Raw genomic sequence first — 72,089 nt, 5'->3', positions numbered from 1 at the left:
CTCTGTTGTCTGTCAAAAAATGGGATGTGTCCATGTTGTGTTTTGGGGCATTTCCTGTCGCGGGCGCTAGGCTTACCCACACAAGTGAAGTATCATTTTTATCTGGAGACTTGGGGGAACGCTGGGTGGAAGGACATTTGTGGCTCCTCTCAGATTCCAGAACTTTCTGTCACCAAAATGTGAGGAAAACGTGTTATTTTAGCCACATTTTGAGGTTTGCAAAGGATTCTGGGTAACAGAACCTGTTCAGAGCCGCACAAGTCACCCCATCTTGGATTCCTCTAGGTCTCTAGTTTTCAAAAATGCACAGGGTTGGTAGGTTTCCCTAGGTGCCGGCTGAGCTAGAGGCCAAAATCTACAGGTAGGCACTTTGCAAAAAACAGCTCTGTTTTCTGTCAAAAAATTGGATGTGTCCACGTTGTGTTTTGGGGCATTGCCTGTCGCAGGCGCTATCGGGAGACTTGGGGGAACATAGAATAGCAAAACAAGTGTTATTGCCCCCTATCTTTCTCTACATTTTTTCCTTCCAAATATAAGAGAATGTGTAAAAAAGACGTCTATTTGAGAAATGCCCTGCAATTCACATGCTAGTATGGGCACCCCGGAATTCAGAGATGTGCAAATAACCATGGCTCCTCAAAACCTTATCTTGAGCCCACTTTGGAAATGCAAAGGTTTTCTTGATACCTATTTTTCACTCTTCATATTTCAGCAAATGAATTGCTGTATACCCAGTACAGAATGAAAACCAACTTCAGGGTGCAGCTCATTTATTGGCTCTGGGTACCTAGGGTTCTTGATGAACCTACAAGCCCTTCATATCCCCGCCACCAGAAGAGTCCATCAGACATAACGGTATATTGCTTTAAAAAATCTGACATCGCAGGAAAAAGTTACAGAGTAAAACATAAAGAAAAATGGCTGTTGTTTTCAGCTCAATTTCAATTTGTTTTTATTTCAGCTGTTATTTTCTGTAAGAAAACCTTGTAGGATCTACACAAATGACCCCTTGCTGAATTCAGAATTTTGTCTAGTTTTTAGAAATGTTTAGCTTTCCGGGATCCAGCATTTGTTTCAAACCCATTCCTGTCACTAACTGGAAGGAGGCTGAAAGCACCAAAAATAGTAAAAATGGGGTATGTCACAGTAAAATGACAAATTTGTGTTGAAAAATGTGGTTTTCTAATTCAAGTCTGCCCGTTCCTGAAAGGTGGGAAGATGGTGATTTTAGCACCAGAAACACTTTGTTGATGCCATTTTCAGAGAAAAAACTACAAGCCTTCTTCAGCAGCCCTTTTTTCCAATTTTTTGGGAAAAAACGAAATTTTCACTGTATTTTGGCTAATTTCTTGCTCTCCCCCAGGGGAAACCACAAACTCTGGGTACCATTAGAATCCCTAGGATGTTGGAAAAAAAAGGACGCAAATTTGGCGTGGAAAGCTTATGTGGACAAAAAGTTATGAAGGCCTAAGTGTGATTTACCCCAAATAGCCAAAAAAGGGCTCAGCACTGGGGGGGGGGAACGGCCCAGCAGCTAAGGGGTTAATAAAGCATATGCAAATCTGAAATACACACTTGCAATTAATGTTGTTTGAAGAAGTGTAGATGTCTTAATACAGATTTTGAGAGGTACAGATATGTCAGTAAGGTGTGCAGATTGTGTTAAAAAAGAAGTGTACAACCTGTGTGTTCCTATAAGTAAAGGACAATGTGTTTCTTGTTTTATAAAACAAAGACTGTAATATTACAAGCTTTACTGTTATCATGAGTCTCCTTGCCCACATAATATATCCCTATAAAATGTTAGAGTGTTGATATCGGTATTTGTAGAGTGAAAATCTGCTGTGTCAGCAAACGTGTTTCAATAGTAATGTGTTACTTTATAAAGTTTTAATAAATTAGCTTTGCTGGCATGTTGAATCAATTTTATGAGAAAGGTGCACTGGGTATGGGTGTGGGATCTTTTAGAAGAAAGGAATAACAAGATACTGGTGCATTATATGTAAATATGTGATTGTGGGTCAAAAACAAGTCCCTGAGGAAATAATTATTGGCTTACAGAAGCAGCGAAGAAGAGTTTTGTTACGGCAAGCAGGATTTTTGTGCTGTCAGCAATAACTACTTCATCAGGCACAGTGTATTCAGTTTGGAAGGACGTACAGGCAACTGTACAGCTGAGTACTTTGTCAGCACAAGCTAACCCAGCAAGAGCTAGTGTATGTGAACTGTAATTTTTAAATATGATGCTCTGCTGAGATTTTATTGCCATCTAGCCACCATCACATACCTGGAAATTGAATACTCTTTGTGAGGCTAAGGTTGGTAAGAGATTGGAAAATAAGTGCTATCAAGATCAAAATCCAGTAGGCAAATAAAGAAAAAAAGGGGTTTGTATAGCAGCGGCATATGCACATTAGCAATCTGTTATGCATTTTAAAATTGGTTGTTTTCTTCATATAATAGTGGTTCATATAGTTTGTTAATACATTTGTTGTAGGTTTGTATTGTTAAATTGTTTTTTTTATAATAATTTTTTTTTAAAGTTACTTTGGATTACTTCTCTTAATTCTTTTTTAACTATAATGTTTATTATAGTATTGCAATATTCAGTAAAAATAGCAGTTCCATGTTGAGGGACTGTGAATACGCTGCTATATGTGTATGTATGTAAATAGCACTATGCACATCTTTGAATGTTGTGTACCTCGGCAAGTGTTGAACTTTGTTTCTCCTGAGACATGCAGGACTGCACAGGACAAGCTTGGCCAGCATCATAAATGCCCACCTAGGCAGTAGTTTGAGATGTCATCAGTGATGTCATAAATTATGTCATAGTACATATAATGAGTGATGTCATATGTGAGGTCATAAGCAGTGCCTGGCTGGGGTGCTAGGTATAGTTAGTGTTTCTAAATATAACTGCTGAATATCTGTTGTTTTTTTAGTTCACCTATCATGTTACTTTAACCTTTAGCTACCTATAGTTAGGTCAGCTGCTTTATAGGCTTTATAGGAAAAGTGTTTCTGTTTTGCTAATAACTTTGGCAGTGTTTGATGAATCTTCACAACTCTTTCTAAAAAGTGCTCTGTTTTGACTAGTTTGCACATGGAAATTGTTGGGTGAGCCATCAAGCGGGGGCCGAAGATAAACGGGTATCCCACAATGCAAAATCCCCATGCTTTTCGATATACCTCCTTAGGCAGGATTACTGCAAAAATTGGTGAACAAAATTACACCAAATTTGGCAGGAAGCTATTTCTTAATTCACAGATTTTGGTTTGGTTGATTTGGTGTAAATCAGCTGCTTAGTTTTTGAGAAGGTTGAAAAATATTTTTATATCTGGACTTTTGGGCTCAAGGGTGCATCTAACCCATTTTTAAACCGTAGAATGTTCTGATAGGCCCAGAGAGCTTATTTTCTCTTGGGTAATCTCACTCCTCTGGGAGACAGACTCAACTATTACATTTGCTCATGACATGTTCTAGGACATCATTTATAAGATCACTGATTGCTTCTAAAATTACATCATTGATGGTATCACTGATGACATCATCTAATTAGTTTGCTTGTTTGTTTACATAGTAGTGGGTAACTTCCATATTGCTTCTCTACCTAATTTTGCACTGCCTGTGTACAGCTAATGGGTGTGAGGGTTTACAAAACATATATGTTGCGACAATATCTAGGCCCTGATTTAGATCTGCTAATGCATCATAGGTGTGTAGAGGTAATGAACATGTCATAAATCTTTATATTCACAAGTAACTCTGTGTGTAGATGACAGTTGATGACGTGTGTCTATTATGTTCTGCACATGTTTTTTTGACTCTGTAGAAAATGTTTCCAACAGGTCAAAGAATCTAGTAGTAGATACTAAGGGCCTGATTTAGATATTTGGGGAGGGGAATTCTCCGTCATAAACATGACAGATATCCCGACCACAGTACTATGATCCCAAAATATACCATGGAGATTGTAATATAGCACACAGGAGATCTGATATGTTTTTGTAGTATTCTATCCGCCAAAAACTAAATCAGGCCCAAGGTATCGTAAGCAGCCTTGAGTTATTAGCCAAAATTGTCGTAGCATGACAATCTCTATATAACATAGAAGACAAGACAGTGTGCACCATGTACTAACCTATGTAAATGTGCTTCTTTTGTTTCAGAAATTGGGCTATCTGTAAAGCTTTTACAACAGGTAGCAAAGGTTGCAAGTAGTATAACCTTTAGCACCTTCAGACCTTGGTTATTTTAAGTGAATAGTTTCTTTTTTGCAAGAGTATACACTATTCTTAGTAGATACGTTTTAATACTCCATGGTGTATTTCTCATGAGTGTAGTACAGAGTAAGCTAGTGCTATAGAGTAAACACTATTTACAGTAGCCATTATTCATATTACCTTCATTTCCCAAATACGGTTCAGTGGCTGTGAGTGGTTTGATACAGATAAAGCTGTCCATTGTAGGACCTTCATTTTCAAATAGACGTTGAGTATCTTGAGAAAGCTGACTTTCTCTTAACAGTTATATGCAGTTGAATACAGATTAAACACCATGTGCAATCAGTTTCTCAAATATCTGTGGTTGATTGTTAATGTAAACTAGACCACGCATGAGGTATATGTTAGGGTCAATGTTGCATATACCCCATGCTTGCTCCACCCAAGGGAATTATATCTGTGATTTCATTAATGATGCTTCACATTATTCAGAGCTATTTTGTACTTACTTTAAGGCCTCGAATGCCATAATAGTTTATAGAGTAATATGTGCAAAAAAAAGCTTGGTGCACAACCTCCTCCCTGAGCCAACCATTGTCCCATAGACCCCATCCCGTGGAGACTAGCTTTAACAAGAAAGGGGAGGTATCCTGTGCCTCCCATCCCTGAGCCACGCAAGTCCTCAGGGATCCCATCCCCTTGGGGTCCAGCTTCACTAACTATATCTCTGGGAGCCAATTACCAGGACACAATTGCCATGCCCACAGGACAGTGGGCAAGGTCTTATATCATTCCACATGGTGGGAGCTGCAAAAAGGTGGGATCCAGCTGGTTGAAAGAAGATATTTATTTCTCTACCCAGGCTCTTGCGGTAAAGGAAACTTAGATTGCTTCTGCCCTGGAGGCAGCAGGACAAAATGCTGGGGCTCCCACAAGCACCAAACATGCTACTTACCCCTTTCTTAAAACATTGGCACTGGGAGGGGTTGGGGTTCCCAGACCAGTAAGAGGCTTTGGGAGGGAGGCTATACCCCCCTCAACCCTTCTTCAAGATATTGGGTGACTAGCATGGGGTTCCAGGGGCCTCATTGAGGCTCGACAGGGGGTCATGCACCTTCCTTCTTTTTTTTAAATATTGGCCTGGGGGATGGCATACCCAGAGCCTTAAGAGTCTCAGATTAGGGGACCAAGTCAGTTTTTTTCTCACTATGGCTCGAGGGGAGGGGGCCATGTGTCCCCGCATTTTTTGGAAATATTAGCCCTGGGGTATGGGGTTCCTCAGGTCCTTCAGAGGCTCGGGGATGAGGTCCTTGTTGTCCCATCTTCTTTAAAAAAATATTGGCCCCAGGGGATGGGGTTCCTGGGGCTTCATTGAGGCTCTAGGAGGGGAGACACAATCCCCCTACCTTTTTTAAAAACATTAGCCTCATCAGATGGGGCCCAGAGGGCCTTAAGAGGCTTGGAGTGGCAAGTCCTGTGAGTAGGTGTCCTGGTGCTCACCTAGGTCACCCACCAAACAATCTTTTGGGGGCCACTTGTGGAGCCCCACGGCCCCTGAGTCCCCAACCAGCTCCCTGCATGCATGCTGCTGCTGGAGTGGGCTTGTTCCTGTCCCACCAGGTGAGATCAATGTCTGTGTGTTCCCCTTTCCCTTTCTAATTTATTGGGCCCCAGGGGAATAAGGCTTGGGTATGGGGCCATGTGCACCTCTCCTCAAAAGTAATCTTCCTGATGTTTCCCCAGGCCGTGGCTTAACCTTAGTTTTTTTCATTAATTGCGTAGGAGTCTCTGCTTTTTTAAAAAGTTTTGCCATGGATTTGTGTATCCTCTGTGAATTTGATGCAAAATTAGAAAACAAATTGGCCCCAGAGTGCACCAATAGGCCTCGGTATTCAGGGATATCCTACCCTCCCCCTTATGTCTTTTGTTTGTGTTTTTTCTAGGACTGATGCTCACTACTGAGTCCTAAGATGGCTGAGGCCACTTCCTTATCAATGTTGTGACAGCCAATCAGATTTCAGCATTAGATTGGTTGAATTTGAAGAGTTTCCGCTGCATGATATATACAATGTTGTTATATTTGTGTGCCCTTTTGTTCTTTTTCTTTTGTGGTGCAGGTGCCAATCCATGCAGCTTTTCATTATATAGTAGGTTTTTTCTGCCTTGTGTTAATATTAATTAAGCTTGCTTTACAGTCCTTTTGTAAGTTTATTACCATTTTTAACCAATACTTATTTTTTTCGCCTTCATTTGTAAATATTAATGTTCTGCACAGGATAACTGTTACAAGATTTGCTGCTTAGCATTATGGATATATTTTAGATATACGTAATTTTTGTTTCTATTTGATAATCATTTAACTTGCTTCCTATGTTGCATCTTTTTTGTTTAACAGTATTTTTCAGGTTGAATGTGAATGTACCTATAACATCTATGAAACATAGCAATTTGACTTGTCTCCAACATGTTTTCTGACTATTTTATTTTTAGTTCGCTAATACTTTAAAATGAAATATCTTCTTTCAAAAATAATATTCAGGACCAATATTTGGATGTACTTTTAAACAAATTTTTAACTTACCCACTCTTGTATGAGTCTTATGTGTATTTGTTTCAATGTGAATGTTTGACATCCTTATTCTTTTTTCTTGTTTTCTGAATAGTTCTTCTTATTTTCTCACTCATTTTGTGGGATGAGGGCATTTGAAGGCACTCTTAAGGAAGTCCATATGTGTCTGTGCCCTAACGGGGCATAACCAGGGTAATGAGAGTCACCCATTGTTGGTTCCAGGCAATTGATTTACTATCAGATATAGCTGATGTGATGAAGGAGAAGAGTCTCCAACATAAGGCTCTGCAAACTTTCAAACAAGATCTCTTCACTAAACTAGAGATCATCAATTCCTCAATCCAGGCCTTTCATCATGGTGTGTAGGCCAAGATGGACTTCTTTTATATGACTCTGAGTGCCATCGTCGAGAGTCAGCAGGACCTTCCCTGGGGTTTCCAAGCAGGGTTCACTTCAATCACTAATGTTCTTTCTCAGTTGTGTCCTCCATGATCTTCTGTTGATTCTGCATTGGCACCACTTTCAAATTTGCCTTCTCATCATTCTTCCACCCCACCACAAGATGAGGTGCATGTAGAATCTCCAGAAGTTGAGGATGTAGATTGGAGAACTGGAGTTGTTCTTGGCAGTTCAATGATTGTTCTGGTGTTCTTGAGCATGCAGTTTTTTTCTTCTTCAACTGCCCATTGAAAGTGTTTATATAATTCACATATATTGTTACTTGTGAGCAGCCTTTTTGGATAATTGTATTTTGTGTATTTTATATATGTAGGATTCTACAAACAGGTGCATAATTCTTCTTTAATTAACTTTATGTAATGACGTCCTTATGATTGATGGTGCACCAAAGTAGTATTACTACTTTTGATTTCTACTTCAATACCAATAGTGTACAATTTATAAATCCTTTATTCATTCATATCCTTTTCACCAATAGCACATAGCATGCAGCCAACATGTTTTGTTCACTGGCTGTGAAGCTCATCAGGGCTGCCATACAAACAAATAAAAATATAATACACCTGATACCATGGCCCACAGCTAAACATATATAAAATTGTTCCCACCTTTACATAACAAGGACAGGCAAGACCATGCAAGGACACATATTATACATAACATTGAATGACAATACACACAAACATACACAATAATAAAAACCTGGTGGGCGTACCGTATGCATCACCCAAACATACATGTAGGTCAGGCACTGGCTTTCATATCATGCACAGTTTTAATATCTTGTCATATTTCTGACATCCCCTATTTTTATACTGAATGACTTGTTTTGTTATATTTTTTCATATTATTATTGTTATTCTTTTATCACTATTAGAGGGCATTAGTCTAAAGTCATTGTTTTATCTAACGATGTTCTTTATATGCAATTAAGAATAAATTAAACCACTCTTCCTTTCACAACATCATTCTGTCACAAACTCCCCATTACTACATAGTCCCACAATTCCATATGAGATACATAACACAAATTGTTCCATGATCTCATGTATCTATGCTTCGCTCTTGTATTTCCAATTACTGTCAACCCTCAATAGTAATCATACATCATGGTTTCATGTGATGGTAGCATGTGGATTTCCCAAACATAAATTCCTCAAAATCACTAGGCTATTTCAAAGCACACCTAAAAGCTAAGCACAACATTTCTTTTAGGCAAACCTTTCCTACACTGACTATGCGTCACAAGCATGATTGTATTTGTTAAGAAAAAAGCTCCATCTTTCCATGACTCGTGTCCAACAAAGACCCGCCAAAACTATTTTAGTATGCCCCTTATCGTCCTCTTTATTCCTGCAGTGTGCTGCAGGCAGGCGATGAGACCTTCTCTGCCTCACTGCCATACAGCTCGCTGCAGAACCAATGGTCTATTTATTTGAGTCCCCACCAGCTCAAAAGGAAAAGGAAACTCCACTTATATACTCCAACAAACCATTTTATTATGCCCCTCATTAACATCTTTGTCCCTGCCACGTATTACACTGCACATAAGTTCACACACCGTGAGGCATTCCCTACTTCATCTCCCAATTAGAACAGTATGATAACCCCACAACGAAGCTGGCAAGTTGTTTATTTATATCCTCCTCAGCTCTCCACTTATAATCCCATTATGTTCACCAAAAGGTGAGGAAGGCATGGAAACAATAGGGCACACATCATAAAATCATCCTTAAAAATCACTATAATTCTAGTCAATCTCCCTCTGGTTTTACCATGATATGCGTCCTTGTTATCACTCAGTACCAACACCTCGCAACCGCGTATTACAAGACGCGGTGAGCCAAAAGAGGTAATCTCACTCACCTGCTCTTTTTAAACTCTTGTCCAGTAGTTTGCTGCAGTCATTTGACCGGGCTACTTAATTCCCACCTTCTTTAAGTTAACCACATACTATAGTTGGAAAACCATCCAATGCATTGTTCTATATACCATGCATGAATACGTTCACAATTACCTAGAATCTTTGTTTCATTGTTTTATACACAACCGAACTTGATCTTACATTATCATTACAAAAATATATATAATGAGTTTTCTGATTAGGCTTGGTTGCGTCAACCAAACTTCCATATTTAAACAGGAAGGACCCACTTAATCAATGACCTGCCAGGCATTTCACTAAAATTAAATGCATGTTATCTGGGATAAATATTGTAAGCATGTTTTATAATTAGACCCAATTGTGTAAGCCAGACTTCCAAATTTAGAGAGGAATGGCCCACGTCATCAAAAACCCATCATGCATTACATTAAAATTAACCACATATTATCTAGGATTGGTACTGTAACATTTTGGCAGGCTTTGTTGTTCAGACATTATAATATACCCCTGAACTCAGTATTATCATTAGGAGAGTGTTTACAAACACATTCTGGTTTCCCCATAATATATTGGGCCAGATTTCCATATTTGAAGGAAAGCACACCAAGACTCATCTCAAACCAACTCATCACATATACTCTTTGTGTCTCCCTAATTTTTCTATTTTTTTTTACTTCATCTTTTATCAAGGCACACAAACATAGTATATTACACACTATACTGTATAGAGATGGGTATTAAAACAGTGTAAAATGTATATTTCACTAGAATTATGTTTCCATGTGAAAGCTGTTTTTTGTTTTATTATAACATAAGTCAAGGGGAATGGATGCATAATTTGAATGAAATGGGGGTGATAAGGTGATCTTAAAAAATATAAAATTAGGACTTTGCTAGCCTTTTTCTAGACATATGACTAAGTGTCACGTCCATTTGTGAAACACTGCTCAAAACTATGGCCCATATTTATACTTTTTTTGTGCCGCATTTGTGTCACTTTTTGACGCTAAAGTGGGGAAAACTTTACAAAACACAATTGTATTTCGTAAGTTAGCGCCACTTTTGCATCAAAAAATGACGCAAATGCAGCGCAAAAAAGTATGAATATGGGCATATGTCCTTTGGCCATGTCAAGATTTGAGGATTACATTGGACTAGTTACTTTGTAAAATGCTATTTTTGTTTTTATTATAGAAAATTCAGCTTTCCTCTTTTCTACCATGTGTGTCACATACATCATTCATGAATCCATCATTAATTATTTTTATGTGTCCTCATTCTCTTCAAGATGTTCCATAACAAGTGAATTTTGCACACAATATTGAATACATTTCCATGTATGTAATGTAACATTTTGGCCCACAGTAACTAAGACTATGCTTTGTACTCGTGCTGTGCAAAAAAATGTAAGGACAACTTAAATGAATATTTCAATTGTACAAAATCACACAAGGAGCTAATTTTTGCAGGCTTAGGTGGTTTTGAAAATACATCTAAGGCAATGCAGCAACATGTACTGTTTGAGTTTCATTTTGTTGATGTATGTGTTTGAAGGGTATTAATTGGTCATTGCTGTGCATCCACCTATGAAATGTGGCATATACATTGAATAAAATGTGCTAGTAAACCATAGGATAGACACACAAGTATGAACCAAACACAGAGAGGCCTAACACTGATAAATATTTTTATTAGTCCTTGTTGGTATTTCCTCTTAACATGTGTGCTGTATTCTCCAGCACACATAGAAAGTTAGGAATGTCTTTTTAACATTTATTGTGTTTATAAATAGAAATCTATTAAAGTATCCATGAGACAATGTGATATGTCAGTGTATTTGTATGTACATTTTTTTATTTTTTATTTGTTTGAAAGAAATTCTCTTATAAAAATGTGCATCTCTTACAATAATTAGTGTATATACATTAAAATGTATGTATAATCCATATTTTATTTTATTTTGTTCATATTTGTATGGCATTGAATTCTGCAGCATCATGCTTCTACTGATTTCATGGGGTTGCATGAAACAAAAAATACATTGTTACGCACAATGCACGCAACGCAAAGAACATGGATATGTGGGAGCAGATTTTTTAATGTTCCTTTCACGTTCACATTTATGTGCTAGGCAGCTGCGTAGTGTGTCATGCACTCACCTGGTTTCAACCGCAGAGATATCACTGGACCCTTAATCCTCCTCAAGACAGGGACTGAACAAAGGCAAGATCAACCCTTGTTCACCCACTGCCTCCAAGGTCGAGGGGGGAAAGAGAAACAAGAAAAGATGAATATGTATCACTGAAAGGGACTGTTCTACTGTGTTGTTCACTGCCTATTTGGATCGGGACTCCCTGGACCTCACTATCCTTATGCAGATGCAGATGTGGAACACTAAAAACAACTAGAGAAAAAGTTACTCATGTGTTCTAACCTCCAAATGATCAACCAATTGTTTATACTATTTGTACATTTACGGACTTCATCATAAATATTGCATGTGAGAGAGCTGAAACAATTTCATGAATAAACTGGAGATTCTGGCACTGCGGAACATACGAGGTTCAGATTCAAACTAGAATACAACTTCAAACTATAAAATGTTCTCCCAAAATACTAGATACAACTTTTCAGGAAAACAGTGGCAAACTTTCAATTCGGGTGCAATAAAGTTCAGAGCGCTGCAATACAAGAGTTCAGAGCACTGGGCCTTATGGGGGTTTATACTCAGCAATGTCCAAAAATGTGCTCATACCTTCATGAGAATCAGTCCCTGGAATATTTTCTAACCTACGGATTAATGCACACAAACCTGAGGGGAAAGCACTTTGTCATGTCTAGTACTTAAACGTGACGCCGAAGACGACAGGAGGCTCAGGCAGAGGCAGAATCACAGATCATGAAGGAAGACACTGGAAGTGTCACAGAAGCCAGGATCAAAGAATCATCAGGAAGGCTTGAAAAATTAGAGCACTGGAAGTTCTGGGTGACTCAGGAAGTGAGTGTAGGGACGGTGTTTGTGTAGGACTGGAATGAGGCCAAGCGCCGGTGCAGGTTCAGAAGGGGTGTTTATGCAGGAACAAAATAGTGTTCCAGAAGGTACATGTCCCGCGTGGAGGTGTGGAATATTCCAATGAGCCTTTGAAAGATCATGTGTTACATGCAACAGATATGAGGCCTTGCAGGTACAGATGCAAATGTGCCACAATGGATAGCATGACATGCCCTAAAAGGCAAATGATAATCAGTAGGAGCAAAACAGACTACACTTATTTAGCAACAGAACAGGGGGGTCAATGGCTCAGGCTTCCTGGGAGGTGAATCACAGAGTGCTCTGGGCTGAAAGGGGCCACAAGGGAAGAATGACTTGGAGTGCTTTGGACAAGAAGGCACCACAAGGGAAGGGTGACATGAGCCCAGAGAGTATAACCCACAGCACATAGGGCAAAAGATAGATTTGTGACATGTTGATGGTGTTTCGTGAGTTTGGAGACTTGGAGATTAATGTATGTTGCTGTAATTCTGTTGTGTGTGGTTCTGTATAGTATTCTTGTGGTTCTTTATAGTATTCCTGTTAACATTGTTTGTTGTGTAGTATATTTGTATTTGTGATTAATGAACGTTATCTTGTGATTGTATTTTTGAGTGTTTTTGTGTGCTTTTGGTGTATGTTTGGGTTAGTAAGGAACATTTTAAGTATTTGTTGTTAGAGTTAATATTAGTTATGCCTGGAAAGGGACGAAAAAATGAATTTTGTGGAGGGGGACATTGGAGTACTTGTGTGGCTGATAGGACACTACTTTCCCCAAGATGTTAGCAGCCAGTAGAAGAGTGGAGCAGGCTTATGAAGGAAGGATTTAGGGGCATATGTATACTCTGTCTGTGCCGAATGTGCATCAAAAATTTTGACCCACATTCAGCGCAAACCTTGCCCAATATTTATACAATGACGCCCGACCCTGCGAACGTCAAAATCCCTCCGTGTGCGTCATTTTCTGGATGCGGGAAACCGCCTGGAGTTAATGACATGCATCCCGTCCAAAAAATGACTTTAAGGCATGTGCGCCTTATTTATACTCCTGTGTCATTTTGACGCACAGGAGGGGGCAGCTCTTAAAAAATGGCGCACAGCCTGATGTGTGCCTTTTTTAATGCCTGGGTGAGGGCAGGCGTTAAGGGACATGTGGTCCCACTTCCATGGTCTCTGACCATGGAAGCAGTCCACAGGTGCCCTCCCCTGCCCCCCTTGCCCACCCCTGGAGGACACCCAAGGATGGGCGGACCCATCCCAGGTAGGTACAGGTAAGTTGGGGAAAGTATAATTTTTTTATTTTTTAACGTGGCATAGGGGGCCTAACTTGGGCCCCCCTACATGCCACTGTGCCCAATGGCCATGCCCAGGGGACAGAAGTCCTCTGGGCATGGCCATTGGGCAAGGGGGCATGACTCCTGTCTTTGCTAAGACAGGAGTCATTTCAATGGGGGTTGTGCGTCAAAAAATAGCACAAGTCCGGTTTGAGCCATGATTTTTTACTCAAACCTGACTTGCACCATTTTTTGACGCATAACCCGCATTTTTCCCTACGCTGGCACTGCCTGGTTTGAGTCTTTTTTTTTTTACTCGGACCAGCCTGCAGCGCCGGCTAACATCAATCCTTAAACAAGGCGCCCGCCTGGTGCGTAGGAATGGCGTTAGCCGGCGGTACATTTTTTGGCGCTGGTTTGCGTCAACAAGTATAAATTTGGGCCTAAGAGCAGGATGCAGATACAAAGCAATATTGCAGGAGCAACATCAGTACAGAGTTTTGGTAAGAAGACTTGCTGAACCACCAGGGAATTGAAGTTGCCAGTCCAGTAGGTAAATCTTTATGAAAGAGTTGTTGGTATTACAATTTAAAAATAATTGTGTTGTTATGTTTAGATTAGCCATATGTGTACAAAGAAGATAAGTGTGGATGCAACACAAGCAAGTAATTGTTTTTTGTGGGCTGTCTAGAATGAAAGGTAGAGAGTTTAAGTGAAATATATTTGAAATAATCTTGGTAAATTATGCTTTGATACTGCGCAGGAACACTGCAGCAGCATAGGTATATGACAATGACCACTTAGGCAAGGCGCAAGTGTGACATTGTTAAACAAAGCTTTATTTATGTGCTAAAGAAAACTTTGTTTCAGACTTCTTTTTATATCTGTGGTGATTCTTAATGCAATGCACATGTAAGGAGGAATTATAAAATAATAATGTACAAAAAGTAATTGTGCCAACTCTGTCACGTATTTACACCATTTGAAAAAATAAAAATAGATGTCTTTGTTAAAGGGGGCTTTAGCTATAAAACCATGGGTGTGTGCCTGCAGAATCATATCCTCCCCCAGTGTATTGTAAAACATGTGCATTGTGATGTTGCATAGCTTAAAATGCAGGTTTGTGAAAATGTAAAACATGCGGCCTATTGGAAATGGGAGTCTCTAGTTGGTAGTGGCTTGCACCCTGTCCAAGTAGGGGCTCTTCTTCTGAGTCAGGATAAGGGAGTCACACACCTACGATAACCCCTGCACACCCCCTTGGTAGCTTGGCACAAGCAGTCAGGATTATCTCCGAGGCAATGTGTGAAGCAATTGCATATAAAACACTATAGTACAATGAAAACACTACAAAAGAATACCACAGCAGTTTTAGAAGAATAGCCAATATTTATCTGTGTGAAACAAGACCAAAATGAGAAGAATACAGCATACAATAATAAAGATTTGAGCTTTGCAAGAATTAACTTAAAATACAGTTCCTTGAAGTCAATATCTCTGTCTGGGGCTATCACGGCATCATGAACAACAAATCCAACAGTTCAGGCTGACCGTGAGGTCATAGGCCAGCTATAGTGTAGGGAAGACCCTCAAACAGTACCTTGGAAATGTAGGGCGTAGTGATCCTGGCGATGAGGTCTGAAGTGAGGCATCACAGTTGTCAGCTGGCACCTACAGGTGTTGGTTCCGGAGGTCAGTTCAGGGGTTTTTGGGTCCTTGAAGTCACACTCATTGCAGATCAAACTCCATGCTGATGATTCAATCAGGAGCGCTGGTGTAGATGGTACTGGGGCTGTTGTGCAGATAGGGATGATGGAACATGTGGTGCCCACAGGTCATGTTGCAGACAGTGACTCAGTGACGGCATCCTGCGGCATCAGTGAGACCAGGGCTGCAGTGTGGAGCAGGGTGGTGCAACATGTGGTTTCTCTAGGTCACCTTGCAGGCAGAGGCCTCATCGTAGATGAATTGCTGCCATCGGTAGGCCCAATGCTGCGGTACGATGCAGGACGGGCTCAGTGAGGTGCCCAAAGGTTTGGTTGCAGGTAGGGATGTACCTTTTGACAATGCTAGAGTCAATGGCACTGGCGGCGTTGGTGGACTGGGGCTACAGTACAGGATGGGATGGTGCTTCGTGTACCTCACGAACAGTGTCCTCAGGCCACAGTGCAGACAGTGGCATTGGTGTCAGTGTAGAGCATCATCGTCAGGGATACCAGGGCAGCGGTGTGAAGCAAGGCAATGCAATGTGCAGGCCCCAGGTCACGATGCAAACAGTGGCTCGGTGATGCCATCAGGCAGCAGCTTTGAGACCAGGGTTGCGGTGTGAGGTAGGTAAAGGCCTTGTGCAGTGCCGTCAGGTCAGGGTGCAGGTAGCGGCGTAGTTGACAGCATGGTGGTGGTTTTTCTTCTGTTGCAGCACAAAATTCACAGTTCCCAGTGCTGCAGGCAGAAACCTCACAAGCAGGATACACAGCAAAGTCCAGTCTTTGGCATTTCCACAGCAGAAGCAGCAACTGCGGGCCATCCAAGCAAAGCACACAAAGCTCCTCACAGTTCTTTACTTCTTCTCCTTGGCAGAGGTTACTATTGATCCAAAAGTGCTTTGCAAGTCTGGAGTTTTGGGTCCACTACTTATACTCGTTTCTGCCTTTAAAGTAGGCAAACTTTAAAGGAAAGTCTCTGTTGTTCACAATATCCTGCCTTGCCCAGCCCTGGTTCCACAAGGACAGGCATAGACCTTTCAGATGCAGGTGTGAGCTCCTCCTCCCACTCCAGTACATGAGGGTCCATCAGGATCTGCAGGAAACACCTCAGCTCCCCTTGTGTCACTGTCTAGAGGAAAATCACAGCCAGACCAACTGTCAATCTGACCCAAACGTGGATTCAGCAGCCAAAGCAGAGGCACAGAATGGTTGAGCAAGAAAATGCCCACTTTCTAAAAGTGGTATTTTCAAACTGACAATCTAAAAACCAACTTCACTGAAAGATGTATTTTTAAATTGTGAGTTTAGAGACCACAAATTCCATATCTCTATCTGTTCCCAATGGGAAATTAAATGCAATCTCCATGTTAACCTATGGGATAAATAGGCCTTACAGTAGTGAAAAGTGACTTTGGCAGTATTTAGCTATCAGGGCATGTGAAACACACCAGTGCATGTCCTATCTTTTAAATACACTGCACCCTGCCATGGGGCTACCTGGGTCCTACCTTAGGAGTTCCTTACATGTAGTAAAATGGAAGATTTGGGCCTGGCAAGTGGGTACACTTGCCAGGTCGAACTGGTAGTTCAAACAGCACACACAGACACCTCAGTGGCAGGTCTGAGACATGTTTACAGGGATACTCATGTGGGTGGGACAATAAGTGCTGCAGGCCCACTAGTAGCATATGATTTATAGGCCCTGGGCACACATAGTGCACTTCACTAGGGACTGGCTCATAAATCAGATATGCCAATCTTGGATAAACCAATCATCAATACAATTTACATAGGGAGCACTTGCACTTTAGCACTGATCTGCAATGGTAAAGTGTGCAGAGACAATAAACCAACAAAAACGGATCATAAAAAATAGGAGGAAGAAGACATATTTTGGGGGATTACCCTGCAAAAGGGCCATTTCCAACAGGGCCTGATTGCAAGTTTGGTGGTCCGAAGAACACTGTGTGGACTTCGGTGGTCAGACCACCATGTCCTGTGGTGGTCCGAAAACCCATCAGACTGCGACATGACTTCCACCACCACCAACCCCTGATCCACCGTGGTGGCGGCGGTCAGGAGATCTGCCTTTTTGCCAACTTTTTCATGGTGGGGATACCGCCATGAAAAGTTCGGAAGAAAGGCAAAGAAGAGACCACGGGGCCTCCGCACTGATATTGCCCATGTCATAGGCAGTGCACTGGTCCCCCTGCCAGCACATTTGATATGTGCACTGTCCATCATGGCAACAGTGCGCATACCGACTGGACTGGCGGCGCAGTAAGTGCAGCTGACATTGGCCTCAGCTCTCCCCTAGAGCCGCTGCCAATGCCGCCACACTGCCATTGGCTTGGCATTGTCCTCTAACCACTGCTTTGGCGGAATCGTGGTCTGACCACCAGGATTGTAACTAGGCCCATACTCACAGCAAAGAAGATAATATTGATAATGTGAGGCTAGAAAACTGAAACATACCATTATGCATTGGGGCAGCTGTAAACAAATTACTTAAGAAGGACAATCAATCTTTTTGAAGATAATTATAGTTTTTAAAAAACATATTCTACTTTGGTTTTGATGAATTTCTAGCTGTTTATAGAAGAATGAGCTGCATATTATTTTATACATCACTTGCCTTTATTTTTATTTAAAATGACATAATGTTGTTAAAGATCAACTGATAGAAAAACTACTTTAATTGTATTTTGTGTTTAATCTTACAGTTCAGTTAAAAAAAAACAAGGTGTGTTTAATACATTTGTCAGGTAATCATGATGTGGTATGTGCACACTTGCACAAATTCATCCAAGTATAAATTTCCATTTCTCATTTCTCACAAGTGTATAATGTGCATTACTTATAAATGGTTAAACATACATGTATGCTATAATGATAATTTATCATTTTCCAATGTTTAATATAAATTTAGAGAAATATTGTTTAATTTTAATAACATTCTGTTTGTTAAAGATTGTATTCAACTAAACATTTCTTCCATGGTATTTTCAATTCAGGTGGTTTCTTCTGTTCCTGGAAATATCATCTTTCAGTGATCCAGCCGCTACTGGTGACTGTATTTTTCTAAATTTGATCTGTGAAACTTTGTCTACTAATATTTTGACATCCGTCTTATCTCCTTAGAAAATTAATCTTCTTTTGTCAATACATTTCTTAGAGAACATATTGTGTATTTCAAGTAATGTTTTGATTGTGTATATCTTTAATGCAATGCATTCACAGCAAACTTTATATTTTAAAATGCTTATATGCCTGTGTGTGCAAGAAGAGCGCAGATATTCTTTATCTGTAAAACACGGACAACTGAATGAATGTTAATATTTCAGTTCATAACTGTGTAGCTGTGCATTGTTTGTGAAAAGAATCTAAACTAAAAAAAAATATGAGTGTTTGATCTGACAACCTTAGGGTGGTCACTCTCAACTTTTTGCCTGCCTCCCTCCACTTTTTGACACAGCTCTTGCTGGTTTTAGGACTCTGCGCATTTTACAACTGCTAACCAGTGCTAAAGTGCATATGCTCCCTCCCTTAAAACATAGTGACATTGCTTCATACCCAATTGGCTTATTTAATTTACTTATAAGTCCCTAGTAAAAGGGCACTACATGTGCCTAGGGCCTGTAGATTAAATGCTACTAGTGGCCCTGCAGCACTGATTGTGTCACCCACATAAGTATCCTCCTAACCATGTCTCAGGCCTGCCATTGCAAGGCATGTGTCCGCAGTTTCACTGTCAATTCGACTTGGCATTTAAAAGAACTTGCCAAGCCTTAAACTCCCCTTTTTCTACATATGTCACCCTTAAGGTAGGCCCTAGGTAACCCATAGGCCTGGGCGCTATGTAGGGGAAAAGGCGGACATGAACCTGTGCAGTTTATATGTCCTGGTAGTGTAAAACTCCTAAATTAATTTTACACTGCTGTGAGGCCTGCACCTTTCATAGGCTAACATTAGGGCTACCCTCATATACTGTTTGAGTAGTAGATTCTGATCTGAAAGGAGTAACAAGGTCATATTTAGTATGGCCAGAGTGGTAATACAAAATCCTGCTGACTGGTGAAGTTGGATTTAATATTTATTAATATTACTATTTTAGAAATGCCACTTTTAGAAAGTGAGCATTTCTTTGCACTTAAACCCTCCTGTGTCTTACATTCCACGTCTGGTTGGGTTAGTTGACAGTTGACAGCTCCCTTGCGCATTTCACTCAGGCAACCCCAAACACAGGATGTTCAGTCACACCTGCCACATCTGCATACTGAATGGGTCTTCCTGGGCTGGGAGGAATTGTGGCCTGCCCTGGCACAATGGACTGCCAAACCCCCTACTCAGAAGCTGGCAGAGAAGATTGAACTGAATGGGTACCTTTTGCACTTCTAAGCCACTCTTTGAAGTCTCCCCTACTTCAAGGGCACATTTGGGTATTTAAACAGGGCCTCTGACCCAACCATCTAAGACATTTCTGAACACTTCAAGATACTTCCTGGGACAGACAGTCTGCCCCAGAACCTGCATCCTGCCAAGAAGAACTGCTTGGCAGCCCAAAGGACTCCCCTGGACTGCTTTTCTGAGAAATACTTCTGCCTTGCTGTTGCCCTGCGCCTTGCTGTCCTGTAGCTCTGCTGAGAAGTGCTGTTCAAGGGCTTGGATTGAGCTTGCCTCCTCTTTTCTGAAGTCGCAGGGCCAAAAAGACTTAGGGGGTTATTCTAACTTTGGAGGAGGTGTTAATCCGTCCCAAAAGTGACGGAAAAGTGACGGATTTACCACCAGCCGTATTACGAGTCCATTATATCCTATGGAACTCGTAATACGGCTGGTGGTATATCCGTCACTTTACCGTCACTTTTGGGACGGATTAACACTCCTCCAAAGTTAGAATAACCCCCTTAATCTCTGCAAATAATTCCTTGTGCGGCAAAAATATTGGCGCACAGACTGCCGGAATCGACGCGCAACCTGCATCACAGTGAGAAAATCACTGCACACCGAAGCGGAACGATTCAACCCGACTGCCCGAGTGAAGATCGACGCAGCATCAGTGTTGCAACCGGAACTTTGACGCATAGGCCATTGGATCAACGCATTGCCACCAGGAACGGCGCAGCCCGACTTCCTGCGAAGAGGAATCGACTCAGCACCCCCCGGATCAACGCAGATCCTGTAACTTCGTCCCACACACCCAGAATTTCTCTGCATCACCCCGTGGGCATCCAAGTACCCTGCAACCCGAAGAGGATCCAAGTCTGCATGCCAGAAATCGATGCAAGGCCCTTGCTGCATGGAAAAATATTGACTCATCGTCTGTGTGCGCCCCGGAGAAACCGATGCACACCTCTCTGTTTTCCACGCATCTCCTCCTCTGCGGTCCCTTGCGGATAATTTAGACGCAAACCAGGTACTTTGTGGTTGCAAGAGACATTTATTGCTTTTAAGGACTGAAGACTTTTTATCAGTTTCTAAAGTGATATTTCATCTTGTACTTATCAAATCTTGATCGTTTTTACCTTCATCTACTTAGATAAATCTTCTATATTTTTCTGAACATGCGTGGTGTATTTTGTGATGTTTATACTGTATTATTGCATGATTTATTGCACAAATGTTTTACACATTGCCTTCTAAGCTAAGCCTGACTGCTCAGTGCCAAGCTACCAGAGGGTGGACAAAGGATAATATGGACTTTGTGTGACTTACCCTGACTAGAGTGAGGGTCCTTGCTTGGACAGGGGGGAATCTGACTGCCAACCAAAGACCCCATTTCTACAGTCAAGGTTGTCTGCTTACTCCACCAAATCAACATCCCTGTTGTAGCTGGGATTCCAAGTGGGTTGCAATTAAATACAAGTATAATTAATATTCATTATATATTTTGAATTGTGAGCCACTTTGGTTGTACATACATTGCCTGATAATAAGAAAACATTTTATTGGAAAAATAATTGAATCTAATTGCAAACAATATTTTAAAACAATTGTTAGGAAACGTTGCAAATGTAATCTTTCATTGTGTATACATAACTAAACTGGTGCAAGCAAAAATAATGTTATTTTTGATATGTGCCTCAATGACCAACAAAGTCATCCTAGATATACTAAGCCTTCTTGTTACCCTTGTGTTGCAGAAAGTGTTTATGCGCAAGTATTCTTGATATTTTCTGAACCATGTACGGCACAATTTCTGTGCTCTTGCAGATTTGAAATAAATATATCCAAAGACGAGCACAATACACTGTGTTTCGTTACAAATGCAGCTCCCCTTGAATATTGATGCAAATCCAGATTTACTAAAGGCAGTAAACCTGGCTTCGGGACAAAAGGGTACATTTGCCCAAGGCTGACATAACAATGCAAATAATGTTTAATTCTCTTTGTTACATTCTGTTTCAGTGTGAGCTGCATTCTGAACACACACTCAAATAGAAACATTCTTCTTATGATTTATTTGTCACAGGAATGTATCCTTTCATTAAAAACAATGTTGCCCATAACAGACGCACAGTTGGATCATGACTCTAGGGAGTTTTCATTTTCACTATGCCGCACAAAGTAGGCCAGTACAAAGACGGTGCTCAGCAGCACCATATGTAATTAAAACTGAGGGATTAATTAGGAGTTTGGTGGTCAGACTGCCAGAACTCCAATATGGCAGCGGGAAGGCAGCTGCCAACACATCATCTGCCCCACTGCTGTATTATGAAGTTTCAGCCAGGCTGACCAGCAAAAACAGTGCTACAGCATTGTCCTTGGCTCTCAGAGAGTGCTGAGGCGAATGCTGCCGCACACGACACACTCAGAATTCGCGCTGTCAGTCATTGCAGATAATGCGCATTCCAAGAGTGCCAGCAGGGGGACCCCTGCACTGCCCACTGACACTGTTGTGGCACCTCGCCATGAAAAAGCTGGCCAGAACGCAAGTCGTGAACAGCACAGCGGTGCCAATCTCAGCATCACCTTTGCTGACCACGACTTCCACCGCTGCCAACCCATGGGGATCTCTGATTGTGGCAGTGGTGGCCGTGTTGTGACAGCCTGACTGTCAGTATCGTAATCTGGTGGTTGGACGACCAGAGGTGTGGTGGTCAGACTGCCACAGCGAGTACGGCAGTCCTAAGGACCACCATACTCGTAATCAGGCCCTACACTGATAACCTTTGTCTGTTTCACCCAACACAGCACAGCAAGCTTCATTGTTGTGCTGCACTGTGTAAAGTACTCAGAAATATGACACAAGATGTTTTAACAATATTATATGTTGGTTAATAAAACATTTCATATGCATTTGAATTTTATAATTATTTTTGTAATTTTTACAATCTTTCTTACCCATATGAATGACCAAGAAAAAAAGTATTTTGCTATGAGGAGAGGAAAATTTCAGAGACACAAAAAAATTGCATTGGTGCTTACAGAAATGGGCAAATATTACGAGGGAACCAGGACAAAATTATTGGTCAGCAGAACAGCTAAACCAACCCCAGCAGGACCAAAACCATCAGGTACTACTACACCAAAGCAGAAGAAAATGAACACCAAAAAGCAGGATCAATGTAAAGCCAAGTGAAGATGTTTATGTCTAAAGGACTGTGTATTTTAAAACTGAATATTTGTCCATTGTGACACAATTATCAATCTAACAAACAGATAAATACACACATAGTGGACATTTTAACCACTATAAAAGGTTGTCACAGACCCTGGATTCTATACACCAACACATTTATTTTAAACGCCTTCTTGCTATTTTGTATTCTGTTCTTGATTGCATTTTTAAAAAATAATAAAGCTTAGATATTTCAGTAGGATTAAAGTGATTATATTATAGATATTAGTATATAGATATAATGGTAGATTTTCATAAGCACGAAAGGGATTAATGCTTTAGCTTTGGTACCCACCTGTACATTTTAGCAATTGTTTAGCTTGTTTAGAAATGATTAAATCTTAATATGTGCATAATCATAGTAAATCTGTACTTTACGAAGGTGGGGGAGATTTTGTGTGATATAAGAGTTCTTGTAGGACATGTAATTATGAGAGTAGAACTTAAACTTTTTAGTTATATCCATTTGCTTCAGTGTTCCTTTGTTGATATAACTTTATTATGTTTACTTGTTAAATTATTGAATGTGCTAACATTTTAAATATTAGATATTTTGCATGTTAATGCGATGTGTTCTGTCATCATTTATATACACCACCCATATATGTAATTATAGTCAATGAAACATTTCAAAAAGTTGCTGAATAAACACATTTACATATGGTCCATGCAATAGAGTTGCATGGCATTTTGCATCTGTTAATTTTGTGCTGCTCTCACCGCTCTAAATGGCTATTTTTATTTTCTGAACCATATAGATATTGAATTGAAAATTTTGATGACCTTTTTTAGGGAAAACATACTGGCACACAACTCATAGCAATGCCTAACAATACGTTTCTTATGGTGAAGGATATATGTGATGAGTAGGTGTCTATGCAGCCATAAACATTGACATATGTAATATTTTTTAAATATATTAAATTGATAATACATGTCTATAAAATAAAGTGCCTACTAGGTCGATTATTGCCTTCCAAGTAGTTAAATGTAGCATTATCAAATTTTTCTAAATAAAAAGTCTTGCTTATGCATTATGCAGCATGCAGGTATAAATGTGTCGAAAACCTAAAGTATGTTTAGACTATTTTGATGCCAATTATTCTATTCCCTAACTTATGTTGACATACATGCCCCAATGTGCTAACTTTTTTGTGTAGGGGTTGCATCACAATTGTGGCGCAGCCCTGATGCAAAATTCATGTTGCCATATGGTAAGCCACGCAAAGCTGATTTTTTGTGGCTTTGCGTGTTTTAGTAAATATAAAGTAATGCAAGGTAGCATGTAGCACTGGCTTGCGTTACTTTTCATTGGGTATGAGTTACATGGGTGGAGCATGGGCTTCCTATGAATCCATCCATGTATTCTGACGCAAACCCAGATTTACAAACTCTTGGAAACCTGGGCTTATGCATAAAATAGTGTGTCTACCCAACAGAGGCGTAATGAATAGAAATATCTTCATTTCTCCTGGTCACTTCCTTTTTCTGCGAGTGCTGCAATGTGCAGTACAAAAGAAGAATATGCCCCACAGGATTGTGTTTGGGAAGGAAGGTATCCCCTCCTACACAAAAACAATCCTGTCTGTAATGCAGGCCCCTTGCAGCATGGCGTAAGGGTTAATGGCAGCAAATTGTGCTGTAGCATTAGTCAAGAGCAGGAATGCCCCATGTCTTAGTACATATGGTGCGTTCATGTTTTCTCTTGTTCACACAATGCAACACTGCAACTTACCTTGCCTCATTCCTCTGCATGAAATATTGGTAAATCTACATTAGTCATAGTGTAGGCCAAGACGTCAATGGGGATTCATAGTTAGGGGAAGACGTTCATATGAAAGGTGAAAGAAAAATTAAGCAAATATTTCCTAGATTTTAGCTTTATCTTTGCATCACTTTTTTAGAGCATCCATAACGTAAATGTTATTTTGTGATTTACAAAGCTACACAAAGTCATTTTGCCTGCCTTTGCTCAGCTTCTAAATAATTAATTAACACAATCCATACATAACAGTGACTAGTGTTATCTTACTTCATGAAGGCGTTCCAGGGGTGTTGCATGAACATTCACCTGCATCCACCCATGGGTTTTGCGAAAAACCTATACTGACCAATACATTTAAACATGTGTTTTGGACAAAAAGTTAGACCTCCCTGAGAGAGGTGTACCAAAGAGAAATATTTTATCAGTCATTATTAATGCCTGTTTCAATGTGTACTGAATTATGCAGCATGCAGGCAAAAGCCGAGAGCAGAAACAGATTGTTTGGACAGGAACGTATCCCCTAATGCACAAAAATCAACCAAAATCCAATGCAAGCAAGCTTGTTACAGGGTCATTCTGTTGGCCTAAGGTAGTCCAAATTGCACCAACAAATTGACACTTCAGAACTGCACTGTATCTAAGTACATATGTGGTAGTCTTTCTCTTTCACAGAACACATTGCAACTAGATGACTTGCTCATCTAATATTATCAATATATTCTAATAAACTGAAAAAGAGCAACATAACTATTAGACACCGTCAGTGTTTTGAAACCAAAACACCATGCACTTTGTGCACTATGGCTAATAATGCCTACCTTCCTCATGATTAAATTATCAAACAAAATTATTATGCAAAATGTGTTTTGATGCTTACATTTCATATTATCAAATGATAGATCATAGCATAAGTAGTACAAACAATACCATTTAAATGTAAGCCAACATTTAAATTTGTATAATATCATAAATAAAACACAAAATGGAAGTAATAAGAAAGGGGCAGAACAACACTGTTCTCAAAAGTAATCACAACAAATAATAAAATACATATAATAAGATAACAAATTACTCAGTTAAAAAAAGAAAACCAAGAGATTTCTATTAATACGACCTTCTAAGGAATAAAAGTAGTCTTCCCATCCAAAAACAGAAGATTCTTCTTATCTTGTTTCTGGAGTCTCACATTCCCATTTTATGGCTGATTATATGAATATATTGTGCAGCAAAGTAAACATAACTATGATTTTGGACACCACACTCATTTCACCGTCTGAATATTCATTTTATAATTCCAAAAGATCTTTCCATATTGTGGATAAAATGACATATAACTTCAGAATATTTGTAAAAATTCTAACATGTCAAACATTCACAAATGTAAATACTATCAATGAATGAATAATATCAACAATTGTGAACCATGATATTTATTTAAAGTAGGAATATAAATTTGGCAAGTTGAAAAAAGAATTCATAAGTATTCGCAACACAAACAGTAACATTAAAAAAATATTAGCTATGCCACGTAATGACAGATTTGCACAATGTGAGCTAAAACATATAGGCACATAATGAGTAAGACTTTGCATTAGGGCTGAGCACCTTTTTTGATCCAGACCCAAAGCAAAAGTAATTTTATATTTTAAAGAGCCACCAAGGAGATTTTTGCAGCAGCATGCATTATTTGCTATAGCAACGTAGTGCAAGCCATCTCCATATAACATCTTATGTTTCTTTTCTTTGTGTGTCTTTTTCTTAGTAGTAGGCATAACATGGTAGAGCATGGCTATTCCAGAGCATTCACCCATTGAATTTGTCACATCCTTAAATTTACTACAGGCCGCACATTGGGTTAACCATAACTATAATTGAATTTACAGAAGGAGTCATCAGGAAGATTTGTTTAATTCTTCAATACGTTCTCCTTTTATGTGTGATGTATTCTGCATCACAAATACAAAGATGACTGCATTTAAGCATTATGGCCCATATTTATACTTTTTGATGCACAACTGCGCCAACGCAGTTGTGCGTCAAAGATTATACCGCCGGCTAACGCCATTCCAACGCGCCATGCGGGCGCCTTATTTATGGAATGACGTTAGCCGGCGCTGCGGACTGGTGTGCGTCAAAAAAAATGACTCACACCAGGCAGCGCCGGCGTATGGGAAAATGGGGGTTGTGCGTCAAAAAATGGGGCAAGTCAGGTCTCAGGCAAAATTCAGGCCTCAAACCGGATTAGCGCCATTTTTTTTACGCCCAACCACCATTGACATGACTCCTGTCTTAGCAAAGACAGGAGTCATGCCCCCTTGCCCAATGGCCATGCCCAGGGGACTTATGTCCCCTGGGCATGGTCATTGGGCATAGTGGCATGTAGGGGGGCCCACATCTGGCCCCCCTATGACACTTAAAAAAAACGAAAAAAATACTTACCCCAACTTACCTCAACTTCCCTGGGATGGGTCCCTCCATCCTTGGGTGTCCTCCTGGGGTGGGCAAGGGTGGCAGGGGGTGTCCCTGGGGGCAGGGGAGGGCACCTCTGGGCTCCTTCCGAGCCCACAGGTCCCTTAAAGCCTGCCCTGACCCAGGCGTTAAAAAACGGCTCCCATCAGGCTGTGCGCCGTTTTTTAAGGCCCCCCCTCCTGTGCGTCAAAATGACGTCAGAGTGTAAATATGGGGCACAGGCCTTAAAGTCATTTTTTGGAAGGGAACGCCTACCTTGCATATAATTAACACAAGGCTGGTTCCCCCTTCCAAAAAATGACGCACATGGTGGAATTTTGACGCCCGCGGGGTCGGACGTCAAAGTATAAATATGGGGCAGGGTTTGCGCCGATTGTGCATCAAAATGTTTGGTGCACATTCGGCGCAAACAGAGTATAAATATGCCCCTATGTTTCTGCAGTAAGGTATCCCTTCATGCACAAAAACAGTCATTCTCGTAAGGCAGATACATTTGTACCATGGAGCAAGTGTGCTTGTGTTGCCACTAAGCGGTGCGCAGTGCAGCAGTGCTATGAGCTCCCAGAGCTGCACCATAACTTAGTAGATGTTGCATTTTTGCTCTCCTGATTTCACACAACCCAATGCAGGAACTTTATTTGATTACATATATTGTGTCACTGGCAGGTTAATCTTGTCATTATAAAAAAAATAGCAAACAATTTACATAAATGAAAACATAAAGCACATGTGCATTAAAGGCAAGATGCAAAAATATTTAGGAAGGAGAAATCGTTTGACACAAGTATGACACTTGATGAATTGTGTGTATTACTACTCATCAAAAAGTCAGATCTTTATGAGCTTAAATAAATTGATACCTAAGTAAAGCATTGTATGGAAAAATATAATTAATAAAACATAATGAGTATGTTTTCAAATGTATAGTTCATACATAAAGAATTACTATGAAAGTAAATACAAGAGATTTCAAAATAAAAATGAAAGCAAAAATACAGATATTTGTACCTACTTAGATGAGATTACTCTACACAGCATCCTTAAATAATTGATTCATTGTGGAGTGCCTGAAAAAAGTATGCACTATGTGTGCTTCAAGGATACTTGGCTAACACAATGATGAATTGGACACAAAAAAAATAAAAATGATGAATTGTCCTACGGAATCCTCAATACTTTGAACATTTATTGAGAATGCATGTCTCCTGTTTCCATAAATGTGCTCAGATGTTGCCGGTGGGACCAGTTGCACGAGTGCAGTCAATACCTCCAAAAATATGAGGTAAATGTGCAATGTCACAAATACCTTGCCTTAGCTGGAGTTGCTCTGTGCTTGGTTGTGGCAAATGCAAAGAATGTGTTGTTCTTCTAATGATGGCATCCAGTATAGGCTCCAGAAAATAATGAAAAAGCACTCAGAGAAAATCCTCCCACACAGACAGAAGTGCTCTGAAACGAACCAGAAGCCAACGAGCAGAGAACTGCCAGTAATTTCATACGGAGTGGAATGGTTGGTGGACGAGCAGTTCTCCTTTTTCAAATGATACATTTGGATGACCTCCTACTCCTTCTGATCAATGAGATGGCAGAGCCTCTGTCACAATATTCTCTCATTCCTCTCCCTCCTTTGCTGCTGTTGTCACATATGTTGGCTCACTCCAATAATCACAATATCCACGGCTAGAAATAATGGGGAATGGTGAATGTGCTTTGTTTCTCCTGTATCCCTTTTCAATACGTATTTGTGTGCTTATTCGTGCATGCTAACTGCACCCCAATGCATTTCCTGAGTCGTGGATCCTTAAATCAATCTACTTTACTTTAGAGAAGATTGGTGATTTCTGATTCTTTTTTCATCAAATGAAAAAAACTGAGTAAAACCCGTTTTAATCAAAATAGAGTTACCTGCTGGATGCTATGTGGCAGAGTGTTGATATTGTTGATACATTAACATTTACACAGGTAACTAGGGTGAGATTATTCTTATTCTTGTATAATATTTTTGTTGCCAGAATGGTATTCCCAGGGCCTAAAAGATTTTATTCCTGATCAAGTGAATCTTTGTTGGAAGGCTTGCTTCCTCAGTGGACGTTTTTCATCAGCTCTTGATTAATTTATGATCCCAGACTCAAAGTCTTGTTGTTAAGGTGTTATTGAACATGCTGAGCTTTGTAAATATATCACAGGTTTTGTACTGGATACTCACATCAAAGATGCCAGGCATTTCGAGCATTGGTGAACTCATCCTCAACAACCAGATTTATATTTATCAGACAGACTCCAAATTAAAAGAACCGCAAAAAGAGTTGCATCGAAAGAGTCACACAAATGCAAACCAGCATTGCTTCTTTACGAGTGGCCCATAAATTTGAATGGTCTTATTAACTGACCCATTGGTATTATGAGTTGTGATTATTTCACTTAAAGTTTTTGCTTGCTGAAACACCATGTGAAACTCAGGTAGGAAACATGCATCATGGTAACATGGATTACTGTGTGTAATTCTCCCAAAACAATGTGGTCTGAGTTATTTCTCCAAGCCTGGGTACATTGGCACACCCAGTAAAAGTAAATCCTGGATGAAGAAATATAGCTTTATAGCCCACCATGGCGTGCTATAGCGGACATTAAAGGCCCACTCCTGCCTTAAAATCCCAAAGCCGAGTTACAGTGGGCTATGAAGCTAATAGAACATTCCGCTCCATGAGGGCAGAATGTCCTAATTGAGAAAACAAAGGCATCAGAGACCAAGGATTTTGAAATCCCATTCAGCTCTGAAGCCTTAGTTTCACAGGTCTAGCTGTGAATGTTCAACTGTTAACAGTTGTGTGCAGGGCCAAAGCTGTTAACTGATTATCATTCACAGCAAGAACTGTGAAAATAGGCTATAAACATCTCCTGCTTCTACGCAGCTCAGCTTAACTGCTATTCATAGTTCAGGGAAGCCAGGGAGACTCAGGAGCTGAGCAACATTCTCCTTTCCCTCCTTCATAAGCTCCAGTCACACTGAGCTACAAGAGGAGGAGGCTGTGAAGGCTCTGTGTGTCCTGCTGTCCTGCTGTTTGGCCTCTGCCTTTACCTTTCCCCTTCCAAATTAATACATTTTGGAGAAACAGGGGAAAGAGAAAGGCAGAGGAAATTAGGACATTTTAATGTTGAGAGCAGCAGGTCTATACTAGTTTCATAGACAACTCCTGCTCCATTTTTAGGGTCGAGCATGCGCAAGCGCTCTGTCCCTGTTGTAATCTCTTGTGGGCTTTTAACCACGCCCATACCACGCCCATTTTCAGTTTGGTTGGTTTGAGGGCTTGCCTTTTAAAATTCGCTTGATTTCATTAGTGAAAGGCATGCTTATGTCATGTTTTTTCCGGTGTTTAGCTCTCTTCGAGGGCACCGGTAAACTACTGAAAACATACGATGCTCCATGTTTTCCGAATGGCTTCTGCACTATTTCTTTTTATTTCCTACACAGCGCGATCTCACTGGGCAGTAGTCAAGCGCTTTGCATGACATCAACCCTGTTACATAAATAATTGCACTTTTGCTGGTTACATGCATAATTCTACTTTTGCTGGTTACATGGATAATTATACTTTTGCTGGTTACATGGATAATTGCACTTTTCCCGATACGTTTCCCTGCAATCGAGCTTCTTTTTCCTTTTCTGATTCACACTCATGGCGGCCGTCAGCTTGCTTATATGAAACTATATTACTTTTCATTATCAGTTTATGTGTCAAGAAAAGTGCGGTCAAGAGTTTCCAATGCTAATAGCTCCAACTCGAGCAAACGCAAGACCCATTGTTCTTTTATGTAGATGTAAATGTTACAATGTTCTAATGGGGATTATAAATGGGCACTTGTAAAGAGGGCCAATTGTATGTCAAAAACAAGTGAATGACATGACCTTGCCTATTCTTTATATTTCATCCCTCAGAGACTATTTCAGGGGAGTTAGAGAGTTGCTATAGGGCATGTCCTGATCCCCAACCGCTTACCCTATGGAGTGAAATAGATTGGTCAGAAGCCCCTCACACAAAGGATCCCCTTGAGGCCCTCTAATATAGGTATAGTTGCACAGTCTTGTCAAAGCAGCTGGTGTTGCAGCTTTAAGATTTCATGTGAGTAAGCCAAACCCCATACTTTGCATGATGTCAAAGGGTGAGCAATGAGGTCTCATGGCATCTATCTGATAAGGACATACTTCACCAAAAGAAGAAATTTATGTATTTTCCAGTAACCAGTATCAGAGCAGCTACTGAAATATCAGATACTGGCCCTAATTATGATCCTGGCGGTTTTCAGATTGGCAAGATCGCAATGGCAGTCTGACCACCGCCAGGGCGGTGGTCCGACCGCTTTGTCGGCGGTCATGCTGCCACATTATGACAGTGGTGGTTGGGCCACGGTCACGCCGACAGCACCGCCAGTTTCCCTCCACTGGAGGGACTGGTGGTGCTGGCAGTTCTAATCCACCAGGGCAGCGTTACATGCAGTGCCACCTTGGGGATTATGACCACCCTCTCCACCAGCTTTTACATGATGGTTGCACCTCCATGTAAAATCTGGCAGAGACAGGGTGCAGGGCCCCCCATCAGGGCTCCTGCACTGCCCATGCACTTGGCATGGGCAGTGCAGGGGCCCCCGTGGACAGCCTCATTGTGCTTTTCACTGTCTGCATTGCTTTGTAGACAGTGAAAAGCACGACAAGTGCTGTTGCACCCTGCACACCGCAACATTGTCGCTGGCTCAATTAGCCGGCGTCAATGTTGTGGGCTGTTCCTCACTGGGCCAGCGGGAGGAACACCTAATGGGGCCCACAGGAAGGCAGCCACACTGGTGGGCCTTTTTTCCACCCATCAAACTCTTGATGATCCCCACTTTGTCTCAGAAAGCCCTCTCACATAGCAACAAAGTGCAACAGGCAATGATGCCAGGTGCAAATTATGTTCCTGAGTGTCTACACCTTTCATTTGAGACTATTATACACTGATGAAGAAATGGATGTATTTTCCATGAACCGGTATCAGAGCAGCTACTGAAGTATCAAACACTGTGTCAGAAAGCTTGCACATGCAGCAACAATGTGCAACAGATAATCATGCCAGGTGCAAATGATGTTCCTGAGTGTCTACACTTTTCATTTGAGACTCCTTTACACTAATTAATAATTAGTCTCTAATGATGGTTTTGCTTTGTATTTTTGGGCCCCTAAGTACTCTGCATGAGTAGCGGCAACATTTTGGCACTACACTTGCAGAGAACATCAATAGCGTCATAAAAGATTACGCTATTGCCCCTTACCCTGTGCCGTGGTGCACCGTATTTTAAAAATGGTGCACACATGGTGGCGGTAGGGGGGCAGTAAAGGGCACAAGAAAAGTGGTGCTGCAACGTGTATAGGACCACTTTTCCTAAATATGCCCCTACATTTTAAAGTGATGTTTGAGCTAGGTGAAAATGTCAGTTATAAAATGCTATTTTAAATGTACAAAACCACTGAAATTCACCAGATATAGTTATCATAAGCAACTACAACTTGTGTTTCAATGTAACAATAACTCACACCCTTGACATGCACTGCTTATTACCCCACAAATGTATTCATACATTACATTTTCTATGACTTCGTTGATAATATCATTCCAACATTTGCAATTACATCTTTGATGACAAAAATGTGCATGGCATGGGAGAATTCACTTATCAGCCAAAGCAATGAAGTAAAGTGGTGGAGTCCTTTGTGTGTTTTATCTATTACCCTATTTGCCTTTTTCTGCATCTACCACTCCCCTCATACCACTTTGTATGTAATCACTGGTGAGGACTGTAAGAGATGGGAAAGGCCCAGCGAAGGTAATCTACCACTTTTCTTCTTCAGGAGCACTGAAACTTAGTGGAAGAATTGATGCATTGTGCGGTTATAAGACAAACTCATCACAACAGTATGACGCTCCATCCAGGCCTGGACTCACCCTCATGACAATCATTGCGATGCTTTTTAAATTCATCATCAGGTTCCTGGTCTCCGTCAAATACGATAGTGCATCTTCAGTTCAAACTAAATGTTTTGGTAAGTCTGTGCCCTTTTGTGGTGTTCAATGGGAGGGCCTGCTTTACCAGAATCCGAATAGAAACATTGTGATTGAGAGCTATGAAGATTATTAGTCATGAAATCATTATCAAACACTCTTCTACCTTTCTAGTTACTGCAAACATGTCTTTGCTCCTCTAAAAATCTGGTATAGTGACCCTTCATGAACAAAAATGACTGCGCAGGCACTACCTCCTGCTTTTCTGCTCTGTCTTCTCAAATATATTGACACAAAACTTATTCAACTAGCTGAAAGGTATCCTTCATATGAAGACAGTCACTGGTAATCAATAAGCTAGTGTTTGTCTCATATAAAAAGTGTTTTATTGTAAATGGGGGTGAACATTTTTACATCTTTAGACATCTTCTATCATTGCTCTGTCTGTTGTATTAACCTTTTGCTCAGCATGTGCATTATGTAGCAGTTGTGGTGGAGCGTGTAACACTGTGTCAATACTCTTGGAAAGCTTACATACCACTTCACACTGCTAGGCACGCTTACAATACATACGGTTACCAAATGATTCCTTGTCATCCCGTATACCCATAACGAGTCCCTTATCAACTTAATGATTTAGGGGGTTATTCTATCTTTGGAGGAGTGTTAATCCGTCCCAAAAGTGACGGAAAAGTGACGGATTTACCACCAGCCGTATTACGAGTTCCATAGGATATAATGGACTCGTAATACGGCTGGTGGTAAATCCGTCACTTTTCCGTCACTTTTGGGACGGATTAACACCTCCTCCAAAGTTAGAATAACCCCCTTAATGCCGTCTACAATTTGAAGTTTCTGTTCATTTTAACTAAACCACATTGGAGGAACACACTTGTGAGAACAATTATTTGAAAATAGAAAGTCGAGCACTGGAACTTGGTGTCCCTGGAGACAAGAAGTCTCCTCAGAAGCACAACAATACACAAAACCACAACACAACTGAGCAAAGCTAAGCAATACACAAACTCGCATTAACTTATAATTTGTGTGTTTTTCTCTGGCTATGACCATCTACTTTAGCCTTTTTCAACATATGTGTTCCTCTACTGTGAAGGAATTTTAAACAACGATCTGAAACTGATATTTTTCTACAGGGAACGTCCTTTTGCATCTCAAAGAGCTTTTTATCGCATATATTAATATGAAACTTTTGAATGAAGTTCAAAGATGTCGTTCACTAAATATGTACAAGTCACAAAAGCTTTGAAGAAGACAATATAATTCTCAAGGTTAAATTTATGCCAGGGATGCATTTTTCTGAATGTATACTAAAGAACTGTTGAAATAGATGACATTCTCATAAACTATTTTCTTGAAGGACTTCATGAGCTAAACACAATTGTCTAAAAACAAATTTAGATTGCTAACGCAATCTGAAAACAAATTCAAATATGTTATTTTCCAAATATGTTGTTGCTTTAAAACGCACAGTGACGCACAAATGCCTGCAGAAGACTGATGATTACTTTGAAATGCAGGGTTTTTTCGTGAAGGGAGAAAGAGACAAGGTGCCAAGCAGTAAAAAAAGGAAGGAAGGGCGCTGACAAGCCGGCGTCAGATCATATCTCGGTGCACGGAACACAACAAAAGAGCTGACAGGAAATAAAGTGGAATTGAGACACTGACTGGCATGGCGCAGATAAATCACAAGACGACTCCTCGAGATTGTGAACCTCTTCTCCGAGTGTCCATTTATCAGAAAGTTCACAGAGAGCTCTTTTTGAGCCGAATGCAATGGCATTGTTGTCATGGGAGAGAAAAATGAGCCTGCAGTGCCGGGGTGGATCTCCCTTTGGTGCCATTAGATTGCATTTAGGAAGCTTTTCTCTGCTGATTCTGAGGCACTTTGGAAAAGAATGGGGATCATTTTTCAGAGATAGCCCTCATTACCTAGCATTGACTATGAGGGATGACATTGATTCACTCGGTTTGTCCTCTTGTGAGTTGCCCTGTTGTAAAACGGATCACTTAAATTCATCCTGAAAAGTGTTAAGAAATCAATAATAATATTGGAAATCGCTCTAGTTAGCATGGTGGTAAATAATCGGAATATTCAGGCTGCCTTTTCTACCGTATTTGCATTACTGGCTGAAATGATGACTCTTAGTTACCATTACGACAGAATAAAGGATTCACCTGTATGTTAACGCATCCCTCTTTCCAATTACTGGACAAGTGTCTCCCTGAGCCTCATCTTTTAAGAAAACAGTATGCAGTAGGTAAATCAAGATGTCGTCATCTTTAGGCAAATAGGCTGTTTAGGTCTTCTTTTTTTTTCTTAGTTTATTTTTGATTAGAGACCCAAAGCAGAATATTTAAAATTAAAGTCACCCAGGGCTTGAGTAGAATAATTTGGCATATTTCAGTGCCCAGAATAATCCAAAGAATTTCCAAGACGTGAAGCATGAAGGTCAACAATAGGCTGCCCAAGGTAGCATCCGTTGTTCTTTTGCCCTTGGCCCACAATATTGAGCACATCATGGAAGGGAAGGCCATCCCACAACTGCTCCTTGACCGTTACCAACTGGAAACAAGGCAAAGGGGCAGGTGCCATCTGACCTGGTCCGCCTCCCATGATCCACAATTGTGTGGCGTTCTGAAACAGGTCCGATGACATCTGCCTTCTGTCTTTTTTTCCAGGAAACATGGCATTTTTGGCTGCCTTGAGAGAACAGGCATATCGTGAAATATCATGAAATTCGCAAAACATGATCAAGGTTAATGGTAAATGAATAGTTTTTTCACCCTTCCTTCACAAATCTAAAATATAATTAGACAGTTGCTTTGTATGTTAATCCGATTTCTGTTCCATACAATGGCACCATACTTAATATCAAATCGAAGTTCACTAATCCCAAATTAAGTTCTCCTCTCCTGATGAATTTGCACAACAACTGAGACACTAGCATAGGGCTTACCAGGGGAACTTCATTCGGTGTCGAAGTTATCACCAAATTCATATTTGATTCCTGTTGACTTTTCCCATTCTATTGATTGACTGCCACAGCCCATACATATGGGACCACGGGCCATGCAAAAGTCAGCCTGACAGACACACTTCTTGTTTAGGTCAGGCTGAGATGAACTAGGCCCGGTTGAGGAACTCACAGCCCTGTGGGCGTGCCCTCCTCAGCCTGGCAAAAGTGACTTGAGGCTCTCCCCCTTGTAAAGAGAGGGAGCTTCACTGATTGCCTAAGACCTGTGTGCTTCACTTTTAAGTGCTGAAGTGAACATGGCAGAGTGTAAATCAATGACACCTCGTCACTGGGTGGGGTGGGGTCAGCAGTCTCACTGAACCCATCCCACTCTGTGCCATGTGAGAGACTGCTTCCTTTCCTCATTGGCTGATCTTAGGTTACTCAATGAGGGAAGGCAGCTGTCCCAACCCTCCTGGAACCTTTGAGGTTTCCCTCTCTACAGTGAAGGTACGTTTTATGCATTCTTTATGTTTTCTTTATGTTTAGTACATGCATGTGTGTATATATGAAAGTATGTGTATTTGTGAGTGAGTCTTGTTAATGGATTTGTATGTGATTGCATGTGTGTGAATGCACAGGTGTGAGTGAGTGTGTATGTTTGCATGTGTGGCCCCTCTCCTTATTAAAATTACTGTCTGCCATTGCTGATTGATCTGCACAGAACCTGACATACTAAGGGCCAGATTTACAAAGCCTTTGCACCCCTTAACACCACATTTGCAGCAATTGTTTTGCTAACAGGCTCCTACTACAGCGACATATTTACAAGGTGGCACACGCCACCTTGTATATGCAGAAATGATGAATGATGTATGCAAAGGGGGCATTATTTTGATAGAGGGTCACTACAAATGATGCAATGTAATCTACAAGATTCCATTGCACCATTTCTAGCGTCATTTTGAATGCCTGCTTGAAGCAGGCATTAAAATAAGGCTTCCATTGATTTCAATGGGCCTCTTCGCATTATACTGTATTAACGTAATGTTTTTTATGCTAAGCTAGTGTAGCGTTACAATAGCGTAAAAAAATTGCGCTATTGCCCCTAACATGCGCCATCTCCAATGATGCCCACTTTCTGGCCCACTTTCTTGTAAATATGGCCCCAAAAGTGGAACATACAAACACAGTGATAAGCTACTCTCCAGATTGCTATAGGACTAAGGCAGTCAGACAACATTTTTTAAAACATTTATCTCAAAAACTACTGAACACGTTCACACAAGACCACAAAAAATACAAAAACAAACTATTATGAGAATATTAGTCTCTAATTTTGTGCCGAGTTTTATTTAGTTCCATGAAGACATTTTCTACAGTGGCGGAGAACAAAAATTTCCTTTTCCAAACCACCTTTAACCATGTATGATCAGGGTAGACCTACATGAAACTTGACATACCTAAACACACATGATGGCAATGAAATAATTGTTGCCCAATAAACATGCTATATAGAGCTACTATAATAACAAACACAGTCACATTTATTATCATTACCACAGTGAAAGATCAGACTTTAGTTTATTGGCAGGGTACTGTGAAATGACAAGGAAAACTACTGTTTTATGCTTAACAAATTGCATGTTACAATTATTTTACACAGAGAAGGAACTCTCATAATGACTAGGTATTTTCTTCAGTGTGATTTTACCTTAGGGCACAATTTCAACTCTTTGCATGTTAGTACTGGTTAAACGCCATTTTGTAGAAAGAATACAATTGAAAAAATGCCATAGACTAAACTATACATGCTGATTTGCAGAGTGTAATATGCTATTTATTACTGTTACGTCTTGTGAGTTATGACCACTCATCACATTACAAATTGTACTCTGTGCTCGCTCACACACACACACACACATTACACGTTGTGAGGCACCACCGTGTACATATACTTAGGTCAGTGCTTCCATACCAAGACCATATTTTTATTTTCTTAGTAACATTGACACTATTTGACTAGTCTGCACAAAACCTTACAAAAAAAGTTCATCCACTCAATCTGGTACATGAGATGTTTTGAATTTATCCCTCAAGCAGGGCCCAAGAGAGCAGAGGGTCCCCAAACTTGACAGATAAGGCTTTAATCCAGTGGTGGTCAAAGGTTATGCCCATTATCACTTGATTTGTAACAGAAAATTGGGCACAGGTGTACAGCATTGAACTACTTCCTATCTATCTATCTATCTATCTATCTATCTATCTATCTATCTATCTATCTATCTATCTATCTATCTATTTTAGATGTCACCAGTAATGTCATAAATGATGTCATAGAAGAACATGTCATGAGTGATGTAATATGAGAGGTCATAAGCAGTGCATGGTGGGATGTAAGTTATAGGTAAATCTGCTAATTATAATGGTTGAATTTCTGTAGCTCTTTTAGTTCATAACGTTAACGTTGTCACTGACATATTCACTTAACTATAACGGTATTTTAACCTCTGTTTTTTTCAGTGAATTTCTAAGGTTTGTTTAAAAACCAAAAACAGATCTTCTTAACAAACCTAACTATAATGTTACTTTAACCATTATTCATTCTTCAGTGAATTTCTACATTTTTGTAATGTAAAGTAATATTTTATTTTCAGAAGAAAAGCCAACCTGCTGCACAGGGCCTTTGGCGATGTGCAGGGGGAGGTTGGCCCAAGGTTTGGGCAGCGGTGGGCCTTAAGCTTTTTAAAAGGGAGGGAGGTCATGTGTCCCTGAGACACATTAAGCCCATTAGGCCCTGGGGACCCCAGGACCTTACGTTTTGAAAGGAGTGGAGGCCAAGTGACCCCCATCCTGAACCATATTAGGCCCTGGGGTCCCCATTCACCAAATCCTTTTTTTTCTTAAGGGGAAAGGTGCCAAGTACTCCCCTACCTGAGCCTTATTACATCCTGACGACCCCATTCTCATGGGTCTTTTCTTCATTAGAATGAAGAGTGGCCATGTGCCCACTCCCTGAGTCTGTTTAACCCTCTAAGCTATATGTTCATGTAGGGAGATTGATGCACTGGCCCTCTCAACTCTCCACGATACATATCCCCCCTAGATTTTTGTAGCGTTGAAACAGCGGCTCAGCTGTGAGATTGATAACTGGGCATACCCTTGCCACTTAGGGCACACAAGACAAAATCACAAAAGACTGGGGGTGAGTGTTTGCATTGTTCAGCACTCCGTCCATCATCCTTTTGTGTTGCTAAAGTTGCCCTAAGTGGGTAGGGTATGCCCAGACGTGGGTCCCTTGCTCACTGTGCCACTGGATGCATGCCAGCCTGGCTGATGAAGGGTGAAACCCTGAAACCGGTCCCAGGATGCTTGTTTCCAGTCCAGGGAGGACCTGGCTTGGCAGTTCGGGCTGGACTGTTCCCATGAGGAGCAGGGTCAAGACTGATTTGCATATGGCTAGGTCCAAACTGGGGTGGCATGGTGAGCAAAAGAACGATGGATTAAACCCAGATCTGTGACTGGGGGTGAGTGTTTGCATTGTTCAGCACTCAGTCCATCATCCTTTTGTGTTGCTAAAGTTGCCCTAAGTGGGAAGGGTATGCCCAGACGTGGGTCCCTTGCTCACTGTGCCACTGGATGCAAGCTAGCCTGGCTGATGAAGGGTGAAACCCTGAAACTGGTCCCAGGATGCTTGTTTCTGGTCCAGGGAGGACTTGGCTTGGCAGTTCGGGCTGGACTGTTCTCATGAGGAACAGGGTCATGACTGATTTGCATATGGCTAGGTCCAAACTGGGGTGGCATGGTGAGCAAAAGAATGATGGATTAAACCCAGATCTATGACTGGGGGTGAGTGTTTGCATTGTTCAGCACTCCCTCCATCATCCTTTTGTGTTGCTAGAGCATTACATGATGTCAGACCTTCAAGGACTGAGGTATGATGATGAAATTGTCCAACTATGCTTCAAGCCCCTTCCATATTTGGTGAAGAGAATAGTGGACCATCTGGGAGTCTCAAGAAAGACTGGGACAATTGTCTCCCGTGAAGAAAGAATTGGTCAAATACTTACATGTCAACATAGCACCAAATGGGCTACTGGTGACAAATGTGCCCCACATTTTTCTCCAGAACTTACAATTCAGATAGAATTGGGCATAGGTAGCCTGAAAGTGCACAAGGGATTGGTTGGTGCTTATCATCAACACTTCCAAGAGACTGGCTGACGCAATCACCGTTCAGATTACCCTGGCTAAGACTACCATCAAAGCCACAATACAAGCCACCCATTTCAAGATTAGGTTGGCTGAGATCAACTCGGAATCGGATGAGACCAAGGAATACCTGACAATGCAGAAGATTATGAAGCTACAAAAAGATATTAAGAAATTCAGTAAGGACATGGTGTTCCCTTATATCAAGGAAGATTACAAACAGATGTTACAGGAGTCCTCAGATAAATATACTGGCCCCTCACACAGACCTTATATTCAAAACTACAGCTTGGATGGCTGAAGCAGCAATGAGGAGTGGACAACATTATCCCCAACTAACGTTATGGCTGAATTGACATAGCCTCAGTCTCCGATGTGACAACCACCCTCCTATCCTTTCTATCAACCCCGTCCACTGATGCTTTGCAATCCTTTTTTAGGAAGAGGAGGGGAAAAGGCAGAAACAGAGAAAGAGGCAAACATGTACAATGGGAACCGGAGGAACCACAGATGGTGAAGAGGAGTCAAAGCACAATGACAGAAGACCTAGTAGTGAATATTTATAGAAGGTCGCTGACCCCCATTGAATAGGGGGTGCTTAACAAAGGATTGGCTTTTGTTCCAACACAAAAGAGGATCTTTTTAGATCAAATTGCAAGGTGTCTGCTTTATTTAGGAAGATCCAACTTCACTACTTTTTTTAAAGACAAACCAGTCATTCCAAGGACTGGAGATACAGGATTGGGGAACCCGTCTACCTTCACTCGAGCTTCAAGTATGGTACTGATTGAGGTGCTCACTTTTGAGAAGGTGGTTAAAAAATTATATCCAGATCCTCCAACCAAACCAGACATTTCAGAATTTGCCCAATGCAGAAAGAAAGGCACTGACTGCACTGGCAAATAATTCCATCACGATCAAACCAGCAGACAAAGTTGGAGAAATAGTGGTTCTAGATACGGAGGCATATTGACAGGAATGTCGAAAACTCTTTAGTGACAAATCTTACTATGAACCGATCCAAGAGAATCATACCAGACATGTAAAATTGGCTATTCAGATGTTGACAGAGGAAGCGGCAATGGCAGGATGAATCTCACACCAGGAGGTGGAGTTCCTGAACAGTAAGGAACCCAGAACACCCTATTTCTACTGCTTACATAAGATCCATTAGGGGATGATACCTCCAATAGTTTTGGGCACTGGATCTGCTATGGCACCTTTATCCAAGTTCTGTGATTATTTCCAGCAACCAATTGTGCAACACACTCCTACCTTCCTAAAGAATACCAAGGATGTACTAATCCTCTTGGATCGGATTAACTCAGAGGGATCCACGGATGTGCTGATCTGTCTAGATGTGGAAGATTTGTACATCAGTATACCCCAGGATGCTTCTCTGTCTGTGGTAGAAGATATGCTTCTCCTAGACACATGGAATCACAACACCTGACACATTGTGTGGTAGACTGCGTGACGTTAACTTTGAAAGAAACATTTTTTGCTGTATTACCCGTTCACAAGTGAGCATATCATCTTGTTGTTATTTAAGCATTAGCAACTGGGCATGGCAACTTCCTCTACCTCTATTACCAGGAAAAAAATCTTGGAGGGGCTGTCATAAGAGTGTATTGGGACTCTCACAATATTCCCCATGTTCATATACTAGTGGTTTCTATGGCTCAGACGATGGCAATGATATCTTGTCTTAAGTTAAGACATTAGCTATCTGACACAGGGCCTTTCGATTTTAAATGGGGGTAATACTTTGGCAGCAACTGTCATACTGCAGAGTCTGTTTTAGCTAATACGACCAGCACAGGACATCACAGTAATCCACAACAGCAAGAAGATGCAAGCTGTTAACTTAGAGCCTCCATTTCGGGGGGGTGCTCTGCTGAGGGTGATGTTACTATGGTACCAATGTTAATAAAAACATTTTACTGGTGAGGGTTGTCAAAGTGGATATATGAACAACAATGTTGTTAACATTTGTGAAACATGGAGACACCTTTCTGCAAATTAGAGACCTGCATCATGGGAAATTAAGGTGGACTACTTCTACCAATAATTTAGAAACACAATTTTTGACCAACATTTACTTAACAAAACTCAGGACAGTTGTAAACATTGGCTAATGCATTAGGCCATGATGTTTTGCAGACAAGATCGATCAGGAACTCTAGAAAAAAGGACCTAGGCACTCTGTAACAATACAATAGCCGCTATATTAATAAGGATATACAATCCATCAATATTTAAACAAATTGATTATATACGTGAGATTAAACAGTAATCCAGTAAGTTCTGTATGTCGTGATCAATCCATCTTTAATGTGACGAAAGGCAGCATAAAGATTCCATCATTCGAAATAAAGGAAAATGAACAAACACCACGAAAAACAGCCAACACGTGTTTCGTCATGGGGGGTATGTTCCCCTTGACTTTTTCAAGGCTATAAAACATAACAAAAAACAACATTTACACATTGAAACAGAAGAATTATAAGAAGAAAAAACATACATGTATCTTATAAAAATAATATGATTAAATGTCTCACAAATCTCTAAATTAACTAACAATGTATATTAATAACATATAAACCCTTTATATTTCATTTATATAGTTCATGCAAGTACAAATTAATTGTTATACCATCACATCCAAAAGAAGAGCGAAAGTGACCAACCACAGCACAAGCGTGCGGATGTCTCAAAATAGTAAATATCAATGAGCTCATAGTGTTATCAAACAACTATGTGCACCAACAAAAATCAATGTGTTAATCCCCAAGAGAAACCACCACTACTCACTAATAAATGAAAGAGAACATACCTCACTAAGACTTCCAAAACAACACTAGTACACCAACCCTAGCTGATAAGTAATACTGCTGTAAGAAAAACAAACAAAACCAAAACCGCAATGAGAAAGGTTAGACTAAACGACAGGCATAAGTATCCACCACCTACACCAAAGTGCGATAAAATCGAATCACCTACCCATACGTAGGAATCCTCTCTAGTCAAATATGTAGCCCAAGAGTATGTTCAGCACCTAAATAATCGAATAAAATCTAAAACTACCGCAGATAAACACCAAACTGGCATATTGAATAATAATCCTCCTCTTAACTCACCCAAAATTACTCCATTATCTGGAGCCCGGAATCCAGGCTCGACCATTCCCCCGATAAGCGTTCACCACCGCCGCCATTCAAGAACTGAATAAATGATCCGGTACGCGCGTGTCATTCACAGCGCGACCGCCAACCTCACAACAGAAAAGCTGCTCTTCTAGCGATACACGGGCGCCATCTTTAACAGGGCGCCGATATACTTTATTAACATAAATACATACTAGCCACACATATATTTGGACAACGCCTAGCCCAATAGAGTAAAAAAGGGAAAAGTTTTGTATAGTCTGAAATAAAATTCTACAATAATCGCCTTTGCTCGTTCCTCAAATTCATCTTTCGTGTTCTTCTTTCGCTTATTTAAAGCAGTTACCACATCTGTGTCGGGACTCTTTTTCCAGTCATATAACCTATCAATCTTATTCAAAGCAACAATAAAAGGACACTTCTTAGTTTTCAGCAGGTTTATAGATTCTATTGTTTGAGGTTCTAAACCATGCATGATGTCCATACGAAAGAGAACGTATAAATTGGCCTTATACTTAAAAAAAAACAAAAAAAAAAACATTTATTTTTATAGCGTGCATACTTAAAAGTAAACTCCACAATGACTGATCCAAAGGCTGTAGCCATATTTTGTAGCCAAACGCACGTCCGCGCCATAATTCCCACCGCACAATTCAGGATGTGATGGTAAACATAGTGTAATCAAAAACCTAGGTACCAGAAAAAGTCATGTGATTTGAAACACAGACATGTTGGGAATAATGACATATCAAACACATAGTAGAGAAAACCTATGTTAATGCCACAAAAGTTATAAAAAAGAGGAAAGCTTAACAGATGATAGGACAAAATACAGTTATATCATATAACAGATACAATGATATCATACATCAAGGTGAAAGTCTCAAAAACAGTACAAATTATTAATACATGTCAGAACATCCATAAACAATTGAAATCCATATAGATCATGGATAATGTTAAGAAAAAAAAGAACTAAATAGCATACAAAGCATTGTTTATTACCTACTACAAAAAGTATATTAATATTTCAAGATTCAATTGTTACTAATTAAACACAAAATTCTTGCATTGAGTACCTCAATCCAAAAAATACTCCATTTCATAATTAGAATTAAGTCCTGTTTCCACAGCTCTAAGTTTAAGAATCCATAGACATTCCCTCTTTCTTAATTCTAACTCTCTATTTCCACCTCGAGGGTTTGCATGGACCAAATCAAAACCAAAGAATTCAAAATTACACACATTGGTTTGTCTAGAACAATGACTCATGTGCGTGACAATGGGATAGCGTTCATCACGATGTTTCAAGGCCCTAAAGTGCTCACTAATTCTGACTTTAAGGGATCTGATTGTACTACCAATGTAATACAGGCCACATTTGCATATAATCATGTATATCACAAAGCAACTATCACATGTGATGTGGGAGGTGATATGAAATTTCTCACCCGTCAGACTTTCAAAAGATGAAATCCCCGATCTACTCAGCTTGCACATCCCACATCGACCACACTTGAAAAACCCCTTGCTATGGGTAGTAAGCCAATTACCCTGTTGCAATTTTACAGGATAACTCGGACACAAAATATTTTTAAGGGTTCTACCCTTACGGTAAGTAAACATTGGTGATTCAGATAATAAACCCTTCAGAGTAGTATCTGCCTGTAGTATATGCCAGTATTTCTTCATACTTTTAAGAAGAGCTGCTGAAGCCGGAGTATAGTCCACTACACATCTTATAACGTTGTCAGATACTTTGTTCCTATGTCTCAAAGTGTCGGCCCTAGATAGACGACCAACTCTACTACGTGACTTAGCCACAATACTCGCAGGGTAGCCCCGAATCTCAAATCTAGAAGACATGTCTCGAATATTATCGAAAAAGTCGGTATCCTTACTGCAATTCCTTCTGGCACGTACCATTTCACCATAGGGAATGGAGTAAATTTGATGTTTCGGATGTGCACTGCTAGCGTGCAGAATGGAATTGCAGGCTGTACTCTTTCTATACAAACGACTTTCGATCCTGTTTTGACAGATAAAAAGTTCAACATCCAAAAAGGATATACAAGTTTCACTATGTTCCCAGGTGAACCTTATGTTGAAATGATTGGAATTTAGAAAATTAACAAACTCCTTCAATTGACTAAGGTCCCCTGTCCATATCACGAGACAATCGTCGATATACCGACCCCAAAAAAGTATATTGGAATTCCAGGTTTGCGCATCAGGCCCCCATATCCATTTCTGTTCGAGGTAACCCATAAAAAGATTCGCGTATGCTGGTGAGAAACGAGATCCCATTGCGACACCCCTTTTTTGGCGAAACCATTCACTCTTGAAGAGAAAGAAATTATTGTCCAGAATCAACCTGATCATATCTAAAATCATCGTGGTATGTCCATATAGGCTAGCTGATTGATTATACAAAAAGTTACGTAAGGCTGTCATGCCTAAATCGTGATCAATACTAGTATGTAGTGAAGTCACATCCAAAGTTACTAATTTCATGCCCTGTTGCCAAGTAATATCACTAAGTATACCAAGAATATGTTTGGTATCCTTTATATAAGAGGGAAGATTAGTAACAAAAGGCTGTAGAAAAATATCTACATATTCAGATAATTTTTCATTAGGGCCACCCATTCCAGATACAATGGGTCAACCCGGAGGTGAGCGAGAGTCTTTATGAATTTTAGGCAAAGTGTACAGACAAGGATATCTGGGTCTGAACACCCGCATGTACATAAACTCATCTTCCTTAAGTAATCGTTGATCAAGACAGAGTTTCAAAAATTCATTGATTTTATTGGAAAGACCAGGTATGGGATTAGTCTCAATACGCTCATAGCATTCAGAATCACTAAGCTGTCTAATGATTTCCGAATCGTAATCCACAGTATTCATGACTACAATATTACCGCCCTTATCGGCCTCTCTGATTATAATATCCTTGTTGGTGCGTAAACTTTTAAGGCACTCCAGTTCACCACCCGACAAATTGTCATACCGATTGTGATAATAAGACTTATTCCTTTTTTCAGCTGTAAGGAAGTCCTGCCAAACTAATTTGAAAAAAGTATCAACAAAATTCCCACCACTAAGGACAGGCGTCCATCTAGATTTTAATTTCAAGCCACTTGCCATAGTATCGGGCAGTCTATCTAAGTCCTCCAAAATTTTAGAGATTATCGAAGGATCCTGTTCAAAACCTGTAATAGAAAGAAGTACCGCTGTATCTTGAATATCCCGAATAGAAAGGGAGTGATAATCTTTAGTGCAAGAAGAAAGAATATCCCTCTTAGACGTACTGATATACGTACCAAAATACTGAAGTTTAAGTCTCCTCACATATTTGAAAAAATCTATTTTAGTCTTTTGAAAATCCCCAGAGCTATATGGGCAAAACCCAAGTCCCTTAGTGAGTAATGTATTAGCATGTTTAGATAATTCTACATCTGATAGATTGACAATATTAATTGTCTTACACTCAATATTACTCATTTTCGCCTGTTCCACAATCTGGTTTGGACCCCTATTCTTGTTTCTATGAGTCCCTCCTCTCTTACTTCTCCTTGTTTTCCGGGGTCTTCTGTACGTCTGTTTACCTCCCTCTGTCCTTGTCTGATTCTTTGTACTTCGGCTAAAAAAGAAACTGTTCCCTGTTTACTCGGTACATTCTGATCTGAAACATTAGACACATCACTAGATTCGCTACTAGTGGCTGAAATATTGCTGAGTGATGACTGTGCACTTGTTTGTTGAGTCTGCTTACCATGTATATCTTGAATTAAATGATCATATCTCCGAGAAAATGTAAATACTCTCCCTCTAATATAATCAAGCTCATCCCGCTTCAGTTTACGAGACTTTCTATTCATCACCTCCAACTGATGTTGACTCACAATTTCATTTAGGATCGCATAGTTCTTAGAGGTTGCCTCCTCCATATTCATAGCCTTAATCTCAGTTTCTAAACATTCAATATCTTTCTGTAATTGATTCACTTTCCTCTCAGAGTTCTCAATTAAAATGTTCATGAGTTTCATAGAACTGGAAATCGATTCTTGTTCCCAACAGTCTAAAAGGTCTGAATCCAAGTCATCAAATGTGGGAAATAAATGAGATCTCAATCCCCTAGGTATTCTATTGAGTTTGATATAATGTTTGAGCGTAGCCCCATCCCACCATTTCGAAACCTCCTGCTTCTTTAATCTCTCTAATTTGATAAATTTTTCCCTTAATCCAACTTTTTTAGTTACACTGCAACCAGAAATAGATGTGTGCGTATTATTACTCGAGCCAGACTCTCCAAATAAGTCTGCTGCTAATTTCATACGATCCATAATAGCATGTACAAGTAAAAACGAAATTTAAGGTGTGATGAGCTGCTACCCCTATTCAAACAAAATTAAGCACACTGGGAAGACATATCAAGGGGAGAAAGGAAAAGAAGCGCTCCCTACAAACAGTCCCCTTACAGTATACTCATAGGTGCTCCCGGCCCCCGGGGATTCTTCCCTATCCCCAAAATCTGTAAACTACAGATATAAAGAACTCTAGAAAAAAGGACCTAGGCACTCTGTAACAATACAATAGCCGCTATATTAATAAGGATATACAATCCATCAATAATTAAACAAATTGATTATATACGTGAGATTAAACAGTAATCCAGTAAATTCTGTATGTCGTGATCAATCCATCTTTAATGTGACGAAAGGCAGCATAAAGATTCCATCATTCGAAATAAAGGAAAACGAACAAACACCACGAAAAACAGCCAACACGTGTTTCGTCATGGGGGGGTATGTTCCCCTTGACTTTTTCAAGGCTATAAAACATAACAAAAAACAACATTTACACATTGAAACAGAAGAATTATAAGAAGAAAAAACATACATGTATCTTATAAAAATAATATGATTAAATGTCTCACAAATCTCTAAATTAACTAACAATGTATATTAATAACATATAAACCCTTTATATTTCATTTATATAGTTCATGCAAGTACAAATTAATTGTTATACCATCACATCCAAAAGAAGAGTGAAAGTGACCAACCACAGCACAAGCGTGCGGATGTCTCAAAATAGTAAATATCACTGAGCTCATAGTGTTATCAAACAACTATGTGCACCAACAAAAATCAATGTGTTAATCCCCAAGAGAAACCACCACTACTCACTAATAAATGAAAGAGAACATACCTCACTAAGACTTCCAAAACAACACTAGTACACCAACCCTAGCTGATAAGTAATACTGCTGTAAGAAAAACAAACAAAACCAAAACCGCAATGAGAAAGGTTAGACTAAACGACAGGCATAAGTATCCACCACCTACACCAAAGTGCGATAAAATCGAATCACCTACCCATACGTAGAAATCCACTCTAGTCAAATATGTAGCCCAAGAGTATGTTCAGCACCTAAATAATCGAATAAAATCTAAAACTACCGCAGATAAACACCAAACTGGCATATTGAATAATAATCCTCCTCTTAACTCATCCAAAATTACTCCATTATCTGGAGCCCGGAATCCAGGCTCGACCATTCCCCCGCTAAGCGTTCACCACCGCCGCCATTCAAGAACTGAATAAATGATTCGGTACGCGCGTGTCATTCACAGCGCGACCGCCAACCTCACAACAGAAAAGCTGCTCTTCTGGCGAGACACGGGCGCCATCTTTAACAGGGCGCCGATATACTTTATTAACATAAATACATGCTAGCCACACATATATTTGGACAACGCATAGCCCAATAGAGTAAAAAAGGGAAAAGATTTGTATAGTCTGAAATAAAATTCTACAATAATCGCCTTTGTTCGTTCCTCAAATTCATCTTTCGTGTTCTTCTTTCGCTTATTTAAAGCAGTTACCACATCTGTGTCGGGACTCTTTTTCCAGTCATATAACCTATCAATCTTATTCAAAGCAACAATAAAAGGACACTTCTTAGTTTTCAGCAGGTTTATAGTTTGTATTGTTTGAGGTTCTCAACCATGCATGATGTCCATACGAAAGAGAACGTATACTTTGGTGTAGGTGGTGGATACTTATGCCTGTCGTTTAGTCTAACCTTTCTCATTGCGGTTTTGGTTTTGTTTGTTTTTCTTACAGCAGTATTACTTATCAGCTAGGGTTGGTGTACTAGTGTTGTTTTGGAAGTCTTAGTGAGGTATGTTCTCTTTCATTTATTAGTGAGTAGTGGTGGTTTCTCTTGGGGATTAACACATTGATTTTTGTTGGTGCACATAGTTGTTTGATAACACTATGAGCTCATTGATATTTACTATTTTGAGACATCCGCACGCTTGTGCTGTGGTTGGTCACTTTCACTCTTCTTTTGGATGTGATGGTATAACAATTAATTTGTACTTGCATGAACTATATAAATGAAATATAAAGGGTTTATATGTTATTAATATACATTGTTAGTTAATTTAGAGATTTGTGAGACATTTAATCATATTATTTTTATAAGATACATGTATGTTTTTTCTTCTTATAATTCTTCTGTTTCAATGTGTAAATGTTGTTTTTTGTTATGTTTTATAGCCTTGAAAAAGTCAAGGGGAACATACCCCCCATGACGAAACACGTGTTGGCTGTTTTTCGTGGTGTTTGTTCGTTTTCCTTTATTTCGAATGATGGAATCTTTATGCTGCCTTTCGTCACATTAAAGATGGATTGATCACGACATACAGAACTTACTGGATTACTGTTTAATCTCACGTATATAATCAATTTGTTTAATTATTGATGGATTGTATATCCTTATTAATATAGCGGCTATTGTATTGTTACAGAGTGCCTAGGTCCTTTTTTCTAGAGTTCTTTATATCTGTAGTTTACAGATTTTGGGGATAGGGAAGAATCCCCGGGGGCCGGGAGCACCTATGAGTATACTGTAAGGGGACTGTTTGTAGGGAGCGCTTCTTTTCCTTTCTCCCCTTGATATGTCTTCCCAGTGTGCTTAATTTTGTTTGAATAGGGGTAGCAGCTCATCACACCTTAAAGTTCGTTTTTACTTGTACATGCTATTATGGATCGTATGAAATTAGCAGCAGACTTATTTGGAGAGTCTGGCTCGAGTAATAATACGCACACATCTATTTCTGGTTGCAGTGTAACTAAAAAAGTTGGATTAAGGGAAAAATTTATCAAATTAGAGAGATTAAAGAAGCAGGAGGTTTCGAAATGGTGGGATGGGGCTACGCTCAAACATTATATCAAACTCAATAGAATACCTAGGGGATTGAGATCTCATTTATTTCCCACATTTGATGACTTGGATTCAGACCTTTTAGACTGTTGGGAACAAGAATTGATTTCCAGTTCTATGAAACTCATGAACATTTTAATTGAGAACTCTGAGAGGAAAGTGAATCAATTACAGAAAGATATTGAATGTTTAGAAACTGAGATTAAGGCTATGAATATGGAGGAGGCAACCTCTAAGAACTATGCGATCCTAAATGAAATTGTGAGTCAACATCAGTTGGAGGTGATGAATAGAAAGTCTCGTAAACTGAAGCGGGTTGAGCTTGATTATATTAGAGGGAGAGTATTTACATTTTCTCGGAGATATGATCATTTAATTCAAGATATACATGGTAAGCAGACTCAACAAACAAGTGCACAGTCATCACTCAGCAATATTTCAGCCACTAGTAGCGAATCTAGTGATGTGTCTAATGTTTCAGATCAGAATGTACCGAGTAAACAGGGAACAGTTTATTTTTTAGCCGAAGTACAAAGAATCAGACAAGGACAGAGGGAGGTAAACAGACGTACAGAAGACCCCGGAAAACAAGGAGAAGTAAGAGAGGAGGGACTCAAAGAAACAAGAATAGAGGTCCAAACCAGATCGTGGAACAGGCGAAAATGAGTAATATTGAGTGTAAGACAATTAATATTGTCAATCTATCAGATGTAGAATTATCTAAACATGCTAATACATTATTCACTAAGGGACTTGGGTTTTGCCCATATAGCTCTGGGGATTTTCAAAAGACTAAAATAGATTTTTTCAAATATGTGAGGAGACTTAAACTTAAGTATTTTGGTACGTCTATCAGTACGTCTAAGAGGGATATTCTTTCTTCTTGCACTAAAGATTATCACTCCCTTTCTATTCGGGATATTCAAGATACAGCGGTACTTCTTTCTATTACAGGTTTTGAACAGGATCCTTCGATAATCTCTAACATTTTGGAGGACTTAGATATACTGCCCGATACTATGGCAAGTGGCTTGAAATTAAAATCTAGATGGACGCCTGTCCTTACTGGTGGGAATTGTGTTGATACTTTTTTCAAATTAGTTTGGCAGGACTTCCTTACAGCTGAAAAAAGGAATAAGTCTTATTATCACAATCGGTATGACAATTTGTCGGGTGGTGAACTGGAGTGCCTTAAAAGTTTACGCACCAACAAGGATATTATAATCAGAGAGGCCGATAAGGGCGGTAATATTGTAGTCATGAATACTGTGGATTACGATTCGGAAATCTTTAGACAGCTTAGTGATTCTGAATGCTATGAGCGTATTGAGACTAATCCCATATCTGGTCTTTCCAATAAAATCAATTAATTTTTTAAACTCTGTCTTGATCAACGATTACTTAAGGAAGATGAGTTTATGTACATGCGGGTGTTCAGACCCAGATATCCTTGTCTGTACACTTTGCCTAAAATTCATAAAGACTCTCGCTCACCTCCGGGCAGACCCATTGTATCTGGAATGGGTGGCCCTACTGAAAAATTATCTGAATATGTAGATATTTTTCTACAGCCTTTTGTTACTAATCTTCCCTCTTATATAAAGGATACCAAACATATTCTTGGTATACTTAGTGATATTACTTGGGAACAGGGCATGAAATTAGTAACTTTGGATGTGACTTCACTACATACTAGTATTGATCACGATTTAGGCATGACAGCCTTACGTCACTTTTTGTATAATCAATCAGCTAGCCTATATGGACATACCACGATGATTTTAGATATGATCAGGTTGATTCTGAACAATAATTTCTTTCTCTTCAAGAGTGAATGGTTTCGCCAAAAAAGGGGTGTCGCAATGGGATCTCGTTTCTCACCAGCATACGCGAATCTTTTTCTGGGTCACCTCGAACAGAAATGGATATGGGGGCCTGATGCGCAAACCTGGAATTCCAATATACTTTTTTGGGGTCGGTATATCGACGATTGTCTCATGATATGGACAGGGGACCTTAGTCAATTGAAGGAGTTTGTTAATTTTCTAAATTCCAATCATTTCAACATAAGGTTCACCTGGGAACATAGTGAAACTTGTATATCCTTTTTGGATGTTGAACTTTTTATCTGTCAAAACAGGATCGAAAGTCGTTTGTATAGAAAGAGTACAGCCTGCAATTCCATTCTGCACGCTAGCAGTGCACATCCGAAACATCAAATTTACTCCATTCCCTATGGTGAAATGGTACGTGCCAGAAGGAATTGCAGTAAGGATACCGACTTTTTCGATAATATTCGAGACATGTCTTCTAGATTTGAGATTCGGGGCTACCCTGCGAGTATTGTGGCTAAGTCACGTAGTAGAGTTGGTCGTCTATCTAGGGCCGACACTTTGAGACATAGGAACAAAGTATCTGACAACGTTATAAGATGTGTAGTGGACTATACTCCGGCTTCAGCAGCTCTTCTTAAAAGTATGAAGAAATACTGGCATATACTACAGGCAGATACTACTCTGAAGGGTTTATTATCTGAATCACCAATGTTTACTTACCGTAAGGGTAGAACCCTTAAAAATATTTTGTGTCCGAGTTATCCTGTAAAATTGCAACAGGGTAATTGGCTTACTACCCATAGCAAGGGGTTTTTCAAGTGTGGTCGATGTGGGATGTGCAAGCTGAGTAGATCGGGGATTTCATCTTTTGAAAGTCTGACGGGTGAGAAATTTCATATCACCTCCCACATCACATGTGATAGTTGCTTTGTGATATACATGATTATATGCAAATGTGGCCTGTATTACATTGGTAGTACAATCAGATCCCTTAAAGTCAGAATTAGTGAGCACTTTAGGGCCTTGAAACATCGTGATGAACGCTATCCCATTGTCACGCACATGAGTCATTGTTCTAGACAAACCAATGTGTGTAATTTTGAATTCTTTGGTTTTGATTTGGTCCATGCAAACCCTCGAGGTGGAAATAGAGAGTTAGAATTAAGAAAGAGGGAATGTCTATGGATTCTTAAACTTAGAGCTGTGGAAACAGGACTTAATTCTAATTATGAAATGGAGTATTTTTTGGATTGAGGTACTCAATGCAAGAATTTTGTGTTTAATTAGTAACAATTGAATCTTGAAATATTAATATACTTTTTGTAGTAGGTAATAAACAATGCTTTGTATGCTATTTAGTTCTTTTTTTTCTTAACATTATCCATGATCTATATGGATTTCAATTGTTTATGGATGTTCTGACATGTATTAATAATTTGTACTGTTTTTGAGACTTTCACCTTGATGTATGATATCATTGTATCTGTTATATGATATAACTGTATTTTGTCCTATCATCTGTTAAGCTTTCCTCTTTTTTATAACTTTTGTGGCATTAACATAGGTTTTCTCTACTATGTGTTTGATATGTCATTATTCCCAACATGTCTGTGTTTCAAATCACATGACTTTTTCTGGTACCTAGGTTTTTGATTACACTATGTTTACCATCACATCCTGAATTGTGGGGTGGGAATTATGGCGCGGACGTGCGTTTGGCTACAAAATATGGCTACAGCCTTTGGATCAGTCATTGTGGAGTTTACTTTTAAGTATGCACGCTATAAAAATAAATGTTTTTTTTTTTGTTTTGTTTTTTAAGTATAAGGCCAATTTATACGTTCTCTTTCGTATGGACATCATGCATGGTTTAGAACCTCAAACAATAGAATCTATAAACCTGCTGAAAACTAAGAAGTGTCCTTTTATTGTTGCTTTGAATAAGATTGATAGGTTATATGACTGGAAAAAGAGTCCCGACACAGATGTGGTAACTGCTTTAAATAAGCGAAAGAAGAACACGAAAGATGAATTTGAGGAACGAACAAAGGCGATTATTGTAGAATTTTATTTCAGACTATACAAAACTTTTCCCTTTTTTACTCTATTGGGCTATGCGTTGTCCGAATATATGTGTGGCTAGTATGTATTTATGTTAATAAAGTATATCGGCGCCCTGTTAAAGATGGCGCCCGTGTATCGCTAGAAGAGCAGCTTTTCTGTTGTGAGGTTGGCGGTCGCGCTGTGAATGACACGCGCGTACCGGATCATTTATTCAGTTCTTGAATGGCGGCGGTGGTGAACGCTTATCGGGGGAATGGTCGAGCCTGGATTCCGGGCTCCAGATAATGGAGTAATTTTGGGTGAGTTAAGAGGAGGATTATTATTCAATATGCCAGTTTGGTGTTTATCTGCGGTAGTTTTAGATTTTATTCGATTATTTAGGTGCTGAACATGCTCTTGGGCTACATATTTGACTAGAGTGGATTTCTACGTATGGGTAGGTGATTCGATTTTATCGCACTTTGGTGTAGGTGGTGGATACTTATGCCTGTCGTTTAGTCTAACCTTTCTCATTGCGGTTTTGGTTTTGTTTGTTTTTCTTACAGCAGTATTACTTATCAGCTAGGGTAAAATCAAATCAAATCAAATCAAATCATTAACATTTATAAAGCGCGCTACTCACCCGTGCGGGTCTCAAGGCGCTAGGGGGGAAAGGGGGGGTTATCGCTGCTCGAACAGCCAAGTCTTTAGGAGTCTCCGGAAAGCGGAGTGGTCCTGGGTGGTCCTGAGGCTCGTGGGGAGGGAGTTCCAGGTCTTGGCCGCCAGGAAGGAGAAAGATCTCCCACCCGCCGTGGAGCGGCGGGTGCGAGGGACGGCAGCAAGTGCGAGGCCAGCGGAGCGGAGGGGGGGGGTGGGGACGTAGAATCTGAGGCGTCTGTTGAGGTATTCCGGTCCCTTGTTGTGGAGGGCTTTGTGTGCGTGGGTGAGAAGACGGAAGGTGATCCTTTTGCTGACTGGGAGCCAATGCAGGTGTCTCAGGTGTGCAGAGATGTGGCTGTTGCGGGGTACGTCGAGGATGAGGCGGGCCGAGGCGTTTTGGATGCGTTGCAGGCGGTTTTGGAGTTTGGCGGTGGTCCCGGCGTAGAGGGTGTTGCCGTAGTCCAGGCGACTCGTGACAAGGGCGTGGGTCACGTTTTTTCTGGTGTCGGCGGGGATCCAGCGGAAGATCTTGCGGAGCATGCGGAGAGTGAGGAAGCAGGTGGAGGACACGGCGTTGACTTGCTTGGTCATGGTGAGAAGAGGGTCCAAGATGAAGCCGAGGTTGCGGGCGTGGTCTGCGGGGGTCGGTGCGGTGCAGAGGGCCGTGGGCCACCAGGAGTCGTCCCAGGCGGACGGGGTGTTGCCGAGGATGAGGACTTCTGTTTTTTCAGAGTTCAGCTTTAGGCGGCTGAGCCTCATCCAATCTGCGACGTCCTTCATACCCTCTTGTAGGTTGGTCTTGGCGCTGGCGGGGTCCTTGGTGAGGGAGAGTACAAGTTGGGTGTCGTCGGCGTAGGAGGTGATGATGATGTCGTGCTTGCGTATGATGTCGGCGAGGGGGCTCATGTAGACATTGAAGAGTGTCGGGCTGAGCGATGAGCCTTGAGGTACGCCGCAGATGATCTTGGTGGGTTCTGAGCGAAAATGTACTAGTGTTGTTTTGGAAGTCTTAGTGAGGTATGTTCTCTTTCATTTATTAGTGAGTAGTGGTGGTTTCTCTTGGGGATTAACACATTGATTTTTGTTGGTGCACATAGTTGTTTGATAACACTATGAGCTCATTGATATTTACTATTTTGAGACATCAGTACGCTTGTGCTGTGGTTGGGCACTTTCACTCTTCTTTTGGATGTGATGGTATAACAATTAATTTGTACTTGCATGAACTATATAAATGAAATATAAAGGGTTTATATGTTATTAATATACATTGTTAGTTAATTTAGAGATTTGTGAGACATTTAATCATATTATTTTTATAAGATACATGTATGTTTTTTCTTCTTATAATTCTTCTGTTTCAATGTGTAAATGTTGTTTTTTGTTATGTTTTATAGCCTTGAAAAAGTCAAGGGGAACATACCCCCCATGACGAAACACGTGTTGGCTGTTTTTCGTGGTGTTTGTTCGTTTTCCTTTATTTCGAATGATGGAATCTTTATGCTGCCTTTCGTCACATTAAAGATGGATTGATCACGACATACAGAACTTACTGGATTACTGTTTAATCTCACGTATATAATCAATTTGTTTAATTATTGATGGATTGTATATCCTTATTAATATAACGGCTATTGTATTGTTACAGAGTGCCTAGGTCCTTTTTTCTAGAGTTCTTTATTTCTGTAGTTTACAGATTTTGGGGATAGGGAAGAATCCCCGGGGGCCGGGAGAACCTATGAGTATACTGTAAGGGGACTGTTTGTAGGGAGCGCTTCTTTTCCTTTCTCCCCTTGATATGTCTTCCCAGTGTGCTTAATTTTGTTTGAATAGGGGTAGCAGCTCCTCACACCTTAAAGTTCGTTTTTACTTGTACATGCTATTATGGATCGTATGAAATTAGCAGCAGACTTATTTGGAGAGTCTGGCTCTAGTAATAATACGCACACATCTATTTCTGGTTGCAGTGTAACTAAAAAAGTTGGATTAAGGGAAAAATGTATCAAATTAGAGAGATTAAAGAAGCAGGGGGTTTCGAAATGGTGGGATGGGGCTACGCTCAAACATTATATCAAACTCAATAGAATACCTAGGGGATTGAGATCTCATTTATTTCCCACATTTGATGACTTGGATTCAGACCTTTTAGACTGTTGGGAACAAGAATTGATTTCCAGTTCTATGAAACTCATGAACATTTTAATTGAGAACTCTGAGAGGAAAGTGAATCAATTACAGAAAGATATTGAATGTTTAGAAACTGAGATTAAGGCTATGAATATGGAGGAGGCAACCTCTAAGAACTATGCGATCCTAAATGAAATTGTGAGTCAACATCAGTTGGAGGTGATGAATAGAAAGTCTCGTAAACTGAAGCGGGATGAGCTTGATTATATTAGAGGGAGAGTATTTACATTTTCTCGGAGATATGATCATTTAATTCAAGATATACATGGTAAGCAGACTCAACAAACAAGTGCACAGTCATCACTCAGCAATATTTCAGCCACTAGTAGCAAATCTAGTGATGTGTCTAATGTTTCAGATCAGAATGTACCGAGTAAACAGGGAACAGTTTCTTTTTTAGCCGAAGTACAAAGAATCAGACAAGGACAGAGGGAGGTAAACAGACGTACAGAAGACCCTGGAAAACAAGGAGAAGTAAGAGAGGAGGGACTCAAAGAAACAAGAATAGGGGTCCAAACCAGATCGTGGAACAGGCGAAAATGAGTAATATTGAGTGTAAGACAATTAATATTGTCAATCTATCAGATGTAGAATTATCTAAACATGCTAATACATTACTCACTAAGGGACTTGGGTTTTGCCCATATAGCTCTGGGGATTTTCAAAAGACTAAAATAGATTTTTTCAAATATGTGAGGAGACTTAAACTTAAGAAGTATTTTGGTACGTCTATCAGTACGTCTAAGAGGGATATTCTTTCTTCTTGCACTGAAGATTATCACTCCCTTTCTATTCGGGATATTCAAGATACAGCGGTACTTCTTTCTATTACAGATTTTGAACAGGATCCTTCGATAATCTCTAACATTTTGGAGGACTTAGATATACTGCCCGATACTATGGCAAGTGGCTTGAAATTAAAATCTAGATGGACGCCTGTCCTTAGTGGTGGGAATTGTGTTGATACTTTTTTCAAATTAGTTTGGCAGGACTTCCTTACAGCTGAAAAAAGGAATAAGTCTTATTATCACAATCGGTATGACAATTTGTCGGGTGGTGAACTGGAGTGCCTTAAAAGTTTACGCACCAACAAGGATATTATAATCAGAGAGGCCGATAAGGGCGGTAATATTGTAGTCATGAATACTGTGGATTACGATTCGGAAATCTTTAGACAGCTTAGTGATTCTGAATGCTATGAGCATATTGAGACTAATCCCATACCTGGTCTTTCCAATAAAATCAATGAATTTTTGAAACTCTGTCTTGATCAACGATTACTTAAGGAAGATGAGTTTATGTACATGCGGGTGTTCAGACCCAGATATCCTTGTCTGTACACTTTGCCTAAAATTCATAAAGACTCTCGCTCACCTCCGGGCAGACCCATTGTATCTGGAATGGGTGGCCCTACTGAAAAATTATCTGAATATGTAGATATTTTTCTACAGCCTTTTGTTACTAATCTTCCCTCTTATATAAAGGATACCAAACATATTCTTGGTATACTTAGTGATATTACTTGGGAACAGGGCATGAAATTAGTAACTTTGGATGTGACTTCACTATATACTAGTATTGATCACGATTTAGGCATGACAGCCTTACGTCACTTTCTGTATAATCAATCAGCTAGCCTATATGGACATACCACGATGATTTTAGATATGATCAGGTTGATTCTGGACAATAATTTCTTTCTCTTCAAGAGTGAATGGTTTCGCCAAAAAAGGGGTGTCGCAATGGGATCTCGTTTCTCACCAGCATACGCGAATCTTTTTATGGGTTACCTCGAACAGAAATGGATATGGGGGCCTGATGCGCAAACCTGGAATTCCAATATACTTTTTTGGGGTCGGTATATCGACGATTGTCTCGTGATATGGACAGGGGACCTTAGTCAATTGAAGGAGTTTGTTAATTTTCTAAATTCCAATCATTTCAACATAAGGTTCACCTGGGAACATAGTGAAACTTGTATATCCTTTTTGGATGTTGAACTTTTTATCTGTCAAAACAGGATCGAAAGTCGTTTGTATAGAAAGAGTACAGCCTGCAATTCCATTCTGCACGCTAGCAGTGCACATCCGAAACATCAAATTTACTCCATTCCCTATGGTGAAATGGTACGTGCCAGAAGGAATTGCAGTAAGGATACCGACTTTTTCGATAATATTCGAGACATGTCTTCTAGATTTGAGATTCGGGGCTACCCTGCGAGTATTGTGGCTAAGTCACGTAGTAGAGTTGGTCGTCTATCTAGGGCCGACACTTTGAGAAATAGGAACAAAGTATCTGACAACGTTATAAGATGTTTAGTGGACTATACTCCGGCTTCAGCAGCTCTTCTTAAAAGTATGAAGAAATACTGGCATATACTACAGGCAGATACTACTCTGAAGGGTTTATTATCTGAATCACCAATGTTTACGTACCGTAAGGGTAGAACCCTTAAAAATATTTTGTGTCCGAGTTATCCTGTAAAATTGCAACAGGGTAATTGGCTTACTACCCATAGCAAGGGGTTTTTCAAGTGTGGTCGATGTGGGATGTGCAAGCTGAGTAGATCGGGGATTTCATCTTTTGAAAGTCTGACGGGTGAGAAATTTCATATCACCTCCCACATCACATGTGATAGTTGCTTTGTGATATACATGATTATATGCAAATGTGGCCTGTATTACATTGGTAGTACAATCAGATCCCTTAAAGTCAGAATTAGTGAGCACTTTAGGGCCTTGAAACATCGTGATGAACGCTATCCCATTGTCACGCACATGAGTCATTGTTCAAGACAAACCAATGTGTGTAATTTTGAATTCTTTGGTTTTGATTTGGTCCATGCAAACCCTCGAGGTGGAAATAGAGAGTTAGAATTAAGAAAGAGGGAATGTCTATGGATTCTTAAACTTAGAGCTTTGGAAACAGGACTTAATTCTAATTATGAAATGTTGTATTTTTTGGATTGAGGTACTCAATGCAAGAATTTTGTGTTTAATTAGTAACAATTGAATCTTGAAATATTAATATACTTTTTGTAGTAGGTAATAAACAATGCTTTGTATGCTATTTAGTTCTTTTTTTTCTTAACATTATCCATGATCTATATGGATTTCAATTGTTTATGGATGTTCTGACATGTATTAATAATTTGTACTGTTTTTGAGACTTTCACCTTGATGTATGATATCATTGTATCTGTTATATGATATAACTGTATTTTGTCCTATCATCTGTTAAGCTTTCCTCTTTTTTATAACTTTTGTGGCATTAACATAGGTTTTCTCTACTATGTGTTTGATATGTCATTATTCCCAACATGTCTGTGTTTCAAATCACATGACTTTTTCTGGTACCTAGGTTTTTGATTACACTATGTTTACCATCACATCCTGAATTGTGGGGTGGGAATTATGGCGCGGACGTGCGTTTGGCTACAAAATATGGCTACAGCCTTTGGATCAGTCATTGTGGAGTTTACTTTTAAGTATGCACGCTATAAAAATAAATGTTTTTTTTTTTTTTTTTTTTTTTAAGTATAAGGCCAATTTATACGTTCTCTTTCGTATGGACATCATGCATGGTTTAGAACCTCAAACAATAGAATCTATAAACCTGCTGAAAACTAAGAAGTGTCCTTTTATTGTTGCTTTGAATAAGATTGATAGGTTATATGACTGGAAAAAGAGTCCCGACACAGATGTGATAACTGCTTTAAATAAGCGAAAGAAGAACACGAAAGATGAATTTGAGGAACGAACAAAGGCGATTATTGTAGAATTTTATTTCAGACTATACAAAACTTTTCCCTTTTTTACTCTATTGGGCTATGCGTTGTCCAAATATATGTGTGGCTAGTATGTATTTATGTTAATAAAGTATATCGGCGCCCTGTTAAAGATGGCGCCCGTGTATCGCTAGAAGAGCAGCTTTTCTGTTGTGAGGTTGGCGGTCGCGCTGTGAATGACACGCGCGTACCGGATCATTTATTCAGTTCTTGAATGGCGGCGGTGGTGAACGCTTATCGGGGGAATGGTCGAGCCTGGATTCCGGGCTCCAGATAATGGAGTAATTTTGGATGAGTTAAGAGGAGGATTATTATTCAATATGCCAGTTTGGTGTTTATCTGCGGTAGTTTTAGATTTTATTCGATTATTTAGGTGCTGAACATACTCTTGGGCTACATATTTGACTAGAGTGGATTTCTACGTATGGGTAGGTGATTCGATTTTATTGCACTTTGGTGTAGGTGGTGGATACTTATGCCTGTCGTTTAGTCTAACCTTTCTCATTGCGGTTTTGGTTTTGTTTGTTTTTCTTACAGCAGTATTACTTATCAGCTAGGGTTGGTGTACTAGTGTTGTTTTGGAAGTCTTAGTGAGGTATGTTCTCTTTCATTTATTAGTGAGTAGTGGTGGTTTCTCTTGGGGATTAACACATTGATTTTTGTTGGTGCACATAGTTGTTTGATAACACTATGAGCTCATTGATATTTACTATTTTGAGACATCCGCACGCTTGTGCTGTGGTTGGTCACTTTCACTCTTCTTTTGGATGTGATGGTATAACAATTAATTTGTACTTGCATGAACTATAAATGAAATATAAAGGGTTTATATGTTATTAATATACATTGTTAGTTAATTTAGAGATTTGTGAGACATTTAATCATATTATTTTTATAAGATACATGTATGTTTTTTCTTCTTATAATTCTTCTGTTTCAATGTGTAAATGTTGTTTTTTGTTATGTTTTATAGCCTTGAAAAAGTCAAGGGGAACATACCCCCCATGACGAAACACGTGTTGGCTGTTTTTCGTGGTGTTTGTTCGTTTTCCTTAATTTCGAACGATGGAATCTTTATACTGCCTTTCGTCACATTAAAGATGGATTGATCACGACATACAGAATTTACTGGATTACTGTTTAATCTCACGTATATAATCAATTTGTTTAATTATTGATGGATTGTATATCCTTATTAATATAGCGGCTATTGTATTGTTACAGAGTGCCTAGGTCCTTTTTTCTAGAGTTCTTTATATCTGTAGTTTACAGATTTTGGGGATAGGGAAGAATCCCTGGGGGCCGGGAGCACCTATGAGTATAGTGTAACGGGACTGTTTGTAGGGAGCGCTTCTTTTCCTTTCTCCCCTTGATATGTCTTCCCAGTGTGCTTAAGATCGATCAGGAAGTTTCATAAACTAATTGATGGATACCAATAGCCCATACATGACACTGACAAATATTTCAGTACTCTTTGTTATTGAAATGACATAGGAATAGCTAAGATCCAAGCAACCTGAACAAGGAGGGTAAGAAGCATTTGATTGGGGATGCTCCACCTTTGTCCTAGGATAAATGTGTGTTCTCTTTACCCCACATTGTGCATGAGTTTGGCTTGGTGTTATTCACACATGTACAACACTTTTCGAAGGGGGAAGAAATCTTTATGAACATTTGTTTATATTTTGACTTATCAAAGTTGTTTTTGTGTGTTTTAGGTCCCCACATTCAGAAGCATATGTCTCCAGTGTAAGACTCCTGTGCTTTCATATGTAATAGCATAATCATTTTTACTCTCGTACTGAGGATTAGGCACATTAATATGTCCTGAAGACTCGCCACCAGACTACTTTATGGCGAGAAACAAGTTGACCAGTAGCTCTGTAGTGTAGGAAGTACCCACACACATTTCTCCAACACCTGCACCTCTAATCAGAGCAATAGGCAGATATTGGAAATGGCCTTTCTGCAGGATCACCCCCAAACTTTTTGCCTTCCTCCTTCTCTTTTTCTGACCTCATTTTTGCTGGCTTTAGGACTCTGCACACTTTACCACTGCTAACCAGTGTAAAGGTGCATATAATCTCTCCCTTAAAACATGGTGACATTGGTTCATACCCAATTTGCTTATTTAATCTACATGTAAGACCCCATCTGCCCAGGGCCTATAGATTAAATGCTACTAGTGGGTCTGCAGCACTGATTGTGCCAACCACGTAAGTAACCTCTTAACCAGGCCTCAGGCCTGCCATTGCAAGGCCTGTGTGTGCAGTTTCACAGCCACTTCGACTTGGCATTTAAAAGAACTTGTCAAGCCTTAAACTCCCCTTTCTACATATAAGTCACCCATGAGGTTGGCCCTAGGTAACCCCTAGGGCAAGGTGCTATGTAGGTAGAAGGCAGGACATGTACCTGTGCAATTTATATGTCCTGGTAGTGTAAAACACCTAAATTCATTTTTACACTGCTGTGAGGCCTGCTCCTTTCATAGGCTAACATTAGGGCTACCCTCATATACAGTACTGTTTGAGTTGGTAAATTTTGATCTGAAAGGAGTAACAAGGTCATATTTAGTATGGCAAGAATGGTAATACATAGTCCTGCTGACTGGTGAAGTTGGATTTAATATTACTATTTTAGAAATGCCATTTTTATAAAGTGAGCATTTCTCTGCACTTAAAACCTTCTGTGCCTTACAATCCACGCCTGGCTGGGTTAGTTGACAGCTCCCTTGTGCATTCCACTCAGACAAACCCCAAACACAGAATACTCAGTCACACCTACACACATCTGCATACTGAATGGGTCTTCCTGGGCTGGGAGTTTAGAGTGCCTGACACTTACATGTCAAAGGACAGTAGCGTGCCCTCACACAATGGACTGCCACACCCCCTACTGGGACCCTGGCAGACAGGATGGAACTGAAAGGAGATCTTGTGCACTTCTAAGCCCCTCTTTGAAGTCTCCCCCACTTCAAAGGCAATTTGGATATTTAAGCAGGGTCCCTGACCCTACTAACTCAAACACATCTGGACAAGATCCACTAGAGAAGAAACCCTGAACCAGAACCTGCAATCTGCCAAGAGGAACTGCCAGGCTGCCAAAGGACTCACCTGACTGCTTTTCTGCAAAGGACTGCTGCCCTGCTGCCTTGCTGGCCTCTGGTTCTGCTGAGAAGTGCTCTCAAAGGGCTTGGATAGAGTTTGCCTCCTGTTCCTTGAAGTCTCAGGACCAAAAAGACTTCATCCAGCAAAGAACTCCTTATGCGGTGAAAATTCGATGCACAGCCTGCAAGAAATGACGCACAGCCTGCATCACGGTGAGAAAATCACTGCATGCTGAACCAGAACGATGCAGTCCAGCTCCCCAAGAGGCGATTGATGCAGCACCAGCAGTGTGACCAGAACTTCAACTCACCTTCCACTGGATGGACATAAAGCTGAGCCGGAATGACGCAGCCCAACTTCCTGCGAGAAGAATCAACGCAGTGCCTGCTGTGCGACAGAAATTTCCATGCATCACCCACCGGATTGACGCAGCCCATGTGACTTCATCCTGCATGCCCAGGATTTCTCCACATGGTCCTGGGGCGTCCAAAAACCCTGCAACCCTGAAGAGGATCCAAGTTCTCGTGGCGGAAGTTGACGCAAAGCCTTCCCTGCGTGGAAAATTATTGACGCATCATCTTTGTGCACCCGGAGAAACCGACGCACACCTCCCTGTTTTCCACCCATCTCCTCCTCTGTAGTCTCTTGCGGAGAATTTGAATGCAAACCAGGTACTTTGTGCTTGCAGGAGACACTTGTTGCTTTTTAAAGACTAAAGACTCTTTTTATCATTCTCTGAAGTGATATTTTACTTGTACTTATCAAATCTTGATCGTTTTGACCTGCATCTAACCAGATAAATATTCTATATTTTTCTAAACAATGTGTGGTGTATTAATTTGATGTTATACCGGGTTATTGCATGATTTATTGCACAAATACTTTACACATTGCCATCTAAGTTAAGCCTGACTGCTCAGTGCTGAACTACCAGAGGGTGGGCACAGAATAATTTGGATTGTGTGTAACTTACCCTGACTAGAGCGAGGGTCCTTGCTTGGACAGGGGGTAACCTGACTGGCAAACAAAGACCCCATTTCTAACCTCACACACTAACTTTTTACAAGGGAAGCAGATCATTATCCTCTGTTTTTATCCCAGCATAGGTGGCATGTTGTATTATAAATGGCTATCTAGGACACCTGTAGAATATATATTTTTTTTTTATTCCAGGCCATCTAACTTCCCCTCATCACTGGCATTTAATCAGGAAGACCTCCTGTAAAGACCCTTCTACTAGGGCCTGTCAGGCATTGCAGCGCCAGTCTAACGAGGAGCATGGTCTGATGAAGCATATCATCTAATGGTGAGTGAAGGCTATTGTTCCAGCTAGGCTGATGCTGGTGAGGATCTACAAGACATAACTAGGTAAAACAGAGTATTTTTTTCCTTTGGATCAGTGCATCTCTTTCTAAGCTATATGCCTTTGGGACCCCATCCGCCAAGATTTTTTTTTAAAGGGTTGTGGGGCTGTGTGGCCCCCTCCCTGAGATTTATTAGGCCCTGGGGAAACCATCCCCAGGGCATTATTTATTAAAGGAAATGTGGGGTCATGTGACCACCCTCCCCGAGCCTTAATAGGCCCTGGAGATCCAATCCCCCAGGGACACTGCTTAAAATAAATGGGCGAGTGTCTGTGTGGCCCCCTCCCTGAGCCATTTTCAGCCCTGGAGACCCCATCTCCTAAAGCCTATATTAATCAAAAGTGGGTTCCCTGTTGACCACCCAGGGCATCCACCATCCCCTCATTGGGGTGCAGTGGGAGTCGGTATTGCTCCAACCTGTGGGGAGCAGATACTTATGCTCCTTCCTCCCAGTGGAAGCAGTATTTTGTTCTGTTTATCTGCTCGCATGACTGCAGGCAGCAAAATAGAGCAAAAGTCTACTCCCAGCTGGCAGGAACATTTTCAAAGCTCCTGTTCACTGGGAGCAGATTTTGTGCTTACTTGGCATGGTAGGAGATTCAAAATACGCCTGCGAAGTGGAAGCAAACACAGGTTTTTCTGCCTGTGCCGGAATAAGAAGCAAAACTGCTGTGTCCTCGGGGTTGGCTCCCCAGGACACAGCTTGAGACCTGACCACAGGGTTGGGCTCCACAGAACCATAGAAGGCTCAGGGAGGGGAGACCCATTGCTCTCCCTTAATTAGATTAGTAGGCCCTGGGTGTGGGATTTCTGGGACCTTTGAAAGCTCCGGAGGGCTGCAGCCCCCCCTCCCCTTCTCTGAACATTTTGTGTTTGGAGGTGAGCTCCCCAGGGCCAACAAAGGTTCAGCAAGAGGGACCACCCTCTCCTTTGTTAAAATGGCCCCTAGGGTGGGTTCCTAGGGCCTCTAATGGCCTGGGGTGGGGTGGCACCCTGCCCCTCTTCATTTTATCATGATTTTGGCTCCCTGAGCCAGGGGACTGGGACCACTTGAACAATACAGCCATGGCTACCATTTTTGTTTTTGTTTCAATTTTTTGGGAGTCCTGTAGGATTGTGGAAACATTTGCAATTTTTTTGGGGCCCTGGGTGTTCCCGTCGGGTCCCCCTATGGATCCTAGGTAGGCCAGATAGCCCTACCATGTCCCCCTACATTTTTTTTCATTTAACACTTTGGGACAGTGAACTATGTCCCGGAGTCCTGTAATGGATCCCAGCAACATTTTTCTCACATTGCAGGCAGCCAGACAGAATGCTCAAGCCTGCAGGAGTTTGATTCCAATGGGAGCAAATTTGGCCAATGGAAATAATCTCCCTGGGCCCATTAGAATGATCCATATTTAAATTGGTGCTCTAGCAAGAGTATCTTGAGCCTCTTGTGGACCCAACTGTCCGTATCAGTATATTTTTTAACATTTATTTTTTCAAAACTATTGAACAGATTTACACCAAATCACAAAAAGCACAATCTGCACATCAAGAGCTAGCATCCAAACATAAAAGCAACATTATAGTGAAATGTTCAGAAACAATGCAACTTTTTGAACTCTAAAACTCACAGAAATTCACCGGTTACAGTTATTTTTAGTAACTGTAACTCCTTCCTAGGGTAACTATAACTTGTGCCCTGCGGCCAATGGCCACTTGCAGGCAAACCTCCCCCCATCAAACTCCAAACTAAACACCCACCCTTTGTACAACATGTGGTTTATAAAGTAGATATATTACCTTTGCCCAAAAATACCAATAATTTCAAATCTATATTTCAATAATGATATAAATAATAGTTAATAAAGTTACATTAAACTACATGTCTGTGAGTCTTTGTTCTTGTATGGTTTTATTATTACATTTTGTTGGTGAAAATAAATAGTCAGAGATATTTTTTTTCCTTAAAGAAAAAAATAATACAAAATATCTTCAATTTTTCAGATTTTACACCCCAAAATGCAGTGATGAAAATAACCACTTATAGGACTTGTATTTTATGTGATAGATATTTAACACATAAAGGGGCATATTTATACTCTGTTTGTGCCAAATTTGCGTCATTTTTTTGATGCAAATTCAGCACAAACTTAACTCCATATTTATACTTTGGTGCTAGACCTGTCTAGTGCCAAATTAATGTAGTGAGAGTCATTTGTTTTACAGTGGAAACCTACCTTGCGTTAATGACATGCAAGGTAGGCGTTTGAAGGCAGAAAATGACTCAAAGGCATTTGCGCCTTAATTATACTCCCATGCAAAAATGACACACGGGAGAGGGAGGGCCTTAAAAAATGACTCTAAACCGCTTTAGCGCCATTTTTTAATGCCTGGGTCAAGGCAGGCGTTAAGGGGCCTGTGGGCTAATTTCAATAGTCTCCGACCATGGAAGCAGTCCACAGGTGCCCTTCCCTGCCCCCAGGGACACCCCCTGCCACCCTCGCCAACCCCTGGAGGACACCCATGGATGGGGGACCCATCCATGGTAAGTAGAGGTAAGTATTTTTTTTGTTACATAGAAGTGGCATGGGGGGGCTAATTTGGGCCCCCCTACATGCCACTGTGCCCAAAGGCCATGCCCAGGGGACAGAAGCCCCCTGGGCATGGCCACTGGGCAGGGGGGCATGACTCCTGTCTTTGTTAAGACAGGAGTAATTTCCATGGGGGTTGTGCGTCCGAAAATTACGCTAGTCAGGTTAGAGCCAATATGTTTTACTCTAACCTGACTTGCACCATTCTTTGGCGCACAACCCCTAGTCTTCGCTTTGCCTCCATTGCCCGGTTACCGTCATTTATTTTGACGCTAACCAGGCCTCAGCGCCGGCTACCGCCATTCCATAAATAAGGAACCCGGCTGACTCTTTTGAATAGTGGTAGCCCAGGTTAAACTTTTTGATGCAAATGTGAGCTAGCGCAGGTTTGTGCCAAAAAGTATAAATATGGGCCAAAATTCAATCTGACCCTAAGTGTCACTGCAATCTCACCTGTAGAGCAAAACCTCTAGCTTGAGAAATGTTTTTTTTTTAAAATGGTGATTTCGCCTGAGGTATTTGTTTAAATGACCAAGGAGAGTTTCTGTTGCTAGTGCGGGGCTGCAACTCTCCCTACAGCCTCCCCCAATAATAAAAAAAATGGTGATGTCTCTTTCCCTTCTAGGGACATTGCCAAAAACAAAATGTATGCATGTAGCCCTACCATGGCATTATGGGGCACTCCTTGAAGGAGCAGTAAATAATAAAAGAGTGGCGTGGTCACTTTTGTCCTATTTTATTTATTTTAGGTGCCCCAGTCCTACCCATCTGGGACAGAAACAATTTTTTTATAAGAGGCTGTGGGGGAATCCAGCATTTTTTTTTTTATCTGAGGGGTGCCCAGTGCCCCCCTGGGCAAACCAACAACATTATTATTTTTTGGGGCTGCATGGTTAGCACCAGGGCTCTGGCGGCCTTGCCAGCATTTTCTTTTTATAATGATAAAGTGGTATAAGACAACTAGTCCTTTCATTTTTTTAAAGTAGCATGCCCCAGTTCTCACGTGTGGCATGCCACTGTCTGTCCCTCATTGGGGACCGTGGGGGAGGCCCAAAGCCCTGGCAGCCTGCCGGCTCCCCTGCTTGAACCCATTGTGTGTGCAAAGTAGTCAAACATTTTCACTTGTTTTTAAGTTTCATGGAGAGTGGTCAAATGGCACCAATGTTGTTAGTGTCACTAAAAAAGTATTTTGTATGGAAACATGATCCTAACTATAACTACCCAGTGGTGGCCTCCACTGGGCAAAAAAAAAAAAAAAAAATATATATATATATATATATATATATATATATATATATATATATATATATAGAGAGAGAGAGAGAGAGAGCGATAGAGAGAGAGAGAGAGAGAGGGAAAGAGAGAGAGAGAGACAGAGAGAGAGAGAGAGCAGGAATTTATTGTTATGCACTATAACATGTAAGTTCAATTTCCACGAAGGACCTATCTGCCATTAAATGTAGTTAATTGGTTGAAGTTTGTCTATAGATTGTGTTGTAATGTCCTACAGCATTTGCTAATATGTCACTGTGTTTTGGCATATACTGCTACTTTAGATATTTGCGATATTTTTTGTGATGTTTTTGTGTATTTTCTAGTGTTGAATACAATTATTCACATGCTTTGCTGGAGCCAACCACCCCATCTTATCTCCCAATTTTTTATTTTATTGTCAAACAAGCACAGCAAATGCTGTGGTGAACTCAATATGATTTATAGCACCATGATTTTATATTTCATTATATGCTGCACAAGATGGTAATTCACTTCAAGGGTACGCATGTAGACAATTATTACTTTGTTGGAGCGGGAAAAGAAAATGGCAGTTTCCTGTGCATATTCATTGCACAGCACAAAAGAGGTCAAACGTTTCCTATGGAATAGAAAGGGAAGCCTTGGAGAAAGATCACATAAAAGTTCTTTCTAGAAAAAAATGCAGTCTAACTCTGGTGACTGTCTCTTCCACACCTGAATATAAAGACAAAAGGTTATGAAGAATGCTTGAAAGGATGTTTTTTTCAGATCCTGAAGACAAGCTTATGTCTATAAAAGTGACATCAGTGACAACCACTTTGGGGCTTATTACAAATTATGTGTAAACAATGTGTGCAATACTGGGCTATATTAGTTATTACAGACAGCATTTCTCCACAGGTTAACGAATATCATGAATTAAACTAGATGAAATATGGAATAATATGCAGAGCCACCATTACAGAAAGATTTTATACAGGCGTTTGCCGATTCAAGAGAGTTTAACACTCCCTTTTCACCACCTCCTTTGTTCAGGTGGTAAATGTTTAGTGGTCGGGCCACACTGAGTTGGGGGAAATGGGTTGGAGAGAGCAACATGGGGAAGAACAGGCTGAAGGGCTGATGGGGAAGCCCTGAATAGTTACACCTCCACAGAATTTCAAAAACAGCTCTTGCATCATATCCTCTCTCCACCTCAAGCTCTATCACCTTATGCCTTCTCGTACGTGTGAATTTTTTGCACTTCATTCCACTGTACTTAACAGTCACGCTAGCTGGGCACTAAAATTTACATCAAGAAATTAACTGATGGATTCAGTAACCTTCTTCCTATTGTGAGATTTAAAAAACTTGTTAAAGCTTATGATTGCATGTTGAAAAATGTAAATGTCAATCTGGGCTTTTGTCCATTGTATTAAAAAAAAATCATGTATTAATAAGGCCCTTATGATATCCTCTTGTGGGTTCTCCTTATTGCCTGGGTTGGACACCTTTATTTTAGCATTAGGCCTGTAGCCTGTGTCTTGTACATGTAGAGATGTTTTTATTCATTTCTTATTTTTCAGTACAGCCTACCTTTAGCTCTTTGTTTTTACATTTTAATCAGCTGTTTCATTTTGAGAAGACATAGTTGTTCACACTGCAATTTTATCATCCCTTTTCTGACCTGTTCAAGGCTGTCATGTTCAGTACATGATATTATAAATCGTAATGCCATCAGTGGCTTAGGACTCAGTCCCCAATTCTTACACATATTAGTATGTCAGGCCTGCTCTTCGAACACTGCAGGATTTATTATATAAACACCATATAGGACTAAAGGGGGCAAAGGGCATTCTAGTCATGACCATCCTACAATGCACATCATTCCATTGATAGATTAACTGATTCTGGAGCTGACATTTTAGCCACCTGAGAGGATTGTAATCCAGACAACATGCAGACCTCTTCAGGTATATTTCAAGGGTCCCTCCCTTAGACCAGGGTAGGCAGTAGAGTTACCATCTCCATGTTCTCAGATTTTAGACATAAGGTGTATATAGGAATCTTTAAGCTTTTAGGATCATACAAAGGTGGTTGGGTCAGTTATCTACATCACACTAATTGCAATGATCATCACTGTCTTATGTTTCATCTACCTAATTGTTGCAACCCATGCTTTTTATTATAGGATACAACTACTTCATTAACAGCATTCAAATCCATTTTGTATCTTTTGTTTTATTTTAACATCTGTGAGTCTCTGAGTAACTGAGCAAAAGGGGTATGACCTGTTCACCATGACTTCCCTGAGGAGTCAATGTGTCAGGTTTAGGTTGCCATTAATCACCTTTCCTTTCTAGGGCTGGTTGAGGCACTGTGGGATAGCCAGGAGTAAGGCCGACAGCTTCCAAGGTGGTGTGGGGATGACTCTCATCCACACTTTGTGGTGTTGCCGCCCTTAAACATGCAGTTTTATTACCAAAATAGCAACCACATGGCATGGCACTACCAACATTAGTCAGGTGCAAATTTAATAGATCTCCTGAGTAACACTCTCTTCCATGCCAAAGGTACCCTAATCACCTTTATAAAGAGACATTCATGGTATTAGGAAAATCTTAGTCTTTAGGTTGTTCAAGCTTGAACCTTAAAAAGATATCCC

Source organism: Pleurodeles waltl, chromosome 4_1 (genome assembly GCF_031143425.1).
Source record: "Pleurodeles waltl isolate 20211129_DDA chromosome 4_1, aPleWal1.hap1.20221129, whole genome shotgun sequence".
Classification (NCBI taxonomy): domain Eukaryota; kingdom Metazoa; phylum Chordata; class Amphibia; order Caudata; family Salamandridae; genus Pleurodeles; species Pleurodeles waltl.
Note: the sequence above shows the minus strand (reverse complement) of the source record.